General features: G+C 40.0%; 1 protein-coding gene across 1 annotated transcript; it reads right to left on the bottom strand.

Annotated features, from left to right (window-relative positions):
- Window positions 1–29,571: 29,571 nt before the first annotated feature.
- On the bottom strand, window positions 29,572–53,820 carry LOC145447204 (somatostatin receptor type 2-like). Its single transcript, XM_080325620.1, has 12 exons — window positions 53,462–53,820; window positions 53,069–53,195; window positions 44,294–44,456; window positions 44,137–44,235; window positions 40,977–41,130; window positions 40,858–40,886; window positions 37,904–37,985; window positions 36,981–37,027; window positions 36,079–36,324; window positions 32,770–32,941; window positions 32,140–32,279; window positions 29,572–30,263 (listed from the first exon to the last, which is right to left on the bottom strand). The coding sequence occupies exons 1-12, from the start codon at window positions 53,526–53,528 to the stop codon at window positions 30,117–30,119; spliced, it is 1,473 nt and encodes a 490-aa protein (XP_080181746.1). The 5' UTR covers window positions 53,529–53,820; the 3' UTR covers window positions 29,572–30,116.
- Between the last annotated feature and the right edge of the window lie 539 nt (window positions 53,821–54,359).

Genomic DNA, 54,359 nt, shown 5'->3' with positions numbered 1-54,359 from the left:
AAGGCTTTGAGTGCCAATTTTTTCATGAAATAGAGCCAAACGGATAGAAAAAGTGCCAAATTATCGTTAGTTTCCGAAATGACCCTATATACATTACCAAGTGAAATGAGCTTCAACTGTCCAATTAAGCTTACATTAGGCTGCAGAAAGAATATCGTAAATCTTGGTAGAATTCATTTTGCTGTGCGTAGGGTTGTCAAGTTAAGTCAAATACGTAAAAGTCTACAACAAAAGCAGCACAAAGACGAAATAGGCAAGCTTTCCAATGGATCAGCTCGCTTAACGGCATCACGAATTATATATAATAGGGTTACCATAAGTCCTCCTTTTTCAGGTTTTTGAAAATGTCATCCGAGGACACCTAAATGTCATCCTTTTTGGCAATTCGTCCTCCTTTGCAGCTTTTGAGCTACGAGAATTGACAGATTCGAGTGAAAATGGGCATAAATGACGCTAAGTAGTGTAACAGACAGAGGTGGTCAAAGTAGTCAAGAAAGCTACTCAAGTAGAAGTAGAAGTAGCGACGAAAAATCTACTCAAGTACGAGTAGAAGTACTTCTTCCATAAGCAACCTAAAACTACTTGAAGTAGAAGTAGAATTTACTGACTTCAAAAGTACTCAAGTAAGTAAGTAGTTGTGAAAACGATCCTAATTCGTTCACATGGATTGTAAAAAGGTGCAAATTGAGCTATGCGAAAGGTGACGAGCTTGATTCATATTAATGCATACCAGCAGGTATCCAATTTTCGATAGCATAAGCATTCGTCCACATCATAGGATGAAAATGATAGTATCATTATGGAAATGCGATACTTATCCTCTGTTTTCTCGAACAGCACATTTTAGAAAATAGCATGGTATGGCGCCATCCCCCATAGTATAAGGTCCGTAGTTCAGTCGAAGAGCAATACAGAGAAGTTGTATAGGATACGGTGTAAACACTTTGCGCGATTAGTACACGTTAATAAAAATATGGGGGACCGTAAAAATGCCACATTGTGTAGCTTTATTTCCGGAAATTAAAGGCATTACTACACTTGCGTTTATATTTCAACATGTATTTTATCCAGGCAAAAGAACTGATATTAATTATCTCAAAGTATATGATACTGGGAATTGAAAATAAAACATAAATACTACTTCTAAAAGCGGAACACGTTTTTCATGCCTTCAGTCCAGAAAGTTTCAAAGGCGGTATGCTGAAACAGCACTAAAACTAACAAAACAGTCAGAGTCCACTTTTCCAGGTTGGGACGTGCCATTGACATGCTAGATTACGATATGACAAGTAGATGATAGATTGCGAAACATCAGTTTCAAACGATATGATGAGCCATGTATACTGTGATGAATTATTTCATATGGGCGAAGGCGACAATGTGGTGTGATAGCAGGGATATCTAGTTCTAGATATCCATGTGTGAACGGAATCACGCCAGCCCGCTACCTAAATTATATTCATCGATATTTTCGTGAAATCATACTGGTAACTCCTTATCCACTGCGCGCGAAGCGCGACGAAAATTCTGGGCTTTACTCAACTTTTATGAAAATTAAAAGTTGATGCTCCGTGAAAACAGCCCCGAAATTCCTCAGTCTATCTTCCTGATTGGAAGATTGAACTACTTCTACTTGACAAACTGAAAATAGCGAAAAGTAAGTAAGTAAATCACAAAATATTACGATGTAGAAATAGCGAAAATCAGATATGCTTGAGTAAGTACGAGAAGTAGAGGAAAACTACTTGAGTACTTCGAAAAAGTAGAAGTACTTCGTTACTGACCACCTCTGGTAACAGACGGTGAGTTACCGAGAGAGAGAGAGAGAGAGAGATGATATTCTTTTTCGCCTGCACCATCGAGATGCTTTGACGACTGAGTTGCGATACGGCCCCATGAGGTCATCTAGTCTGCGCCCCCGTTTTTTTTCTCCTCCATGCTATCCGTGATTGCTGAGCGCCTAGCAGGATAGCTGCGGATACCAATTTTCGAGTCTTTGGTATGACCCGGCCGGGGATCGAACCCACGACCTACCGCTCGAGAAGCCGGACGCATAACCATTACACTATCTCACTCGGTACTCAAGGGTACCGTGTCAGGTAACAGACGGGGAGAGAGAGAGAGAGAGAGAGTCTTTATTTTCATCAAACCAAAATACATAACACACGGCAGTGGTGGTGGTACAGAAAATATGCATGCACAGTATTCGGTATTAGATAGGAATGATCGATAAGACCGTGAAGGTCATCTAGTCTGATCACACCGGCATCAAACAGGTACACTTGACTATAAACCAGTGGTTCCCAACTTTTTGTCTTCATTCCCCACTTCAGATTTATTCCGAGCCTTCATTCCCCACCATGACTGTAACAGCACTTTGTTAGCTCCGCCAAAAAACGTTGGTCTTGGGCCCCCAGAACCCTCTCAGCCCCGCTGAGCCTATACGCTTTTTCGCTGCAACTTATCATCTACATTGGGTCTACTGTTTAGTGCGTCGCCTTATTATTACTAAACGTGCGAAGCGCGAAAAATTTATATAATTCGTGTTTGAATCGGCCAATATGATCGGGAATTGCATATATTTTGCTACCAATTTTTTATCCCCTATCTGCTCACGTAATCAGATTTACCGGTAGAGCTGAGTGAGGTGTATTGGAAAAGGTAAGACCCCTAAATAAGAATTGAACATCTTCTGGCGAACTGTTGGTATATTGACTTCGTTACATTGTGCTATTTCGTGACCTCCTATATCTGCTATGTCAAAAGATATGGAAATCGCCAAAACTAAAAGGCACACACGATTTCAAATTCGTATTGCTTCTCTGGCAAATAATTTTTCCCTACGGGATGGCATTTGTCCTGTGGGGCTCAGATCGCCAGGACAGTAACATTCGGCGCCAGCCATTTAGCCAGTAAAACCTATTTGTATATTGTATATATATCGAAGTTTTGGGTCACCACAAGGGCATTCCTTCTCGGCCAAGGTCTTCTCGCTGCTGATCGTTCTGGCACACTTCTCGGAGTTGCATGTTACATGGCCTATAACTTCATATGCCTTGGTGCGTCGTGACGCAGTAATGGCCGACGCCGAAGTGTCCATTTCTATAAATTCTACGTATTTTCGTGGGTGAAGGGTACCCAATATTCAAATATTCGGCAATATTAAATCGCGCACCCAACGCGAAAACATTTTGAAAAGTGGAATGAATATTTAAAAAAATACTTTAATTTATGTTAATTAACGAAATAGTTTTGGGCCCCTTCGAGCTCACCCCCACCCAATTGGGGGGTTTGGGGTGCGGTAGTTACGGTCCTGTTCCCCACTACCCAGCACTTTTGTCATCACGGAGCAGCTATTTGCTGGTTTGACTACACAAGACACACAACCACACCAGTACGCAAGACAATCGCCTATAACTGCAATATAAAACGCATTGTGAACCGATACCAGTAACGCTCAAAATTTCGTGAAAGCGTTATTTCACGTCAAACTAGTCGTGCTCGATGAGTTTGTGACGCCATGACTGGCCATCCAGAGTTATAGAAGAGGTTTTGTGAACAACACGCAATATAACTTTCGATACATAACTTCCAGAGCAGTTGACTGGTAACGGTAATTGCGCATGTGTCTCATTGAATATGCAGACTGTCCTGTATATAATTTTGAACAAATGCGTCTATTCCCCACCAGAAACCATTGAATTCCCCACCAGTGGGAATTCCCCACCGTTTGGGAACCACTGCTCTAAACAGTCTGGCTGTAAAAAATGTAAGAAATGTGTCGTGCTAGAGCAGGGGCGGGCAACATACGGCCCGCGGGCCGGATCCGGCCCGCGAAGGGATTTTGTCCGTCCCGCGGACAGTTTTCTGTCTTACATGATAGTGTGGCCCGCGGTCACAGTCTTCTGAGATTCCCCACTACTTGCTTACATACGTCAAATTTTAGTGACTGTATGTCCTTACACACATGCATGCGCAGCGAGCGAGGGTGAAGCTTACGCGTAAATTCGTCGAAGCGAGAAGACTTATTGCATTATCGGCATTTACGATGTACTCAACCCTAATGTCATTTGTGGTAATCATTGTGTTTGTAGACTACTATGGTAATTTACACCTGGCCGATATTTCTTATTTTTGATTTCGTAACCGTCGACTTGTATCACGGTCACGGCACACTTCTAGGCTTCTGTAAGACACCGCTTATGGCAGGGGTCGCCAACTAAAAACGGGTCGGGGGCCACTTTCAAATTTCGTGGAGGCTGCGGCCGCATGAATTCATTATCGAGATAAAATAGGCCACATAGTTGAACCACCACGCTATCTCGTCACCTACTAAACCCCAGTGTTGGGATGACTCGAGTCATGACTTGACTCGAGTCAGACTCGAGTCACCTTTTTCGTGTGACTTGACTTGACTCGAGTCACTTTGCTAAAATGACTTGACTTGACTTGACTCGGCGCATCAGAAATGTGGATTGACTCGTGACTCGGAGCAAAATTCACGAGTCAATTTCAAGTCATCAAGTAATCGGTGTCGATAAAAACCACTGTATCTTCTGTAAGTTCAGATTGTTCGCGAAACGCTGGTGTAACCCGTGAGAGCGACCAATCATTCAATGACCGTGTGTTTCACTGAGCCTCGATTGTTCTCACATAAATAAAATGACCACAAACGCAGTGATCGAAGCGTACAGGTTACGTTGTCGTAAACTAGTAGTAGTGAAGTATTTTAACAGCATAATATTCATTTCTGTTTTCTGTTCTTATACCTTATCCAGACCTTTTGCTTTATTGCAATTGAATTCAAATTTAGTTTATATAATCCTCAACCATTGACGCAGGCTCGAATTGTATCATATCAATATGTAAATGAGTAATGTATTGCATCTTATCAATTCGTTTCTCAATTTTGGCAGGTAACTATAAACCGAAGCTATGCAACTACTTACGTATAGTCTAACAGTGCTATGTATATGTGAGCGGTACTGCGCCTTCTTGCGTGTATAACTCTATATTCGTTTATCGGTTCAGAATCAATGACCACATCAATCTGTATTTCAGACAGCTAGCAAAATGCGATGACGTAATCATGCCTCATACTTCGAAAAGGCAATTTGACTTGAATTGTGACTTGACTCGTGACTTGACTTGACTTGACTCGACTTGACTCGAGTCACCTCCAAAAATCGAGTGACTTGACTTGACTCGAGTCACTTTCGAAAATCGATTGACTTGACTTGACTCGAGTCAAAATGTGCAATGACTCGAAATGACTCGTGACTCGAAGGTAGTGACTTGATCCCAACACTGCTAAACCCTAATGAATGGATATCTTGGTAAATTTGGGGTACCGGGCTTATCGAACGTCTTGAAATCTTAATTAAGAATTGCACCGTGTGTTGATTGATCAGAGAGAAGCAGACGTGGTGGTGCCTGTATGACAATGCTGTTCTCAAATCCACATTGTCCTCGTCAGTATTGGCGAGAAATGACTTTGAAGTTACATTGCTGTCGTTAAAATAGATTCATTAAATACGATTTATTTCTTGTATATGTGGATAAATGGGCGAATAATGTATTGATTCAGTAATCCGGCCCGCCAAGTTCTTAATTTTCCTATATCCGGCCCGCCGACTGGAGAAGTTGCCCGCCCCTGTGCTAGAGCAATAGGTAGCTGAGCTGGCGACTGGCTGTCTTTAGGTTGGTGATTCCTTAACTCACATGTTCACTCGGTCGGATGTATTGCAGAGAAAAGCACGTCAGTCTCTGAGGTGAATCTCAGATCTCAAGGGCCGTTACAGAGAAAACGTGGGTTTATATACCCGAAAATATGTAACAATGCAAGTGACTGTAAAGCTTTAGCCAATGATAACGGGTTGGTAAAGTTCTAGCACAGGAAAAAGGCAGCACTATAGCTAGGACTGTTTGGCGTAGCAATGCTTACGGAGCTTGCGCAATCTAGAAGAGATAGTAGAGTTCTAATAGTTGTCATGATATAGTAAAATCCTAATACGAGCACGGTATATTTCCTTCATAACGGATATACCTGGCGTTAGGTAGGGACATTTAATTAAAAGGACCAGCGGTCCGCTACAGTAGCAAAGACGGACGTTCGAGCGGGAAATTCGTGGTTCGATCGAAAGTGACGACCTTTTTTTAGTCATCTCACAAATTTTAGTTTTCACTCTTGATCAACTAACTTTTCTCATTTGGTAAAGTGTCGTCCTTCCCCGATTCCAAAATATGGTAACCCTATTATATATATGCCTTAGCAATCTAGTTTGGACCGGGGTTCATGTGTCCAAGAAAGGCAGAGCATGTCTAGCAGCTTAACTGGTGAATGATAATATTTGGCATTATACAAACCGGGTTTTGCCATGCCCATGTAGCCTACAGCAGATAAAATGACCTGCGATCTAATATTTCCATGTCCGGTAACGCAAGATAACGATTCATAGGACGCAAGACACCTATATGCCTTCTGTTATTCCATATTTCTCTGACTCTAAAATCAAATACTTCCTTGGGTGCACGAGTAAAAAGCACTTGATACTGATCTAATGTGCATCTAACAAATTTTCATTGCGATAGTTAAAGAAAGTCGAAAGAGCCAAAATAGTGTCAACGTGCCGAACTCAACATGCTGGTGCCAACCAACATCAAAATGAGTCAAAATGCTAAGATTTGGTTCCCAAATTCGCCAATTGGCAACACTGTGTACCAGTTGTTCTCATCCATTTTGACCTCGCGGCACAGACTGAAAGACGTAAATAGTTCGCGACACGTTTGCACTACGAGTACCCTGAGTGTAAAAATTGGAAGCTAGTGACTTTAAAATAGGTCATCAACCTTCGTCCTATATCTGGTTAACCCCATAATCTGATCTGATCGTAGTGACTAAAAATAGGTTAACACTTTTGTCCAAGTTTCAATAACACGGGCTCGTAATGCAGATGTGGTCAAAGTAGTCAAGAAAGCTACTCAAGTAGAAGTAGAAGTAGCGATGAAACAAATCTACTCAAGTACGAGTAGAAGTACTTCCTCCATAAGCAACCTAAAACTACTTGAAGTAGAAGTAGGATTGACTGACTTTAAATCTACTCATGTAAGTAAGTAGTTGTGAAAACGATCGTAATTAGTTCACAGGGATTGTCAAAAGGTGAAAATTGAGCTATGCGTAAGGTGCAGAGCTTGATTCATATTGATGCATACAAGGAGGTATTCAATTTTCGAGAGCATAAGCATTCGTCCGCATCATGGGATGAAAATGATAGTATTGATAAGGAAATGCGATACAAATCCTCTGTTTAATCGAACAGCACGTTTTAGAAAATATCACGGTATGGCGCACTTCCCCATATTATGAGGCCCGTAGTTTAGTCGAAGAGCAATACGGAGAAGTTGTATAGGATACGGTGTAAACTAAAAACACTTTGCGCGATTAGTAAGCGTGAAGAAAAAATATGGTGGATCGTAAAAATGCCATATTTTTTAGCTTTAGATCCGGAAATTAAAAGCATTACTACACTTGCTTTTATACTTCAACATGTACGCATTGCTCTATCAAGTATGCCGGACCCCAATTGTGGAACGGCATCTCGCCGGCTATCCGACAGTCGTCGAGCATGTCGGCATTCAAGTCGAAATACAAGCAATTTCTTCTAAATCAATACTAGCCAGTCTTCAGGATTACCGGACCACGACCTAACATCGACCTCGCCCTCCGCCACATGCCCCCTCATTTTGTCGCTTGCGTCTTATATTCTCTGCATTACTTTTCATTCAGTGTGCATACCTCTTATTTACTTCGCCTAGGCTAAGGTGGGTGTCTGATCTTAAAGGCTACTCCAAGTTGTTTCGACACCTTCCTGTCTTTTCATTGTATCGCAGTCTTGTGATGTTTTGAAACGATGAAAATATTAATAAACCTGATTGATTGATTGATTGATCCAGACAAAAGAACTAATATTAATTAGAACTCAAAGTATATGATACTGGGAATTGAAAGTGAATTATAAATACTACTTCTAAAAGCGGAAAATGTATTTCGTGTCTTTAGTCCAGAAATTTTCAAAGGTGGTATGCTAAAACAGCTCTAAAACTAAAAAAAAGTCAGAGTCCACTTTTCCAAATTAGGACACGCCATGGACTGCTGGATTACGATATGATAAGTAAGATTGCGAAACATCAGTTTCAAACGTTATGATGAGTCATATATAATGTGATGAAATATTTCATATGGGCGAAGGGCGAAAATGCGGTGTGAACGGAAGCACGCCAACCCGCTACCTAAATTATATTCACCGATACTTTTGTGGAATCGTACTGGTTACTCCCTATCCACTGAGCGCGAAGCGCGACGAAAATTCTAGGCTTTACACAACTTTCATGAAAATTAAATGTTGAGTGAGACTCCTCGAAAACAGCCCCGAAAGTCCACAGGCTATCTTCCTGATTAGAGGATTAAACTACTTCTACTTGACAAACTGAAAATAGCGAAAAGTAAGTAAGTAGTTCACAAAATACTACGAAGTAGAAGTAGAAGTAGCGAAAATAAGATCTATTTGAGTAAGTACCAGAAGTAGTGGAAAGCTACTTGAGTACTTCGAAAAAGTAGAAGTACTTCGTTACTGACCACCTCTGTCGTAATGACCCTTTGCGTCACCGTAGTGGTGTATAGTTGACGCAGTGATAAATTCACCGTCGCCGATGCTAGTGTCCCGGCCGGGTCGATTTTTGGAGGTAGCACGGTACGGAGTCTAGAAGTGTCGGAGGTTTCTCTGTTCTAACAACGACTTTAAAAAAAAAAAAAAAACCAGTCAATTACGAATACAATGATTGCGAATGAATTCTCTCTTTCAATGTGATCTCATTTGCTTGTTTACGCCATAATATTACATTTTGCATTGCATTGCAATATTCCATTGCCCAACTTTATTGGCGGCGGATTCTTGCAAACTTCATGTTACTCAAACCCTGGAAATGCTTCTGTAAAATCACATGCAAATGCAGTTTTCAAATCCCATTGCTTTCATGATCATCGGCGAGAAATGAACTCCCTTGGAAGTGACATACCAAATTACAAATTGAAACCACAAAATATAGCCATCCGCATTCTCGCCTGTTAGTTAGTTAGCTTGCCTGCACGCTGCACAGACTGGAAAATAAGCTTGTATAGGTTTGCCATATTTCGGGCAGGGTTGTAACCAAGTCACAAGGCTCAAGTCACAAGCGTCAGAAGTCAATATCACTTTTATAGCTTTGACTCGAGTCAAGTCGAGTAATTTTTAATTCACCACCGAGTTAAGTCCGAGTCCAAGTCAGCGAGCAGAGGGTCGAGTCCGATTCATGGTATTATGACTCGAGTCCAAGTCCAAGTCACTGTGTTGCCTGCTGAGTTTCCAGTTAAAGTCTTGTTAGACCCGCATTTATTATATACTCATTTTCCTCACTTTTAGCAGTTTCTGTTCGCATTTTCAAGTACCAGTACCGATGGACGAAATCCCAATAGTGTGGTTACTTTACTAATCTTCGAAATTACAATGAAATGTCGGTCTTGGCCATCTGAGTCTCGAGTCATATGACTTGGTTCGAGTCATGCGCAATGACTCGAGTCCAAGACGAGTCAATCCACAGATTGACTCGAGTCGAGTCATTTCCGTATTTTGAGAAAATGACACAAATCAAGTCCAGTCATCAGAGAATCGTGAATCGAGTCATGACTCGAGTCATTACAACCCTGATTTCGGGATCCAAAGTTATAGCCGAATGATATGTTGACAATATTCTTCGTCACTGGAATTATTATCCTGGCTCGGAGGAACTTATTGAACGGTGAGTGACTGGCAGACTTGATTAGACTGGGACAACTAGAAAATTTTCTTTTTTTCCAAATCAGATTATAATTAGAATTAGAGTAACACAATTGTTTTACAAATTGGATTAGAATTAAAGTTAGAGTTACATAAGTCTTTCCAAATTAGATTAGAATCAGAATTACTGAATTCGCAAAAACTTGAAAATTGAATGAAATTTCGAGTGAGAAAGAGATAAAGCAAAATTCAAGTTCAGTTCATACTTGATCAGAGTGCATCCTCATAAGCACGAGAATGATTAACGTCTGCACATTAAGCTTGGCTCGTTTCGCATTATACACTTCTACTGTATAGCTGCTTTCCGATGGAGATGATGTTGCAGTCATGCCCAAACGTTCTTGAGCAGCAGCCTTGAGATGATCTTCTCTTTTCCAGGAACTCAAAACATCACAGTTTATTCTCTCACGGTGGGGTGCAAAATATCTTTCCACTTCACCCGCTAATATATATTACTTGGTTAAATCTGAAGAAATCTTCATTTTTTAATGTAGTTTATGGCATGAACATGAACAAGCCTATGTTAACTATATCTTTTTCTTTTCTGCAGTTCTTTTCGTGATCGAAACTAGAAGATTGTTCGCAGACGTTACGAGCTAGTATGCCAGTATGGGTATTATTCGTCACAATGGTTACAACTTACAATGACTGTATCCGGTAGGGGTTGGGAACTTATGGCTCGCGAGCAATGTATGGCTCTTTTCGGTATAAGTTATGTCTCTTTGACAAATTTTTGATTTTGTACCTAATTTATCAATATTACAGCAACTTGTTAATACAATTTCGTAACGGCCAGATTGTATCTTCTCGTGGTAGCATAAATATGTTTTAGGTCAAGACAGTGGCGTATCCACGGTTAGGAGCTCAGACCCCCGTTACGAAATCATCAAATTCAAGTTGCGGTCGCGCCTTCGACCAATATCTCTCACGAATTCGATGCACCCGCGACACCACGTACATCCATATCTTGGATTGCAGCATACTTTGGTTGATCAAGGAGAATGACATACATGGTGACGCCTGTATGACAGTGCAGTTTTCAAATACACATAGTCTTCCTGGTCTGCGGAGAGAAATGAACTGCCTTGCGTATGTCATTCACCACACAAATCCAAATTACAAACCCCACCATAGCTATCCACGTTCTTGATTGGTAAGTAGTTTTCTAGTACTGCCGATAGAATGCAGGCATGTATAGCGCAACGTTATGTTACCGCCGAATACTTTGAGAATTGAGAAGTTCATAAATATTTAGATTTTCGGAACTGCGACAATTACCTTAAATTAATATCAGTTATTATAAATTCTGACCTATTTACGATGAATTGCGCTATGACAGATGAGGCTTGGCCCACCTGTACCTCACTAGTGCCTTTCGCGCTTTATATTCGATCAATATGAAAATGGCGTGATTTTGAGAGTACAAATGTTCAAAATCTAGTCATTCCTGAACATGATAGAAAATACCAAAGGTTTCACAATTTTTCTACACTCCTGAAGGAGGTGACAAGTGAGGCACTGCCTCGTTTACCATCCCTGATCCCACGTCACTGTCGTATATCACCTTGCGGAGGACATATTTACGGCTATGGTCAGTGGTCACCATGTTTTACTCCACCTGCGAATGTGGGCAGTCCTTCTCGCATTTAAAAAGCATCAAGACGAGCCTAAGATTTGACGAATGTTTCACGGCTTGTATGAAGTTTAACCTCACCATTTAGACCACAAAGTCATCAGTAGTTAGTATGATCGGTCGTGGTGTGCCATTGTGGCTTATGGGTGCGGTCGCACATCGTATGGAAAACTCGTGGTGGCACATCGTACTTTTTGACCCCCCCTCTCGGTCGCACATCGTAATGCGTTCTTATGGGTGCGCTCGCACATCGTACTTTCAGGTATACGCATCTGTCGCATATCGTATTGAAAACTCGTGTTGGCACATCGTACTTTTAGGTATAGGCATCTGTCGCACGTCGTACTTTCGCATGTCGTATTTCGCGTATAGGCAGTGGTGGTGATTCACAATGTGTTCTTATGGGTGCGTCGGCATATCGTACTTTCGGGTATAGTCAACTCTCGCGCTGTGTTGAATAGATATCAGGAATAGTAAATAGTCACGTGATTGGTTCTTAGTTATTGTGTATATCACAAATTATTATATATGACCGGTCCGAGTTGATCCCAACGTTTACGGTGAGTGCGACAATGATATATCGTTATTCTTATGGCGGGGGTCGCAAGCGGCTCTTGTGTCTTATGGCGGGGGTGGCAAGCGGCTATTGTGGTCGCACGGTAACCCTTTTCAGCATAGGGATCGGTCGCACGCGGCTTCGTTGTTGGCATGTCGTACTTTCTGGTATAGGCTGCGGGCGGAATGTCGTACTTTCAACAAAAAAGGCGTGAAAATGGTTTGCTAAATCTAGGAATCAGTCGCATAGTAATGTTTGGGCAATTAGATTACCACAGTGCCGGCGTAGACGGCGATACTAATATCAACAATAGCCGCGTTCACAAACTAACACTTCAAATAGGTGTGAAATAGTTTGCAAAACCCCGCGATCGCTGACAAGATAATGTCTCGGACATAACCATCTTTCGCGACTTGGTGTTACAGGCATACCGATCGCTCACACGGTGAAATTTTAGTAATCAGTTTGTCACAGAACTTGATTTCGCTGGTAAGATTTAATAAGTAACGACTAACAGAACCGCCAATGTCGTTAACTTGAATAGCGACAAATTGTCACTTATTTCCGCTCTAACCCTAATCCTTTGTGAAGTGAACGCTTATTCAAATAGGTGTGAAATAATTTTAAAATCCTACGACACTCACAGGGTAATGCTTCAGACAAAGCGATCCCTCATGCCCGCTCACAAGGTAATATTTCCGTAATTAGTTTGTCACAGAGTCGTCGCAGACGGTGATTCGTAAACCAACAATTTGACACTTTCTGATGGTCGCTATATGTTTTGACACTTCGGACCGTGGTTGACTTTAGTTGTATGATAAGAATCATGTGAATATACAAGTAATGTGTCAATTTGTTAACTTGAAATGAAACTTACTACACAGCTCAAGTTGATTCGTATCTGAATGTGTTAATTCGATACAATTCTAATTATTTTGAGAAATATTTTTAACGTGATCTTTTGATTCGACCGTAACCTGAATATTACTGACGCCGACTTTCAGCCATATTGAATTATTCGCACATTCCGCGCCGCTGTTTTCCCACCTATAGAATCAATGCCAACTATAACTCTACAAGAATCAAGAATCACAAGTATGTGCATTATACAGTTATTATCTTTATCAACATGAATTTAAAAACTCTTAACCAAAACACGCAACTAATCATTTGCCAACTCTAGCATTACCAAAAAATTCAGGTATTGTTGATTGAAAATCCTTGAACCCGTATTATTAAGAGTGTTATAGCACGACGTCGGAATCCACTCGCGAGATGTACTAAAGGTAAATCCAGATAATCCAAAATGAAATAATTGGACTTTGACATAGTCTGAATTGAAATAGATTGACAAACATGACTAACAGCTTTCAACCCAGTCATATTTAGAGATTATACGCACATTGATTCGAAACAAGTAATGAAACATTACAACTCTATTCGCGACCTGTCTTTACGTTTGTCAAAGAGAGTTTCAGAAATATTATCACTATGACATCTCAACATTTTAACATCTTACCATACGCAGAAGAGTGAAATACAAAAACCTTGTCAAGTCAATCCGTTTCTAATTCACCGAACCAAAGCCAAAAGTGTCCATACGAAAAGTAGACAAGACTACGCAAGTAATCACTACAACCCACAAACATATCAAGTTCGGTTTTAGGCATATACCACAAACTCGTCTTTTTTGTTCAACTGTAAAAGTCGTTACTATGCCGCAAGACCAAGAAATTACTATGCGGTATATTTCGTAAGACAAAAGTAATTACTTCTCGGTGTCGGCGACTTGAGATTACCATAATATATTTGAGTATACGACATTTTAAAGTATGACCATCGTAGTTTCTTACAATCGAACGCAGGTGTTATATCGAAAATTATCGTGATGTAAACATAAGGATTGTCACATCGATTTAACATATGAGATTTTGTAATGGTCTATCATGACTTGATTATTAAATTATTCGCGTTAATTAGACCCGGCGTTGTGGTAAAGGTTATTATGACAGCAACAAACTTTTCAGTACCGTTGTTATTAACATATTGAGTTGTAAAACTATGCGTGTCTGAAATGTTCTTGAATGGAAAATTATTCCACCTTGGTACATATCACCCGGCGTATCGCGGATATCAGAAAATAGTTTACAAATGTAATTGTCTCCACTAACCAAGACTAAAGATGAAACAACAATTTCCTTTGTTAAACAATAACCGGCACAATACTTTATCATCGTAATCAGCAGTGAGAATTGAAACACTTTCACACATTATCCGGTGTCAAGATATCACACTAGGTGAATTGACATACCGCCGCTTGATTAATACCTAATCCATTCGCACCATTTCACATACTTTGATCATTACAAAAGTAAATTGGAATATGTTTGCTAGATGAATTCAATTCAGTTAGAAATGTCTGGTACACAACAATCGTAATATCAAGGAAGTATTGCTACGCTGTAATTCACTTAACGTGTTTTGTATTGTTGTTCATTTGTAGTATTGATTGTTTTTGAACCCCCCAAATAATAATTCCCGACATGAAACCTAACCGCCGAAAGTCGTTACCATCACAACGAAAGATATTTACATCACACAAAGTAATCAACTTTACTCGATATTCTCACATTACGAAACTAAAGAATGGTTGGTTTGACTCTACAAACTGTCTCGTTACGTCAAGAACTTTATTGTCTGAATGGTTGTTCATGTGTCTTAAGAACCTAATAGTTCAACTCAGCACTAGTACCAACAGAAACACCAGAGTTGTTAACACAAAAGTTTGCATGTGCGCAGTATGCGAATACCGCGTGTAAGTCCAGCACAATTGCAGTATCCAACCGAGATTAGTTAACACCAATTTATTACAACGGAGCCACGTAAACTTTCGTGAATGTAAGGCATACTCACTTCTCGAGATTCTGTCAATGTCATAGCAATAAACCAGCTACTCCAACAACAGAGTACATACGTTTTCTAGTGACGACTCTCGAATCTTACACACAGATCAATCTACTTTGCTAACGAAAAGTGGTGAGTCATCATATGGTTATCCTCACTAGTAAAACATACTATCATACAAAATGGTCGTTATAGTTTGCACACCAACGGTACATCGTACAAGTAACAAGTCTCGAGCATCCAGTTATTCAAAAAACGTGAAAATATTTCTACACCAAGTCGTTATGTTGACGAAAGCGTATATTGTAATACCATGATCGATTTGCATTCGTTGGTCACAAACTGTCACTACTCTAAATAATTATTTTTCACTCAAACACAAAAGCATACTTGTCGCCAATCGTTTTCATCAAGTACGAGTTCAAGAAACTTACTACGACATGAATTTTTATGTTGTGTAAATAGGTAATAATTAATTCAAGTAACACTATATCAACATCATCGAGTTGTGCTGATAGATTTACATGCGGTCTTGTGGTTTTCATCGGGACATACAGCACGAACTAACTGTAGACTCCTCTCTGTTGTACAGCTACTCGGTAATCGAAATGCATTAACACAGAGGTGGGCAAACTACGGCCCGCGGGCCGCATGCGGCCCGTAAAACGGTTCTGTGCGGCCCGCGAGAGTCTAAAGAAACTTTTTAAAAATATTGATAAAATGCGTACTAAAAATCGAAATAATGCAGGGATTTGATTACACTTTTTCTTAGTATAATTCACCATGATAATTCACTGGTTCTCAAACTGGGGGCACCCCCTTGGGGGCGTGAAAGCATCTGAATGGGGGCATGAAGCTAAGCTCAACTGAAAAAATTTTCGCGCTCCGCGCGATTTACATACCATTCAGAATTATTGCTCTGTATTTTGTATGAATTTCACATTTTAAAATCTCTCATCCACAGTCGTAACCTTCCATGTCATCAAAATATCCATTAGGTTTGCTAGGATCCTGGCTGCGTTTTGTGATATGACGATGAGGGGTGCGCGAAATCTTTCACCATCATAAGGGGGGGGGGGGCGTGTCTTAAAAAGTTTGAGAACCACTGTTCCAAGGTTAATACTTCCTGTATTATTTTTATGTTTAATTTTGCTGCGCGACAGCCCGATCTCAAGGCCAACACAGTTTAAAAGGTTTCAACTGCTAAACATCACAGAAATCCTAAACGAGATTGACATAATTCGGATCGCGAGTGTGATTTCAGATTGGCTACTCCTGTTTTAATTATGTCAGGGATGTGCTTGTAAAAAACGATTCGCTCGAGTCTTAGAGGTAGATTCGTTCTGTGTATGCGTATAATTGGAGTATTGTTATTTTATCTACACCTGTGTGTTGGAAGCAAACATGGTTATGATGCTGTCAGCATTGTGTGTTCTGGAATTTAGGCAAAAGTGGAATCAGTAAATCTATGAACAGATCGTTGCTTACAGATTTAAACTTCAATCCTGTTCTAAGAATCGGGATAACCGACTTTCATCTCTATAGTTTTGACAAATTGGTTATTGAGGTCGGCCAGCCTATGAAATCTCGCGACTATGTTTCTGACGCGTGTAAGATATCACCAAAGCAATGTTTGGTTTGGTTTAAATGAGCACATATACTATCTCCATGTCCTCACTATATAATCAAATACCAATATTGCGTTTTGGTTTATAATCCCAATTTTATATAGTGCGGCCCGCGAATGGATTCGCATGTTGAATGCGGCCCACGAGCTCAAAAGTTTGCCCACCCCTGCATTAACATGTAAACAACGATCTTGTTTCGTCACACCAAAAATATGTTCACTGTCGCGATACTCCACACAAGACGTGCATAGCCTTTGCACACTCGTAATAGTATACCAACGTCAAGCGATAACGTTTAACAAGACCAACGACACTGAACCCACGACGTTTACCTATGTAAAATTACCACTTTCACTTGCCAGTCCATCGTTTACCTGACTAAACATATTATTTTCCTTTGGAGATCTGACGTTTACCCAGAGTAAGAAACCATTTTCACTTGTAAATATATTTTTTCCTTGGCTAACAAACCTTTTTTCACTTGGAAATATATTTTTCCCTGAGCAACAAACCGTTTTCACTGAGCAACAAACCATTTTCACTTGGTGGGTCGTCGTTTACCTGAGTAAAAATATCATTTTCCTTTGGAGATCTGGCATTTACCCAGTGTAACAATACATTTTCTCTTGGTCATCTAGCTTTTCCTAGAGTAACAAAACCATTTTCTCCTGGGTAACAATCCCTTTCCGTCTGGAAACTATCATTTAACTGAGTACCAATACCGTTTTCACTTGGAAATACATTTTTTCCCTGGGTAACAATACCATTTTCGTTTTGAAAACTGACAACCACACCGGCCAATTTGATATTTTTGTATATTGTTACAACGAACAGTGACGGAAATATACACAGACTACCGGTTTCAGAGTATACCCCATCGGTCGTATCACATCAATATCATCGGTTAACCACATACAATATACTCTTGTACACCGAAATGCGTGTTTTGGAAACTTGGACAATAGGCCTCGATAGTTCTGTGATGTCTGGGTTCGTGCTTTGGATTTTCCAGAGTCAAAATGTCTGAATAAAACACCTCCTCGACGACGGTTGGTATGTGGATAACGGTGTTCGGAAAACGGTTGGATTTATGTCACCCATCGCGATAACAATTCCTGGTCGAGTTTTCCTCTAGCATGTTTGCTATATTGTGTCTTTATTGGTCAATGTGTGTCTCGACATTCAGTTTGAAATCGGAAACCCCGAGAAAGTATTAACCGGATCCGGATATCAACTCTGAATCGATAAACCAATGAACAATATTCAAAGTAAACATGTCACACCCTGTGTTTCCACGAAAAAATACCATCCAGACATACATCGCGCTTGTTTGCCCACACCAGTATACGCGCAAATGGAGGTGTGTGACATTGCATGCAATGTGTTGGTATACAAACATCGATCCACAGACATTATCATAGCTGGTAGTTTTGATGTAGATCGAATGTCACCCGATAACAATACCAATAAGCCACATTGCAATGACTCTGAATCAATCTGAAGCATGACATACAGACACACAAACATGGAACCGTAACATGGGTTATTCGCACGACGGTGAAAGTGAACTGTACAACATATACCAATTGGGCGTTCACAGTCGAATATGCGAACCATGCACAATCATATACCCAGACTTTTGTTGGATATGTACGAAACCGATAAATAGATACATTTCTTTTCCTTCAACGTCAATAATACAAAGGTCATTCCAATTCATCGCTCGAATGTGAGGTTCGTCTGGTGTAAAATCCATGTCAAATAACACCAATGTGTGCCTTCCGTGTTTTATTATTTCCACCGTCGCATCTTGTCTGTGTCGTAACACTATGGTGCAGGGACTTGAAAAACGGTACTTTGTAAAACGGATTGACATGACCAACTGAATCGACGTCAATAGCCTTGTGACGATACCGTTTCAAAATGCTCCGATATGACGAGACCAACCCCGATCTCTTGTGGTGACGACCGTTTCGAAATGTCACCGGACGAGCTAGACCCTTACGAAAGTGTGTTTTATGATTGCGTGTGAAATCACGAGGTAGTGTTCTATTGTGGTGTACGATTGCAGTCTTCATTCCACAGAAACATACCTTATTGGATCACAATATCAGTCCGACATTTGCACGATATTTATCTGGAGTCGTTATGTGGGAGTAGCGACATCCATTGATCGTGACTGAAAGACTGATCGCAATCATTTCGAGCACCGTACTTCGATAGTTCACCTAGATCAAACGCTGTAGTCTCAGCAGAAAACTTCGGTGTCGACAACACGATGGATATTGACCGATGTATCCAATTGGTCTGAGTGGTCCGTCTGCAGATAGGGCCATGACTATCTTGTAATGTTACAACACGATAACACCATCGAGTAAATCAGTGAACGGTGTCGAAATATCGATGTAATAGCGCGGACTCAGAGTCATTGCAATGTGGCTTATTGGTATTGTTATCGGGTGACATTCGATCTACATCAAAACTACCAGCTATGATAATGTCTGTGGATCGATGTTTGTATACCAACACATTGCATGCAATGTCACACACCTCCATTTGCGCGTATACTGGTGTGGGCAAACAAGCGCGATGTATGTCTGGATGGTATTTTTTCGTGGAAACACAGGGTGTGACATGTTTACTTTGAATATTGTTCATTGGTTTATCGATTCAGAGTTGATATCCGGATCCGGTTAATACTTTCTCGGGGTTTCCGATTTCAAACTGAATGTCGAGACATACATTGACCAATAAAGACACAATATAGCAAACATGCCAGAGGAAAACTCGACCAGGAATTGTTATCGCGATGGGTGACATAAATCCAACCGTTTTCCGAACACCGTTATCCACATACCAACCGTAGTCGAGGAGGTGTTTTATTCAGACATTTTGACTCTGGAAAATCCAAAGCACGAACCCGAACATCACAGAACTATCGAGGCCTATTGTCCAAGTTTCCAAAACACGCATTTCGGTGTACAAGAGTATATTGTATGTGGTTAACCGATGATATTGATGTGATACGACCGATGGGGTATACTCTGAAACCGGTAGTCTGTGTATATTTCCGTCACTGTTCGTTGTAACAATATACAAAAATATCAAATTGGCCGGTGTGGTTGTCAGTTTTCAAAACGAAAATGGTATTGTTACCCAGGGAAAAAATGTATTTCCAAGTGAAAACGGTATTGGTACTCAGTTAAATGATAGTTTCCAGACGGAAAGGGATTGTTACCCAGGAGAAAATGGTTTTGTTACTCTAGGGAAAGCTAGATGACCAAGAGAAAATGTATTGTTACACTGGGTAAATGCCAGATCTCCAAAGGCAAATGATATTTTTACTCAGGTAAACGACGACCCACCAAGTGAAAATGGTTTGTTGCTCAGTGAAAACGGTTTGTTGCTCAGGGAAAAATATATTTCCAAGTGAAAAAAGGTTTGTTAGCCAAGGAAAAAATATATTTACAAGTGAAAATGGTTTCTTACTCTGGGTAAACGTCAGATCTCCAAAGGAAAATAATATGTTTAGTCAGGTAAACGATGGACTGGCAAGTGAAAGTGGTAATTTTACATAGGTAAACGTCGTGGGTTCAGTGTCGTTGGTCTTGTTAAACGTTATCGCTTGACGTTGGTATACTATTACGAGTGTGCAAAGGCTATGCACGTCTTGTGCGGAGTATCGCGACAGTGAACATATTTTTGGTGTGACGAAACAAGATCGTTGTTTACATGTTAATGCATTTCGATTACCGAGTAGCTGTACAACAGAGAGGAGTCTACAGTTAGTTCGTGCTGTATGTCCCGATGAAAACCACAAGACCGCATGTAAATCTATTAGCACAACTCGATGATGTTGATATAGTGTTACTTGAATTAATTATTACCTATTTACACAACATAAAAATTCATGTCGTAGTAAGTTTCTTGAACTCGTACTTGATGAAAACGATTGGCGACAAGTATGCTTTTGTGTTTGAGTGAAAAATAATTATTTAGAGTAGTGACAGTTTGTGACCAACGAATGCAAATCGATCATGGTATTACAATATACGCTTTCGTCAACATAACGTCTTGGTGTAGAAATACTTTCACGTTTTTTGAATAACTGGATGCTCGAGACTTGTTACTTGTACGATGTACCGTTGGTGTGCAAACTATAACGACCATTTTGTATGATAGTATGTTTTACTAGTGAGGATAACCATATGATGACTCACCACTTTTCGTTAGCAAAGTAGATTGATCTGTGTGTAAGATTCGAGAGTCGTCACTAGAAAACGTATGTACTCTGTTGTTGGAGTAGCTGGTTTATTGCTATGACATTGACAGAATCTCGAGAAGTGAGTATGCCTGACATTCACGAAAGTTTACGTGGCTCCGTTGTAATAAATTGGTGTTAACTAATCTCGGTTGGATACTGCAATTGTGCTGGACTTACACGCGGTATTCGCATACTGCGCACATGCAAACTTTTGTGTTAACAACTCTGGTGTTTCTGTTGGTACTAGTGCTGAGTTGAACTATTTGGTTCTTAAGACACATGAACAACCATTCAGACAATAAAGTTCTTGACGTAACGAGACAGTTTGTAGAGTCAAACCAACCATTCTTTAGTTTCGTAATGTGAGAATATCGAGTAAAGTTGATTACTTTGTGTGATGTAAATATCTTTCGTACTTTTGTAAGAGTTGTGGGGGTCTCATGAAAAAGTAACTAGTTGACAAAAACAAAATGTTGAATGAAGGTTCGTCTGTTGTTTTCATAAGTCAAGAGAGTGAAAATTGTTGTTGTTGTTTTTGTTACACTAAATCGAAATAGTGTGAAAGCGTCACCAATCATTGCGTATGTTCGTAGCATGGAATATCGAATATTTTCGTGTGCCGTGAATATCTTTCATATACACTTAGTATGAAATGAGATGTGTGGAATAATAATTAGTGTCCAACAAAAGTAAAACTTGTTGTGTTTGCTTGTGTACTTTTTATCATTGTTTGTTGTTGAAAGACGGGTGAGTTTACATTTAAATATAGTAAGCGGGACAACTCAAGTAATAAATTTTGTTCGGTTGAAAATCGACTCGTTTGAAAATACCGGTCAATGTAGTAACAGTATCAATATGAGTGGTATATTATTTTTCGCGAGATGCACCAATCTTCTAAGCATAACTTTTCAAAAATTCGTCATGTCATAGAGAAGTAGTCGGTTGTTATGAACTCGAAACAAATGTACTTCGATTATCACGATGATGGAAATTACGATCAACACCGTATTTCGTAAGTGAGTGTGTATCGTTTGGTATGTTCAGCAGTCACTAAATGACAAAAATAGCAAACTGATGCAACCCGGTAGTTAAACGATACAGTTACAAGTTGGATGTAGTCTTGATTTACAGATGACAGCTTGATGAGTATAGTGATGACATTTACTTTAGCGAATGATAACGGAAAAATTTTCGGTTGCATTGTCGGTGTATGTGTTAGACCAGAGGTCTCAAACACGCGGCCCGCGGGCCGCATGCGGCCCGCCAGAGCATTTTGTGCGGCCCGCGACGACATTTTAGATTTTTAATAATTTTACAAAATATAAGTGTCACATATATCTTTTCAGGTTATAAAGTGAAAATTCCCTCTTAAATTGCTCCGAAAGCCTTAAACTATTCATCAAAACTTCACTATCACGTCCTTTGCAAACGCTACCATGCAGTGGAACATTCACTATTTCGCTAATTTCCAATTCATGATGACAAACCGGACCCTTAGACGATTCTAGACTGAAATTTGTTAGTTGGACTTGGACGCGACCTTTCTTAGAATGACTCAGACTCGGGCTAACTCGATGGCAAAATGAAAATGACTCGAGTGGACTTGAAGTGACTCGGAATGCCGTAAATTTGTTAGAACCATGGACGCAACAAACTGATCGCGTATCAGGGGAATAGTAATAGATCAGAAGGTCGCAGCTTGGTATTTCGCTAACTAGGCAACCATTGGCAATCTGTTAATTACATCTTTGGTTGCTAAACCATGTTATTAAGGCCACTTAAAGGTACCGAGTACCGTAGTGGTACGCTCCAACGATGTAACAGAAATGGGCCGTTCGGCGTTCCGACATTTCAATCACTTGGACACATTCAATAATATATTTATATTATATTTATATTTTTTCTGCTCCTATATTTGAAGATATTTGGCCATGAGATTAATAGCCTACTTATCAGAAGTATACACGACTCCTGGATTGGAATTGCAATGCTCAACTTAAAAATGTTTTGATATCAGATCAGTCTCTATTATCAGTCTGTTGGATTTAAAATATTCATAGTAGCTGAAAATTATAACCTGATAGCTTTTATGATGGCATCATACATTTGTTCCCCCATGGTGTCTATATCTTATAGTTAATATATATATCAAGTACAATAACAATTCTATACAAATAGTTATAAATGTGATGATTCTTTTCGTGCCAGGCCTAAATTGATACAGACGTAAATCATATTTTGACGATGTGTGTTTACTGTCAGTCTGCTGGATCGGCTCACTTTCAATAGGAAAATTCATTCCCGCCAAATAAGGCCTACTTGGAAAGACATAGTATACCCCAATATATGCTGCGGCCCGCGGCGTCGTCAAAACTGGAAAAATGGCCCGCAAGCACATTTGAGTTTGAGACCTCTGTGTTAGACAAATAATTCTAGTATACCTAACTATAGGATACATTTGGCAAACATCGTACAAATTGTTTCGTTGTGATGGTAACGACTTTCGGCGGTTAGGTTTCATGTCGGGAATTATTATTTGGGGGGTTCAAAAACAATCAATACTACAAATGAACAACAATACAAAACACGTTAAGTGAATTACAGCGTAGCAATACTTCCTTGATATTACGATTGTTGTGTACCAGACATTTCTAACTGAATTGAATTCATCTAGCAAACATATTCCAATTTACTTTTGTAATGATCAAAGTATGTGAAATGGTGCGAATGGATTAGGTATTAATCAAGCGGCGGTATGTCAATTCACCTAGTGTGATATCTTGACACCGGATAATGTGTGAAAGTGTTTCAATTCTCACTGCTGATTACGATGATAAAGTATTGTGCCGGTTATTGTTTAACAAAGGAAATTGTTGTTTCATCTTTAGTCTTGGTTAGTGGAGACAATTACATTTGTAAACTATTTTCTGATATCCGCGATACGCCGGGTGATATGTACCAAGGTGGAATAATTTTCCATTCAAGAACATTTCAGACACGCATAGTTTTACAACTCAATATGTTAATAACAACGGTACTGAAAAGTTTGTTGCTGTCATAATAACCTTTACCACAACGCCGGGTCTAATTAACGCGAATAATTTAATAATCAAGTCATGATAGACCATTACAAAATCTCATATGTTAAATCGATGTGACAATCCTTATGTTTACATCACGATAATTTTCGATATAACACCTGCGTTCGATTGTAAGAAACTACGATGGTCATACTTTAAAATGTCGTATACTCAAATATATTATGGTAATCTCAAGTCGCCGACACCGAGAAGTAATTACTTTTGTCTTACGAAATATACCGCATAGTAATTTCTTGGTCTTGCGGCATAGTAACGACTTTTACAGTTGAACAAAAAAGACGAGTTTGTGGTATATGCCTAAAACCGAACTTGATATGTTTGTGGGTTGTAGTGATTACTTGCGTAGTCTTGTCTACTTTTCGTATGGACACTTTTGGCTTTGGTTCGGTGAGTTAGAAACGGATTGACTTGACATGGTTTTTGTATTTCACTCTTCTGCGTATGGTAAGATGTTAAAATGTTGAGATGTCATAGTGATAATATTTCTGAAACTCTCTTTGACAAACGTAAAGACAGGTCGCGAATAGAGTTGTAATGTTTCATTACTTGTTTCGAATCAATGTGCGTATAATCTCTAAATATGACTGGGTTGAAAGCTGTTAGTCATGTTTGTCAATCTATTTCAATTCAGACTATGTCAAAGTCCAATTATTTCATTTTGGATTATCTGGATTTACCTTTAGTACATCTCGCGAGTGGATTCCGACGTCGTGCTATAACACTCTTAATAATACGGGTTCAAGGATTTTCAATCAACAATACCTGAATTTTTTGGTAATGCTAGAGTTGGCAAATGATTAGTTGCGTGTTTTGGTTAAGAGTTTTTAAATTCATGTTGATAAAGATAATAACTGTATAATGCACATACTTGTGATTCTTGATTCTTGTAGAGTTATAGTTGGCATTGATTCTATAGGTGGGAAAACAGCGGCGCGGAATGTGCGAATAATTCAATATGGCTGAAAGTCGGCGTCAGTAATATTCAGGTTACGGTCGAATCAAAAGATCACGTTAAAAATATTTCTCAAAATAATTAGAATTGTATCGAATTAACACATTCAGATACGAATCAACTTGAGCTGTGTAGTAAGTTTCATTTCAAGTTAACAAATTGACACATTACTTGTATATTCACATGATTCTTATCATACAACTAAAGTCAACCACGGTCCGAAGTGTCAAAACATATAGCGACCATCAGAAAGTGTCAAATTGTTGGTTTACGAATCACCGTCTGCGACGACTCTGTGACAAACTAATTACGGAAATATTACCTTGTGAGCGGGCATGAGGGATCGCTTTGTCTGAAGCATTACCCTGTGAGTGTCGTAGGATTTTAAAATTATTTCACACCTATTTGAATAAGCGTTCACTTCACAAAGGATTAGGGTTAGAGCGGAAATAAGTGACAATTTGTCGCTATTCAAGTTAACGACATTGGCGGTTCTGTTAGTCGTTACTTATTAAATCTTACCAGCGAAATCAAGTTCTGTGACAAACTGATTACTAAAATTTCACCGTGTGAGCGATCGGTATGCCTGTAACACCAAGTCGCGAAAGATGGTTATGTCCGAGACATTATCTTGTCAGCGATCGCGGGGTTTTGCAAACTATTTCACACCTATTTGAAGTGTTAGTTTGTGAACGCGGCTATTGTTGATATTAGTATCGCCGTCTACGCCGGCACTGTGGTAATCTAATTGCCCAAACATTACTATGCGACTGATTCCTAGATTTAGCAAACCATTTTCACGCCTTTTTTGTTGAAAGTACGACATTCCGCCCGCAGCCTATACCCGAAAGTACGACATGCCAACAACGAAGCCGCGTGCGACCGATCCCTATGCTGAAAAGGGTTACCGTGCGACCACAATAGCCGCTTGCCACCCCCGCCATAAGACACAAGAGCCGCTTGCGACCCCCGCCATAAGAATAACGATATATCATTGTCGCACTCACCGTAAACGTTGGGATCAACTCGGACCGGTCATATATAATAATTTGTGATATACACAATAACTAAGAACCAATCACGTGACTATTTACTATTCCTGATATCTATTCAACACAGCGCGAGAGTTGACTATACCCGAAAGTACGATATGCCGACGCACCCATAAGAACACATTGTGAATCACCACCACTGCCTATACGCGAAATACGACATGCGAAAGTACGACGTGCGACAGATGCCTATACCTAAAAGTACGATGTGCCAACACGAGTTTTCAATACGATATGCGACAGATGCGTATACCTGAAAGTACGATGTGCGAGCGCACCCATAAGAACGCATTACGATGTGCGACCGAGAGGGGGGGTCAAAAAGTACGATGTGCCACCACGAGTTTTCCATACGATGTGCGACCGCACCCATAAGCCACAATGGCACACCACGACCGATCATACTAACTACTGTCATCAATATATCATGCAGCACTAAAAGACGCATTAACTGTAAAAATCGTGAAGATAGTGGATTCACACTTTTACTGTTGTCTACAATTGTTGGAAATCTATATGTCAATTGCCTTGAGCTCCGAAAGATATCATATGGCTATTACAGAAATACAAAGAGGCCTTTTCAGGAAAACAATCAATTGGATTAGAATTAAAATTAGAGTATAGAAGTATTCCACAAATTAGACTAGAATTAGAGTTACAGTTATAGAGTATATAGAAACATTTCACAAATTAGATTAGAATTAGATTACTCTCATTTTTCTCCAATTAAGTGAAATTAGACAACTAGAATTATTCAGTGGTCGAAGTCTGGTTATAACATCACATGAAAAATGCCATCATATAGTCAATAGTGAACTTCGATTCATGCCGCCATGACATCACGAATCTTTATTGTGACATAACCGTTGATTGACATCGTTGTATAACTCCTCGGGAAATGCAATTGGAAATATAGAGCCAACGGCTCTTTTGACGAAAACGGTTTCCGACCGCTGTTCTATAGTAAGGTTTTCTAGCTCTTCACACCAGAACACTTGCATAAACGCTGGTATATATTTATAACATTTAGTAGGCTACGTAACTTGCAGCAATCGCGTAAATCGCGGCAATCGCGTAAATCGCGGTTACGGTAGTCGCTCATTTTTAGCGGATGTATTTACAGCTGAAAATGCAGATAGATGCAGTGGATGAGTTGCTGATAGGAAGAATACGTTTTTAAGGTTAAAGCATCGGATGCCTACTGGAAACTACGACTTTTGCAAAGCCAGCCAAATCTGAACATCCTTCTCCTGCCGACGTCACCGCTAATGTCTACCCATTTAAAGTTGTTAACAGCAATAAGCCCATTTACATGGTCAAGTCGTCTTGAAGCCAAGTCGTCTTGGAGTGACGTCATGAGACGGCTTGCCAAAGTGATCGAGTTTACATGGTCATGTTTATCGCAGCTCGAGTGATACACAGCACTTTGGGATTCAGCTGGGGAATATGCTACGGCAGTTGAGATATCCAGAAATACTTCGACACAATTCTAGAATGACCAAATACACCGTGTATATATTCTTTCTGATAGTGAGTTGGGCAAGTTATATTGTTGGCTGTACTCGCTTCATAAGTTGTGACGCTGAACAAATAAGACCCCGTGCATATCAGAAAAGCAGTATCATGTACTGATAGAGCTTTCATATTCACCCAGTTGAAATACGTGCCGGTTTCGTGAAATATGAACATGAAATGTTGGTATGTTGCTGTAGCCTGGATTCGTTTTCAAGTACCGGTAATGTTCAAGCCGTCTCCAAGCGACTCTGCGGAACGGATTGAGCTCAAGACGGATTGAAGCAGTCTGCCTTTTTCTCTTTTTCAAAAACGAGAGAGTCGGATTGACGAGTCAGGTTCGAAGCTGACCCAAACGGCCATGTAAATGGGCTTAATGTTGCATTCAGACTTGTACAAACTAAACATTTAGTTAGTTGACGGTCAACTAACTAACAGTTTTTTGAGTATTTCTAGTTCTAGTTCTAGTTGCGGATTTTGAAAATTGCGTAGTTCTAGTTCTAGTTGCGGATTTTGAAAATTGCGTAGTTCTAGTTCTAGTTGTAGTTGCAGATTTTGAAAATTCAGTAGTTCTAGTTCTAGTTTTAGTTGCACATTTCAAAAAATATTAGTTGCCGAACAACTAGAAAACACTCGTGTGTCCTGCGTGATGAGAACTCTCCTCGCGTGACAAGTGAGGTTACAACATTGATTATGCCGAGTTCACTGATAACTCGGCAAATTTACAACAATCGACAGTCCGCAGCGACAGCGATCTCCCGCTGAGGAATTGGAATGTGAACTAGTGATCTCCTGCTGTGCGCTGGCGAGTATTATCTCGGAACTAAGCTGTCGCATCTGTTAAACTTACGTGATTTGATTCGTGATGATGATGCCGACCACGCCTGCCCAGGCACAAAGAGAAGACAATCTGGATTCACCCAAGGTATCTTTACAAAGGAAATTGCATAAATTGCCTGGCTCGTCTCTACTGGCTCTCCAACGCACAAGAAACCGAGACTCTCACTCTTCAACTTTCTACCTCAAAGTCAGTGTCGTCCGCTTGAAGTTAAATCAGGCCCGTCTAAGGTGAAAAAGTACGCCAGGGAACAGCGGCTACCCCTGGGTCAGAATGTGCTAAACTGTTGGCGGAATATGACTGACTTGCCAGAATTACGAAACTTGGCGAAAGATTTTCTTGGGATGACTGCGACATCTGCGCCCAGTGAAAGGGCTTTCTCGCATGCTGGGATTTTGTATTCCTCAAAGAGGGCAAAACTCAACGAAAAAACTTTTTCGCGACTCATGTTGATTCGCTGCAATCAGCAACAGCTGCAGAAAATGGCTTAGTTTATCCTGTACTGATTACAGAATTGTTCTGTCTCTCTGATTTTTCAGTAATTTCGCTGTACCGACGCTGATGTGGAAGGCTGGAACACCGAATTCGAATAAAATAAAAATGAATGAGTTGATTGAGAATTAAATTTAGTTAATTGTGTTTTAGTTAGTTAGTTGCCGATATTTAAATTTCGTTAGTTCTAGTTCTAGTTCTAGTTGCGAGTTTTGAAAATTGAGTAGTTCTAGTTCTAGTTCTAGTTGCAGGATTTGAAAATTGGGTAGTTCTAGTTCTAGTTCTAGTTGCGAGTCTTAAAAATTGAGTAGTTTTAGTTCTAGTTATAGTTGCGCTTTTTGAAAATTCGGTAGTTTGTACAAGTCTGGTTGCATTGCAAGGTGAACTCCTGACAAAGTGCTCTCGAATTGCGATATGATTTTTTGTTTTGTTTGTGAGTTGATTCGTTAATAGCGGAAAACGTAGCAAAGACTTTCTGGGTTTTTATGTTGCTGTAATAATATTTTTAGATGAACTTTCAAGACCATGTTGTTCAGTTTATGAACCTAGACAGATATACACAGAAGTTTGATCTATCCAGCTTCTCCGCAAGTCTTATTTTAACCATCTCTATGCAGTTCATATTTGTAATTCCAAAAAGATTCGCGGCACAGCTGAGAAACAACCGTTCAAGAATCACTAAATTAAATGATTTCTGACGACGGAGTGCGGAGACACGGTAATGAATTACTCGAAATAAAGCTACAATTGTAACCGATCAATTCTCATTGGAGTCTGAATCACGTTTATTTTCAGCGCGTCCATATCACCGTTAAGAAGTCGCGTATATGAAGTCTTTTAAGGAATATAGCGCGAGCAGCGACCTTCTCCCATGTAGAATAAAGTATATTTTATAAATACATCTGACGGTAACAAAGAAAAATAATTCTGTCGATGATATGTGCAACATTGACATGAAAAATATTTGAAGCCATGCAGTTAAGCGCCAACCACGAATGAAATATAGTCGTGAATTAGTAAAAACACCAACGAAAGGACGGCAATGTCCCTTGCATCATATCTCGTCGGATTATGAGCCACCAATTGAAGGCCCTGCACTGCATTTAGTTGCAGAAATCGCGTAGTTAGGCTTAATAAACGGGCTAAAATCAATGATGATAATTTGTTCTGGTTTAGCAAGGCTGAATTATTTCCTTACGTTTTAGTTGGAATCATTAACAGGCATTTGAGAAGTGTGCCCGCAGTAATTGTGCGAGAATGCACTGTCAAGTGGTGAATGGTCTCGGAATTTCTAATTTGCATTGTCGTTGCATCATTTTTCTGCCTCTGTGTCGTTTCGCGTCGGCTGATTGCCAGTCTCATTTACGACACGCAGCAAATTATCGCTCTCGCCATTTTCAGGGGGTTGCTTCTGGTTGAATGTTGACAGTTGATACTGCGTTGGTCCCACAGTAGAAAGCTGGCATGAAACAGAATTAATGGTCAATTCTTGGCGAGCTCAATGATCTTGATATTATTACGGTTGCTGCCAGCCATTTCATGTGAAATAAATTCGTTATGTCAAATTTAAACCGTGCATCTGTAAAATCAATTAGCTTCTCTATAAAATCGACATAAGAAACAATTTTAGTATATTGGTCTGTTAGGTATTGGAAGGTAAACGTATAACATGCATGTATCAAGGAGCGAGATCGTGAATCGTGACACTGGAGTATCAAAATGAAAAAAGGTTTTCAGAGCAGTATACATGGTGGAATAAACTCATGATCTCCCCGATGTGTGTACCAATTTGGGCTGTGCAAAGGGGAATGACAAAGTCAAGTCTATGAGTGTGACGGGCTAATGGCTCAATTGGGTGACGCATTATCTAGTGACAGACCGAGGTCGTCTCTAGAATATTAATCCAAGTGTTAGCGGTTCTATAGGTTCTTCCTCGCTGTCCGATCCGTCCAAAGGGTATCTTACAAAAAGACCAGACCTAAATTGGGCCTTGCTAAATCATACACCACAATAAAGAATATCGACGTGGTGTAAATTGATCGACGTGGTGAATTCATTATGATTTCAAAAACAACAGTAACAACAACCAGAGTGACGTCAATTCAGTAAATTTCAGTGAGACATATTGGTGGTTATTAGGGATGGTGTGAACGTGAGGTTCACGTTCGCGTTCTGTGTGTGAACCTCGGAAATTTAGAGGTTCGCGTTCACAACAGAACCTTGGTAGGTTCTGCACTGTGAACCTTTTGGTAAATTGTAATTTTCACTCCATTATAAGATCTTTGGCTCAAATTTATTGCATTTCAACTGCGGGCCACTCCATGCATGGTGCTGGCAGCATAAAAAATCAACACTAAACGAGCATGCACCATGCACCTCAACAACCTTAAAAGTTTTACTTGCTTTGTTGCAATAATTTTCTCGAAATATCCAGCTTTCCGTTTGTGAATATTTAGTGACTCTCTGCTGTGAGCCTGACCCGCAATCGATATACGTAGTCAGCGAATGATGCTTAGTCAACCAATCAATGACATTGATATCGTCTTCTGATGTAAAAAATCGAACGGTCGCACTGGGTCAATCTTGACTTCATATCTTTACTGTATCATTAAAACCAAATCCGTGCGATTAAGGTGCGTGCTACTGCTGCATAACTTGTTGTTTGTGGTATCGGTAGCGAGTATAGAAACCCGTGGTACACTCTGCTCAATATCAATGTAGCAATATTCAGACTCCAAACACATTGTCCGGTCTGGCTAAGACCGTTAAGGCGTAAGCTTATATTCCTTGGTAAGTCCTCGTCGAAATTGGTGGCAAAGCGACGGAATGTATTGATTTTATGCAATTATTATATCCTTTGATTGCCGCGGTTGATACATTTAGCGACGTTTAAAACGCCGATATTGTGGCATTATGTGGGCCGAATCTTCGCTAGGTATCGTGTACATTAATATAGGGCATATTCACTTCATTGAAAGAAAGGGTTGAAATTAGCAATATGACGTCACGTGACGTCACGAGGTTCACGTTCGTGTTCACACAGAACCTTTCAAAAAGGTTCGCGTTCACACGAACCTGAACCTTTCAGAGGTTCACACCATCCCTAGTGGTTATATTTGAAACCATTTGTGTGAAACATCACTTGATGACATAAATACATTTTGTTTCACTGAAGAAGGTGCAGCAAAATCTCTGCTATACGGTTTGTCTAATTATAAGGACTCTGACAGCAATTAGCCCACCAACGTTTTTCGTAAATGCCACGGATAGCGAGAACTCGATGTGGCGTAGGCCTACAAATTGTACAGCACTGTACAATGACACTGTCGCATTACCTTGGTGATTTTTGATGAATTTCCAGTGACGGTTTGTCCGAATGAAGTTTCCCCTTTGCTGAACCAATCAAATTTGCGGGCAACTGACCTACCAAGTATGCGTGCCAGCGCAGCTTTCAGCCTCTTTCCGAAGTTAATACCTTAACGTTGATAAATTGCAATTAGTGTGCGCCTATACGAGTAGGTAATTGCCGTTGCACGAAGTGTACTATGGGAAAATGTCAGTTGGACATAGCCAAGGTCAGATATCTAAGAACCATATCCTACCATACTACCATGTCCAAATGTTCATGATTTTTTATAAATCATTTGTAACTAGTAAGGTTTTTTTTTCGTTTGAAGAGTGACTGTAATGCATAATTGTTGCAATTTCAGACGGTGATATGAGAAAGAATTTACCTTCGAGTCCCTACAATGTGATATTTTCATTCTGTCCTATACGTTGTAATAAAGTTTCATGAATATCACGACCGTACAGTCGTCTTTTAAAGTAATGATATTACGATGTCATCGTATTTGTCATCTATAACTCGATATTTGCTTTTGGTTCTCACGACTCTAATCAGTGATCACACCTGTATGTGAAAACGGAAATCTGCATCGAAGAACATGTGGCCGAAGAACACTCACCAAGAAAGGTATACAAAATCGGATTTAGAAAGCTGTTGGAGTATGCCATCAGGACTGCTGCGTTGCGCAGTTTGTGACAGGCGTCATCGCTCAAATTAGGCCCCTTGATTCGCGATAAGATTACTCCCTGGACCGGTGACCAGCAGATTACAAATGTTACCACCAGCGACACCTGAATAACAACGAAATGGCGGGGAAGGTTGATAAATATATGACAGACGACGAAAGCATTGAAACTAGGGTTACCATATTTTTGTGGTTCAAATTCCGGACACTCTTTAGTGCCCACTAGCGGGTTTAACAATGAGGTATGAACACTGTCAGTCATTATACCGTCACACTAGCAAATCTTCGCCTACGATTGTATAGAAAAGTGGAGTGGAACATAGGTTCTGAATTTAGCCATCTCTAATGTGAGCACTGGTGATTGCTTGGGTCTGCAACAGATTTCTTTGAGGGTCGGATAAAATCGTCTGGTGGACCTTGTTCGGTCCGCCGGTCGTGTGTTTGACAGCCTTACTATACTGTTAGGTCGGTGCCGTTTTCTGGTTTTGCGTTGTAAGCAGGTACGAAAAAACATTTTCAGCACCCTTTCCTAAAAAAAGCACTGATCTTGGACCCACCACATGGTAATCGATGCAACTTCTTGGCGGCTAACTATATGCATTTGGTTATTAAACCTTGTGAATGAATTATGTCAATAATATTGGCCCTTCCATATATTACTATAAAATACACTAGCAGGTTGCACATCCGGTGGCTTCAAACCTTTTATGGTCGCGACCTCATTTCTAATTTGAAATGTTCCGTTGTTCAGCTCACAAATTGATAGGCTGATTACTAAAAAAGCTCAGCTTGCTCAAACTTACTCATGGCCTATTTTGGTAACTGATAACGTCCGACATCTTCGCGATTCCCAGAATAAAGGCAAACGACCTCCGGGTTTATAACAACTGTATTTAACTAAAACATCCAAACGGCCTCTAGGGATTTACCGTGATAATTGCGAATACAATAATACTTATTTGAGTGAATGATGGTCATTTTTATTTATATCTAATTGCATTTTCTGTGAGAACGGTGTGTGTAATACAATCATCAGTAGCACTAAATCGCGCAAAGCACGAAGAAAAATATCAAATAGCATAAATCTGCTTAAAAATAATATTGTCTATTTTGATCGGCGAAAAATTTTTGGGCCTACTTCAAGCCTAAAAATTCCGGACATCTACGCATATTTTAGAATTTCTTCCCGGGCGCAACTTTTACCGTGATATTCCGGACAGAGATTTCATGAATAGATGTGATAGAGGAAATAATATAATAAAATAATATCTTATATCGTTTTTCTGCTTTCATTTTTGTACTGTTGTAGCTTTCGCTAAGTCGTAACGCTAAAATTGATGAAATTACGACTATTCGTTCGTAATAACGCGATTACGATATGGGATCACAGCAGAAGTGGTGTAGCTATTAAATGTTCATCTGCTACAACACCAACGAGTTCGGGTTTGAGACCGACTGTGGTCGATTTTATAGACCTTACCGCTTACCCGTGTTCCCCATCGCCACCGTATAAAGCATAGAGCGAATGTGGGCCGTACTGATAGCCGTGTTACGCGTCGGCAACTCGATCTACAATAATGATAAACATTAATGATGACCGTCTGTGATGATGGAGCACCGAATTTACTAAACAACAATAATAATAACAACAACAACAACAAGAAGCTAGGTAACGAATAGACATTGAGCTCAAATAACCCACCCACATTTGAATGACATTTTGCAGATTTATACTATACCAACTTCAACCTTACGAAATAATCCAAGCAACATCAACGACCCCATATAATCTGTTGACACTTCGTACTATCATAATTTCGAAATCATAAATTTCTTTTTGGTAACCTTTCGTAAGTAATCAACCCTCACTAAATCATGGAAAGTATACCATAGCGGTGGACGTGAATTCGACATGATTGAGAATTCCCCATATCGTCAGCGAATATCGGGAACTCCTATTCCTTTCAAATTTCTATCTGCATATCGGGCACTAGGTCGAGGTGGATGCCAGTTTAAGAGATCCCAACTGGTTCGCTCGGCTTCCCTCTATCTGTTCATTACATCGAATTGTGTGTCTTGTATATCGCACTGTACATTTTGTGTGTGTCTTGAGCAGATAAAAATAAAATCTGTCGATTGATTGAGCTGAATGACAACCGACCCAAAAAGACTGCCGACTGCTACTTTACGTAGCAACAAGGTTTTGTTAGTTTGTTTTGCGGTATTCATGGTGTTTGTCGACTACTATGATCATTTACACCAGGCCGATATTCTTCATTTTTATTCCGTAACTGCCGACTTACAGCACGGCCCACTTCTAGGCTTTTCGTAAGACACCGCTTACTGATGATGAGGCGAGGAGGAGCCTAGATAAACCTTCAACACTTGGGTAGAGGAATTCTGAAGTAGACCTCGGTCGGACTCGAACCCGCAGCCCATTGGTGTTGCAGCCGCGGAATCTACCATTGCGCTATCTCGTCACATAGCAACGAAGTGAAAGCTCTAGTAATTATACCGGATATAAATATTATTATGTTGTAGGTACTTTATGGCTAAATATATCGCCCTTTTATCTGTGCAATCGTCCAGTTTAACTAAGGCTTGAAGTACAAGTATCGAAATCGTATATCTTCGATTCCGTATGACGGTTTATAGCGGTGGTTCCCCACCTTTTTCGACTCATCGCCCACTTATGAAGCTCGACATAAATATTCGCCCAAATATTTACAGCTCAGAAAAAGAGGACATATATGCGAGAAATTTATTCATCTAACTCTGATCGCTGATGAATTGACTAAAAAAGGTCACTTTTCCGAGTAGATGCTCGGAAAACCGGTTTCCGCACCTACTTTCCGTTGAGTTGACCTTTTCTATACTCAACTTTCGCGTCATATGCAGAATAAGCCGTCTTCCCGTGCATTTTTGGCCGTGTTAATTAAATATATCTCGCAGGAAGTTCTAACATTTTCGCCCCCATCGCCCCCAGTCGTCCCCTTTGGTATTTTCGCCCCCTTGTTTCTCGAAATCGCCCACTGGGAGGGGGAGGGGGGCGATATCGCCCACGTTGGCAACCACTGGTTTATGGCATGTTCCGAGTTCGTAGGAGGTTTCAAAGTTATAGCGAAGGACGGGCAAAATGTAAGCATCGCCCAATCCACCATTAGGAACTATTTGAGTACTCACACATCAATACCAGCATATTAATATTTGAATAGGGAGGATGATAGGCTGAATTTCCCTTACCACTAATATAGTTATCCGAACTTTCTTATCCACGACTTTGTGTGTCTTGCCGTCCTTGCCGCTGCATCGCCGCGACTTTGATCCAGTTCTGATTTTGGGATTCTGAAGCCGGTAAAGTATCCCTCCGTAGCAGCACGCCATTACTGTCAATGGCACCACGAAAGATAAAACAAAGTTCCCGATAATCCAAGTGTAGTAGTCCAGAGTGATTTGGGAAAAACATGTGTCGAGATGTTCATTCCGTGCCTGAGTAAGCAAGTATACTTTAATTATGAAATACTTTCGGATGGGGAAATAATAGCTAATCGCTCATCTCGGCCAATCGACGACTCCACGTCGTATTCTGATAATGTAACGAGCTCATGGGTAATACTAATATGTTGTCACATATAATCACAGTTAGAAATTGAGTTGTTATTGGTAAAATAGTCTTTGAAAGCTGCCACCGGGCGATTGACTAAAAAAAATGCGACGTCCCGCCCCCATGTCAGTTTACATGGACTTGATTAATTTTAAGACTCTTTTCTGCTATAGGCCTACTTAGACTTCAAGTCGTTTTAGTGTGTCTTGAAAATCCCTTTTTTTCACATTTGACTGGAGCATTTGGCGAATATTCATACGATATTACTTCGTTAGCACTAACATCTACTTCCAGCCACACACCTGCTTTTTCAGTTCGATTAATTTGCGCAGTTTCTCATGTAGTGTGAAAGGTTATCTTTTTATTATTATCTGTTGGTCAATGGGGACTGATTGACAGACTTTAGCCAGTCGTTCCGATAACCTCACCCTCACTGCATTGTATCGCAATCTTGTGATGTTTTGAATTTTGTGACGTTTTGAGTTGAAGAAAATATCGATAAAAGTGCACCGAACAGCATAATTCCTTTCCTAATACTCACTGCGATAATCGCTGGATGTGAATAGTTCTTCGGAATCTTGGTGTGACCTGCGTGTAAAACGACACATTGTATATAATTGGACCCTATTACGGCAGTCGTTGCTGTGAATACATCATGCAATGCATATTAAAGGAGTGGTGTTACGGCGCTATCGCTATGCTGCAAGTCTAATTATTGACAGTATTACGTCACAGTTCCTCTTATTCACGAATAATTTCTTGCCTACCATTACCGGAGCAATCGTCGACTGTCGATCTGTCGGATTCAGAGCTCTAATGAAAAGCATATTCCGCAGGGTTACCATATTTTTGAATCGGGAAAGGAGGACTCTTTTACAAAATTTTCAGACTTGGAATTGCGGAATAAAATTCGGAAAAAATGGTATATATTTCCCAACTTTGTGGTTGGTTGACTAAAAAAATAAAGGTCAACTTTCCGGCTCGAGTCCCGAAATACAGTTTTTCTTTCACATTCTCTGATGATTGACCAAACAAAAGGTCGTCATTTATAAGTTCGAAAGACGAATTTCCTGTTTAGCGTCATTTATGCCCATTTTCACCCGAATCCATCCGTCAACTTAGCTCAAAAAGCTGTAAAGGAGGACGAATTGCCAAAAAGGAAGACATTTAGGCGTCCTCGGAAGACATTTTCATAAACCCGAAAAAGGAGGATAAATATTCCTAAAAGAGGACGTATGGTAACCCTAGTATTCCGCCACCGGAGAATATATAGCGTCAAATACTTCATTTATTTTTTATTCAATTCCTTATTCATTATAGTTACTTGCTATGCCATGCTTCACAGTTCATTGTAAATTATTAAAATCCCAATGGACGTAATCCGGTTTGTTAACGACCAAATGCAAACTCGGTGTAGCGCCTATTGTTAGCGTATGGAACGTGTGGAATTTAAACCGCACTCACTATCAATCTCATCGCTGTCGTACATGTATTCCAAGCCATCGGTAAAGGCCTCGTAGAATATATCTTCGAGATTGTCTCCAGTCTAGAAATTTACATTACAAAACTTACGAGAGTGGGAGTGGAAGTACCACCATACCACGGATTGCAGACATATTGGTGGTATGGTGTAGTCTATCGCAGTGCTTCTCAACCGGTGGGTCGCGAAGCTATTTTAGGTGGGCCGCGAAGACGTTCTAGCTGTTATACTTTCGTATTTAATTTTCCAACAATTCTAGACACTTTATAAACTCAAGATTAGAAGACTTAATGCACATTCTCCACGCTGCGATGCGCTGCGATTTCACGTTGCCGTGCTCACAATATAGTTCGTCACAGTCATATTGGTTGCAGCGTGAAATCTGACAGCGCGTTATTGTGTATGCTTGAGATTGAAATTCATTCTTTCCTCCAAAGGCTTTGTGAACGTTGATCGGGAAATGCAGCGATCCAGTCCCATTTGTCGTTATAGTCAGCAAACAATTGCCGTAACGCAAGTTACTCATAACCCCTTTGTGTTCGACGTAAAGACGAATGGCTGATTGGATACGAGCTTGCTCGTCTGTTGCTGTTTGTGGTATTCATGGTGTTCTTCTACTACAATGATCATTTATACCAGGCCGATATTGTTTATTATGATTCCGCATCTGACGACTTGGAGCACGGTCCACTTCCAGACTTTTTTAAACACCGCTTAAGCAGATCGGATGGCGAGCAACCTAGATAAGCGTTTCACGTCTGTAATTATCTGTTACATGCAGGACTTTAACTGCCCCCCCCTAATCCCCCAATTGGTGCATCGAGCTTGAAGAGGGGCCAAAATTATCTCATGAATCAACATAAATTAGGAGTATTTGTTTGGAGAGTTATTGAACTTCTTTCAAATTTTCAGCGCGCGCGGCGCGAATTGGCATCGTTAGATGTCTTGGTTTTAATAGCGGTATCCCCATCTCCCTAATAGGCCTTTCGGTGTCGGCCATTACCGCGCTATGACACACCAAGACATTTGAAGTTTCGGCCAACATGCAACTCCGCGAATTGTGCAGCCAAAAGGGTCGACAATGAGGAAACCTCTGCCGAAAAGGATCGAAACCTTCGGTGTATGCAGAATTGTCCATACTATATACGGTAGGCGCCTAAATGGCTGTCTCCAAATATCGCTATCGCCAAAAATTCATAGTGGTATATGTAATTGGCAATATCATTGACCGAATACCATCATGAACTCCAAAAAATATTCACGCTAGGCGCGACCAGATAACTGTAACACACTGACAACATATACACTAGCTCTCACGAGCAGTGGTTTAAACGTTAATCGCGAAAGGGCGTCTAGTGGGTCGCGCAATGAAATTTGGATGAAAAGTGGGCCGCGATGTGAAAAAGGTTAAGAAGCAGATGGTCTATCGGACAAAAGGATTAGGAGTTTATCATCTATTGACTTTTTCACCCTAGTGAATCGAAATAGTACAAATGGTAATTGCAAGAAAGCATCAATTCGTCGATGTACAGGAAATTTTAGGAGCTGAGCTAGTCATCAATAAATATAAATATATACTTTTAATTTGATACATGTAGTGATGAAGAATCGGCGATGGTAATCATATTTTTGACAACTCTAAAGAAAGATATTGCTGACATCAGTAAAACGACAGTAAATATACAAAATGGATAATTTAGCCCACGGCCCCGTTCAAGAGTCATCCAGACGGTTTAGGTTGGAAAATTTCACACGATTTACAGTATCGTAATAGATGAATGAAATTGTTACGGTATCCGAGTAAACTTTTCATGTTACTTGCAGCTCAATATTTCGATTGAGTTTCACGTCGCACTGTGGCGATTATATCATCGCAGAGCTGGCATGCGGAAACGATCTGTTACGGTCCAGCGATTCCCAAACTGTGTGCCGCCTGAAATTCTCAGGTTTGCCGTGAAGCTTCTTGGAATTTTGGATAAGAACTGTATTATTATTCGAAATAAGACACGTAGACCAGCACATGCTTCTTATAAGCGCCCCAACTGCTCCAATGGCTCATAAATGCTGACGTGTGACCATCACCATGAAACCAATCATGGCATTGTCGATGAGTGGTAATTGACAAGTTAGTTGGGCTGCTATGTCTTTCCAGGATTTGCTTTTAACGAATTTAGATGGGCAGTTAATCCATTTGGAGGCAATGAATCAAGCAGTCTTGTGCAGAATATGAACAGCTCATTGATTTACGAGATGCCCAATTTTCAAGCCCTTTCTACGAAGGATGAGGAATGAGGATCCTTTCAAATCCTATTCCATGACAGCAGCAAAGGCAGTTGAGATTTTATTTCTATTCGCACCTTAATGGCTATGCGAACATAGTCCCTCTGCTTCGACAGAAATTAAAAGCTGTAACAAGAGAGACTATAGGAATTGAAGACGACATGCGGGTATGTTTGTGGACAATGCAACGCCGTTTTAGTCCTACATATGTTCGTATAAAGCAGCAAAGTGTGACTATAGTCAATCTATAGTGAAACTGAGTCGAATGACGTATTAAGCAGGATTCGATGAAGACATTTTTTACATTAGTAAAAATTGCATTACCGATTTTAAAAGAAATGCATTTACTGCGTACCACCTGAGATCTACTATTCTACAGGGACGACACCGTTGGCATCACTGCGAATGTAGAGTATAAAGAAGCCAAAATTGCATGGAGGTGAGTAGTCGGCGGTACGGATGAAATATGGACGTGTGGCGATTACAGAGTTAAAGAAGGAACGTACATAACATTAATGGGAGACTTCGCCACCGCTGTACTTGCAAATAACACAAAACAAAGCTTGGGTGACAGACGGTGACGCAGAATACTTGCCGAAATTCATGTGCCAAGCAGAATTATAGTCAAACTCATTGACTTTAACGTATATAAACTCACCTCGGGAATGGTGTCGATTTTCACCGTTCCTAAATATAAAGAAAACATCTGACTTGAGTTTGGCCATCCCGCACCATGCCTCAACATCAACCCGTCAACCGATAGCAATAGCAGTTTACCTATATTTTTGAATACTTCGCAACGCACTGCCGAATGGATACCGATTGCTACACAATCCGGATGTACGTATTCGAAGGAGAAGTCGCAAACTCCTTCGCTTATGGAAGAGTTTATCATGAGCGGGATCGTTGCCGCTATCGCTAAGCACCAAACCTGAATCAAAACATGAAACATTAAAGTGATATGAACCATACCGACTCTATACAATTGTACACGGAACACAAATTTCGTTTTGGAATCGGTTACCATCCTTATTCTAAGTGGAGTTGATTACTGGTCGGAAATGAACTGTAGTTTCTAGTTTGGAAGCGATAGTTAGTGGATTCCGGATTAGAAAATTTCCGCACAAGCACAAATTACGCTCCCCCAACTACTTCTGTGTGGAATTTATCAAAAGGGCAAAATTTACAACTACAAACTGTAATGACGCCTTTTATTGTCATGAGTCAGTATGTAGCAGTATTTTCGTCATGCTATGATTTTGGACGACTGAAAGTGGAAATTAGTTCATTGGGGCACTCAAGTTCCTACTATTAGATGACTGTAAAGTGGTGCTTGCAACCTTTGTGGTCTTTTGCACCCATGTGCACGATAGGTTATACTATACTTCTTTTAGGGTTATCTATGGTATCTGTAATTGTAAGCGTATAGCGGCACTCCGAACACAGCAGGAACTCAGTAAATCGCTACACATAACATTTATTGAATAGTATATTCATATTGAAATGAGCCCGAGTATTTTCGGATGACATACGTCAGGGGAAATCGTCAGCAACTAGCAGAGATAATTGGAAAGAACATTGTATATCAACAATCGTATCGCAAAATATGAGGTCACCAGCATGAAATTTCGAATAAGAGAGCGTTCAATGTACTATTCTTAGATGGTTCACGAACTCCTTTTATTGACATAGCCTTGGCTGGTGTAATTTAATAAACGTCGACAACAATGACCACAAATGAAAGTTTGAACGGCCCCTCCCGACGACGCAAAAACCTGTTATTATTAAAAATGTCATGCTGGTGACGTCATATTTTGTGATACACGATTGTTGATATAAAATGTTCTTTCCAATTCCCTACTAGTTGCTGACGATTACCCCTGACGAGTGTCAGCCGAAAATATTCGCTGTACCTTCAAGAAGCTCTTCAAAAACATTCATTGGAAAGCATGAGCGGATTGGAGCTAGATATTAGATTCTTCGTCATCGATTAGCTTCACTAATAATAATTTATCGTAACCTTTGATTCCAATCCCTATTGGTCCGTGTAGTGACTGTAGGTGATCAAAGATTGCTCACTTATTTGACAAAGTTGATAAATAACATGAGATTAATTTTGACCAGATGTTCACATTGTTCAGGTACGAATTAGTAGGTGCGAAAATAACACACCGTCGTCAATCGTGCGATCATTAGTTAAGAGATGTGATTTTGTTCCCGTTAATTTAACTCAAGTCTTTAAATCGGTTGGTCACCACTTTTTATGCACGACTACATTTTATACCCTTATAAATATTGTTTTTTTGTAGAATCTCGCAACTCCGTTTGTAGCACCAATTCAATGCGTGTATTACGTCGGGAAGTGCGATCCCAGCAGAGTGTCGACTGTTTTCCAGTAAAACAATCGGACGGTTCGGACGACTATTCATTCTCCGGACAATCGTCATCGTTTTAAAACAATATGGGCGCTTTTCGTACGTTCATATGTTCATCCAGAAATCCTCCGACAACCAATGTATCAGAGACTTAAATTCCGAATGCTGTTACGCGTTCAGCGCTTTGGATGAATTCCTGCTTCAAATCGATATCTAATTTAGCACAGTGTCGGAATTGAAATCCGGACGCGCTTCCAACGTAACATCGGCGCAGAGGTCGCGTGATAATACACGACCCCATATCCAAACCAAGTATATTTCAGGTTCGATTTTGTCAAATCCCTTTTAAAGCTACATGTTATGTTCATATCTTCAATGTTGGTCTCAAGTCCACACCACATATACCTATACGAAATTAAGGTAAGATCTAATTTTTCATTTCAGTATAATCCAGTATAATTACGATTTGAAGTATCTATATACGATAATTCTTGTCGATACTTTCGCAAAGACGACGAAGTGTTATTAAGACTTTTAGCGACCTGTCACATAATTTAATGATGTAAGGGAGTTATAATTGTGCACAAATAGTGTTGCTGGAACTATAAAGACAATTTATTTGAATTTCAATCCATTACTTCACCCTCCCAGGAAAACAAAGCTCGCTCATGTACTCATATACACAACTTATATAACTTGTTAAGGTGAAGAGGGTATAAACTATAATAAAGAACAGTCTATACATATTTATAAAAGTAGTTACTTATTTGAGAACTAGTCAGCGGCTCTTAAATGGTTATCGGCAATTTGTTACTTTCATCGTTTTGTTGTATTAGTAACCGACATCTGCAGCCATTCGCACCGATATTCAATATATCAGTAGTTCTCAACCTTTTCGAGACCGGCACCCAGATTGCGAACCACTATTTTACATGGTCCTACGATGCCTTCTCACAGCAAGGCCGACATTATAGTTCTAGGCTTTTACTAAGACATCGATGACGCTGGTTCAATGACAATGGAAAGCCGATTTATATGAGCCCATCACCATTTGATGCAACCGTGGAGCGTACCGCTACTCGCCACGTCTACTTTCACCTTAAAAGAGCCTTTATAATATATATAGCATGCAATAACCATACATTATTATCCACAACGGTGACAGCAGCCGGATTTTCGTTACTTTTCCAAATCGAAGGGAAGATGTCATGCTTATTAGGGAAACATTTCACAAACTAATTGCGCTAATACACAAACAAAATACAAGCCATAATTGCTATTTGACGACAGTGATTCGTTCAAATGAGACGAAATCTCATCGGATTTGCATATAGAGAGGTGATTCGACGCATCAACGTATTTAATTCTATACATTTGCGACGTAATACTTTGATGTCACGGCGAATAGTAATTTCCACGCGTATGTGGGGAGTCTAAGGGCACCGGTTTCTTTGAAGACAAATGCTACGTATGCCCGAAGGCGTAATTGAAATAATATCGTTTGATATCACCGTCAAAGTATACATCGGGTCCGGAATGGTAATTGCATTGCTTAAGCTCACCGCAAACGCCAATAACCAGCTGCCTCCTCTGGAGCGAATCCTTCTCCACGATTTCGAGATTGGGTGCGCGATGGCAACGTACCGATCAAAGCTCATCACCTGTGTAACGTTTTTACATTTATTTCCATGATGGTCATTTCGTGGGTATGTACCTCACCGCCAGAAACAAAACGCCGGCATAATAGTTCACGTAAAATCCGCCTTGAAATGCGACGCATGCCGATTTTCCCAGTGTCCATTGCCCAGTCATGTTCTGCTGCAGATTCAGAGGCAGCAGCATGAGGAACAGGCTGTCCGCGATCGCTAGATTCAAAACGTACCTGAGAACGACGAGAACTTTATTTATATTTTTTCATGTAATTGTAATTGTAATTGTAATTGAAGCAATTCTATTTTGTGTAATTGTAATTGTAATTTGATGAAAATTTTGCTAAATTACAATTTCAATTACACTGTCATGGAAACCTTACAATCACAACATAAAATAATCAATCAATCATTTATTCGTCACACCAGTGAAAATCCGGTACGGTCCATGATGACGACGAGGGGCGTTAAGGCCTTAAGGCCTTAGTAGGGGGGACCGGGGACAATTGCAACACTTTTGGATTTTCTAACATTACGTGTTTTTCTCATGAAAATTTCGTTTCCAAAGTTTTATATAAAGAAACTCGGTAGTAAGTATAAAAACTAAATTTTAAATCAATCAACAATCAATCATGGAAATTTTGGGTCGCGAAAATCGCTGCTCAAATGTTACAATCGCCCCGTACCCAGGGGCAATTGTACCACCCATGCGGAGCAATTATAACAGTGTTATTTATAATTAAAAACAAACGAAATGAACAACGAAAACGGGAGCACTATAATTGTATTATTGCATTAAACTAGAGAAAGATAAGTTTGAACGCTTCCAGGCTACGCCCCATCGCATTTTTGGCATCTGAATACAGTAGCACAATTCCTGCCTTCTTCATGAGCTAAAAGTGTACGAGAAGCACATTCGCTCCATCATCTCCCTACACATATTCGGCCTCTTCTACCAAGGCGCTGTTGTTCAGCGTGCATTATGGGTTGGGCATTCGGTCACCTACAAAGGTGCGAAACCGACCTTGCTAAAATATCTTGGTTGAATGGGCCGATGATAGTGTAAAAAAACGAGGTCACAACATTGTGTGGCGTCAAAGCTAATGGCACTCTTCGGTTCTGTACAAAATTAAAATAAATTGTTCACACCAAATGACAAAATGTAAGTGGGCGATGCTCAAAGTCAGGGGATGAGGATTCAGTCATGGAAAAGTTCTTAAGTGACCATTGAAGGTCGACACACCCAAAGTCGTTGAACATGAGAAAGGGTGGTAGAATCACGGAAATAACGGAACCCTAAGATTCACAACACTACTTTTGTATGGCCTTTCCGACCGATGATCGTGATCATGTTAGAATTGGTATGGCAAGGTAGTATCTGTTCTGGTATAGAACTTATGGCTGTTGCAAGATTGGTCTTCAGTAGATGAATGGTTATACCAAAACATGAAAAAAGATATTCAGCATTAAAAAGATATTTTAACGGGGCAAAAGCAACAGAGTGTTACGATTGCCCCAGACACGCTCGACCATAATTAGCGTCGTAGTATGGTACATTCCCGGCGATGCAGGTCCTAGTTATCCTATCTTCACGGTAGACTATGGAAACATTGTTCCAGCTACATATATTACATTGTAACCACTTGAGGTACTATCCGTCTGAACAAATTATTCCAGACCAGAAAATATTTACTCAAGGGTCAAAAATTTCGGTTTTTTTTCAAATTATTCCGGGGTTTCGCGTCGTAGCTCAACGTAACTCCTTGTATGTTAGGAGAGATAACTAAAGCATGCGCACTCAAAATATCAAGGCGATATCTCTGAAATTATTTCCGCGCTTGGCGCGATTCACCTCTATTTCATAGTTAGTGTATAGTCCGAATTTCATATTGCAGAATTCTCTCATCAACCGTCATAACATTACATACCATCAAACTATCTGTAAGGGTTGCTAACATTCTGGTTTCATTGTGTGATATGACGAAAAGGGGGCACGAAATATTTCACTGTCATAAAGAGGGGCGTGTCTAAAAAAGTTAGAGAACCAGTGAGCTAAACTAAATCTTAATATTTCAAAAATAGATGAACAGCAAATAAACTCTTCTGAAACCTGTGCTGAACCATTTCCTACACCAAGGTCAGAGTTATATTTTTAAATCTCTGACCAGTACCGAGGCTTGCTGCAACAATTGCAAAAATAAATTCAAGTTTCCAACCAAGGCTTCATCAAACTTGATCACGCATTTGTCGAGATGTTATCCCAATATTATCTCCAATCTTGGCCAAATTTACTGGGGCCAGAAATTTTCGCACCCTAATATTCATCTAATGCAATCTAACAGTTTCCGAGCAAGTGGAAGTGTAAATGCGAACAAAAATGTTGTAATTCGTAGTTATCAGGAGGTTCTTTCTTTTTGCATTTATTTTAATTTTACACATCTTATCGGTATCATCCTTATCGCTGACGCCTTACCAATTACATTTCATTATCCTCACTCAGCTCTGAGTAGCCTAATCGTTTGATTACATTTCATTGACTGCCCTGTAGCCTATTCGCTGTTGTAGTCGCTCAAACTTTTGGTTGTTAACAGTAGCTTGAAACATTTTTCTGTGTTTGTAGTGTTCAGTACTCATGATTAGGAATAGTTCGAATACGTTCGATATTTTTTTAATTGAAGGGTATTCTACGTATCATAAATGAAACATGAATAGCTTGAGATTGTTGCTATAATCACGTCGCTGCGGTTGTGAAAGAACACCTCTCTGCCGAATCAATTACATGTTTAACAGTAATTATAATTGTATTTGTAATTGTAATTAATTACATGTTTAACAGTAATTGTAATTGTAATTTGATATTTTTAGCATTGACTAATTGTAATTGTAATGCAATTAAAACTTGCAAAGGAGTAATTGTAATTGTAATTGAACTGAATTATTGTAATTGATCCAACTCTGCTGGGTATGTCTATTCTCGCGCATGCTGCACCGATTTCTTGGAAAGTCATGTTACTGAAGAATATGCAGATAATTCCCACTCGTTGTGTATGATTGTTGGTTTTGCTTTAAAAATGCACATCTTAAGTTCCACAAAGTATCACATGGCTGTAACGAAAAGAAAATTAAAAATCTGTAGCTTGCAAAAGGCTCCCGAACCCCGTAGCGAGGGTAAAGTGTCACATGGCAAATGTCGTTTCTCGTTATTTCGAATACACAAATGTAACGCAACCGTCTTGATTAGTGCGGGCGTAATAACTAGGGATGGTGTGAAAGTGAACCTCTGAAAGGTTTAGGTTCGTGTAAACGCGAACCTTCTATGTGAACGCAAACGTGAACCTCATGACGTCACGTGACGTCATATTGCTAATTCCAACCCTACCTTTGAGTGAAGTGATGGCCTATATCAATTATCAATGTACACGATACCTAGCGACGGCTCGGGCCACATAATGCCACAATCCTGAAATACGTTTTGACGTTTTAAACGTCGCCAATTGTATCAACTGGGACAATCAAATGATATTTTAATCCCATAAAATCAATATCCTCCGTCGCTTAGCCAACAATTTCGACGCGGACTTGCAAGGGAATACGAGCTTACGCCTTAGCGGTCTAGGCCAGACCGGACAATCTATTCGGCGTCTAAGTATTGCTATACGTTGATATTGAGCAGAGTGTAGAACGTGTTTCTATACTTGCTACTTTCCCCATTAAAAGTTATACAGCAGTAGCCAATACCCCAATCGCACGGATTTGGTTTTTATGATACAATAAACATATCAAGTCAATATTGACCTCGTACGCATGCTAGATTTTTTACATCAGACAACGATATCAATTTCATTGATTGATTGAGTAAGCAGGCTATGGGATGTAAAAGCAGGCTATGGGATTTGATTCATTATATTTGTCAGCAGTCGGTTTGTAACTTACACACAACAGTTTCGCTTTGGCGCTTTGTTTTTTGGTCCATTGCTCTGAAAACTATGAACTGAGTGTGTACATTACTGCAGTGCTCTTCAACCTTTTTCGTCGTGGTTCTTCCTTTTAACATTTACTCGAAACTCGTACACACCTGACCACGTAACTCACTGATTCCGTATAGTACGCCTAATCCAGGGGTGTTTAATCTCCTTGCGATTTAAGGCCGTGCTTCGATCAGCATACGGCCGTATTCCGGCGGAGAGTCGTCATGGCCCATCTGGACATCATATACTCATGGTAAATTGGCTACTGGGAACTTCGCGCCGCGTAGAGCCCGTGTGGTGTTCTGTGCCATTACTGATGTCTTGAGATATACGCCTTGCTTATAAATGTTTTAAATAGTAGCAACAGAACAGTGCACACCCAGCAGTCTTGCTATCTCGTCACCAAAATCGCGAGGATAAATGTTAGGAAAAAGTATCTTGATTACCTTTGTGGTCGCGGTGAGCGAGAAATATTTCTCGATCTGGAAAATTAATTTCGTCGAAAATATTGGTTGTTTCATGTATTACTGTCAAATATTTAGCCATTTCTAGCCCACGTGATTAGGTTAACCGATGGAGCTGTTGAGGGGTGCCTTAAAAAATTTTGGGCACAAAATTAATGATGACGCATTGTCCAGTTCTTAATAATAATTTTGTTGCATCTTGTTATTTTATGGCCTCCCATCAGTATTGTAGGCATAGTCGAAATATATATTGGAAGTAGCGCGCCAAACGTACGAGAAAAATCTTCATTCGTAAGACGCATACGATTCCGACTTCGTATTTCTTTAAGGGCCGCATCATTTTCCTCTGCGGTTCGCATTTCCGGTGGGACTTTGATATTTTATATTAAAAACGAAAAAATCCGAGCATCCTGAATCGCGCCAAGCGTGAGTAAAATTTTCAAGTTTATAACACCTCAAAGATTTGGAAACCAATTCGTTAATTCAACTTGCATATTGACGGCCGCCAACACACGCAATTTATTATGTGTTGAGGCCTGCATAATTATTGTTTAACGGCTATATGACAGATATCGCAAAATGAACAATGAACATATATCAATTCCATCCTGTATTACTCCAAAAGGAACCAATAATTCCATTACTAACGTTTAAATGATGATGAAAAGCATTTGTGAATGACATCACGAAAGGAATGCTACTTACAAGCTATACGTAAATCTGATGTGAATATTGTACGATATTGCACACCCAGTCAATATGTTCTGAAGTATAAACTTGCATGTTTATCATGATAGCTAGCCATTTGTGTATTTTATTGCGGATCTGATACACCCCATCGGAGTGGTACACCCTTTTTCAATTTTGGTACACCCGAGGGTGTACGATGCACCCGAAGAGCTTGCTTTATTGCCCTCGCGAAATTGGGTGTCAATGTCACCGACTTGCCGTCGGATGGTTATAATATGCCTAGTGAACACCATCGACATTTGCTATCTTGAATTTTTATGTACGTGAAATCATTTCATAATATAATCTCAACTTTGTTAGAAATGTGCTAGATAATACAAGCACTCAACCTTTATTCGAAATTGCTTCGCGGGTCGGATGAATTCGCATGGCGGGCCGGATTCGGCCTGCAGCCGTATGTTTGACACCTTCGCTGACGCCATCGTATTCTCGAACGTCACAGAGGTGGTGATTACAGACAATTACTTATTCTTCAAAATTTGTATATGTATGCAGCTTGGTTTCAAGAAGCGACGTAACGCCGCGTGACATCATGTGTTCGTGTTCACTGAGAACCTTTCAAGCAGGTATGGTGTGAACGTGAGGTTCACGTCGAAATTCGGTGTATGAACCTCAGATATTTGGAGGTTCGCGTCGGCAACGAGTCTTGGTGGGTGAGCTTTATATATATATATCACAATTATTCACGTCATTATAACAGCTTTGGTTGAAATTATTTCTAGGTGAACTTCCGACCAGTCTCTACACGGCTCTGGCAGCATGAAAAAAAATTCAGCACTAAATTAGGGTTGCCATATTTTGAGACCTGAGAAAAGAGGACACTTGGTAATTGTTACGAGTTACATTTTAGCGGACGAGAAGACGAGTAATTTGGAATCTTTACGGCTAATGTTATTGGGTTGACTAAAAATCAAAAAGGTCATATTTCGTCTCGATTACCAAAAGACCTGTTCCCGCGTATACCATGTGGTTGTTGTAGCTGACCTTTTTTTCAGTCAACCCATACCGGCGATGACTGTTTGCTGTGTAAATTTCCTGCTAAATTTTCTTCTATTCCGTCAAACTCCAATTTAACCGTGTATTATGACATTTTTTAGTGGTCTTTGTACAGTCGCCTAACTATCAAAGCTATAAAGACAAGACGAATTGTGTAAAAAGAGGATATGTGGCCGTCCTCGGTGGAAATTTTACATTTCTTGAAAAAAGAGGGCAAGTCCCCTTAAAAGAGGACGTATGGCATCCCTAACTAAACGATCATCTCACTCTTTTCAAAAAGAATTATTTGCTTTGTTAGAAAAGCTTGCTCGAAATATTAAGCTTTCTCCTTTTGAATATTTAGTGACTCTTTGTTGTGAGCTTGGCCCGCGATAAGCAAGTATATGATTGACACCAACAAAATTGATATTGAGAATGCATCGTTGTTTAATGTAAAAATATGAACCACTGATTTAGAGGAGCCTTTGGAGTTTGCGGAATTACGTAATCGCAGTGCCCATAATATATTGCCCTATTATAAACCGCTCGATTCTGAAAGAGGCAAATCCACAAAGAGAAGATGAAATGACAAACGAGAGAATGATATGACGCTACCACCGCACACCCAATTATGACGAAAATAAACACAATTTAGAAAATTGCGCCGCAAGTAGTAAGGTTTGTACATGTCAATTATAACGAGGCCAATTTCGTCTGGTAATAAGCCCATATGTTATTACACATTCATTCCCCAATTAATTTCTCATCATAAACTTTGAAACTATTGGCGATTCACTGGAGCTTCACTGCACACCGCGATATGAAAATGGTATTGGGATTTGCGCATCCAACTGGCTTTCGGCTTCGTTCCTTAGACATTGTATACGAATATCAACACAAGGCATCATATAGTTCACATGCGCAATATAAATAGAGTACCTATCCGGTATCACGATCGCACGATCGCAGATACCCGAAATGATGAGATATCTATTCATACTGCAAAACATCCATGTTTATGTTATACATGCAACATCTAACTCGACCCAGGGAGATATGATAGTAATTATGGAAATCCCATAAGGGCCAAGAGAAATCGTTGTTTTCGTTTAGTTGTCATGATGTTTCCACATCAGTAGTTGGTTTTAACAAGTCCGATATCCTTATTCATAATTGCTGAGTTATCAACATATAGCGTTGTCCATTGGCGTTATAGTTTTTGTAGTGCAATCGTTGAGTTATATTTTTCATCTGAACAACTCACACACAATGTACAATGCGATGTAGTGAACAGATAGGAGGATGTCGAACGACACGCAGTTGCGATCCTTTTAATCTAGCATCCACCTCGGCCTAGAGTGCCCGATGTCACAGTCCGTTTCGATGTTGATCTTTTTGAAGCCTTTCTACTAGTTCTTTACATTCCTTGTGAGTGCTTTCTTTTGTCGGGTCTTTTTCTCGGCTTTTTTGTCGCCGTAAGAATGGCGACGGCGCGGGAAGAGGAGCCCAGATAAACCTCCGACGGGAATCGAACCGTCTCCGCCAGATTAGTAGGCGCTTATCGTCGCCACTACGCTATGTCCCCCGTTCACGCGCATAGGATTGCGTTCAGGGTTGCGTACCTTTTTCACCAAAGGAGCCATGATTACCCTATATTTTGCATTGAAATGCCCAAAAAATCTTCAATTTTGAGAAATTTTCGCGCTTGGTGCGGCTATGACATTGATATACACTAACCATTTTGATGTTTTGTAGTATAAGTCTTGTTATCACCGTTACCTAAGCCGGTTCGTTATTATTGGACGACTAATAAAAGGCCATAAATATTCAAGTGGCCCGCTCAATGGTTCGCAAATCTCATGGAGCCCTTTAGCCGAAAAGGCTGGCAACGCCTGCGGTATAACATCGGCAGTGGGATCAGTATATGCCGCGACTTAACTACTACAAATCCGCTTTCCAGTAAATATCCAACAGCTCAGTTCGAAATTAGAGACTTGTGCTCTCGTAACGGTTATTCCGTAAGTAATTCGTGTTTTGACTACTCAGTTAAATCGGAATAGGGAATGTACTGATCGTCACTAAATAAATTAGTTGAATGTGTCTCTGAGAAGCTAATGTTGGCTCCATCCCATGTACGAATTATATCATCGATATTCATAAGGAGGAATGGAAATCACTAGGACATAGCTCAGCTATACTGGAACATTAGTTTGCCGCGATAGCAGATCTCAGTTCTAATAAAACAATAGATATATTTGATTTCATGAAATCCTCGTAAACTTCTCAATTTACGGGTACTTATATCAGTCAAAAGGTATGAGCCCACTCTCCCAAACGCATTACATACATTCTGATCAACTCTGTACTACCGTAAGCCAGGAAAAACGAGCGGTTATCAATTGTTCAGTAATCAAACGATAACCACAACATCATGGATGTCTGTTTCACTTGGAAAATCATAAAGGAGCTTATAATGGATTTTGATTCGTGATAACGTGCCACTTGGTAATTGGTAACTTCTATTTCTCTGAGAGCCATAATTTAAAATCAAAAGAGCCATATTTGGCTCGCGAGCCATTGGAAAAATTAGACCGCCAACACTTACGAAATTGTGAAGTCGAACTCGGCCAATATATGTTGTGCTGTCAGATTCCTAGCAGCAGTTTATCGATATCGGTTCATATTTACCAATTCGTTGTCTTCTTGTAATCTTTCAGTACGATGATAACCATCATTACCAGAACGTTGAACAGCAACCCAATGGCGGAGATGAAGCCGATGTAGATAGCACCGAACTTCGATTGTGAGTATTCGTCTGCAAATGCAGAATAATATAGCGTGCTCCGATGCCAGCAACACTAGAAAGTTAAATGACACTGGCAAGAATGTCGAGGCAGGGACCTCCAGCAGCATTTACAGCAGGTAATATAGTGGGTAATATGGGGAGTAATATAGTGGGTGCCAAACTGTATTTAACTTCACCACGTAGTTTCGCCCTAATCCTCCTATTCTAATATATCGCAATCTCGTCCTGCACTTCGGAATAATAAAACAATCATGAAGCAAATTAACATTTCCTACCGTCAGAAAACCCATTTGTACCAGGTAGACTAGACTGCTTCACAAGCGGTATCGGGGTCGTATCCATCACGCAATCTTTTCGGATTCAAAGCGTCAATTACGCGCTGCGTAATACACTACTGCGTTTCTTGAACCGATATCCAGCAATAGCAAAGTGTGAGTTTCACTGTATGCGCGCCATACATTTATTTTGATGGTCGCTATTTAACGCAGTGGCCTTACTGGTTAGCTTTCTTCAATTTCAGTTATTGTTACCATTGTAGCCGAGCATTGAAATGGCGACACTGGCAGTAATATCCTCCAATTTTCCGAAAATTACGATGGCGCTTCTTACGATCAGGAAACGTTCCGAAAAAGATACATGGTCTCCCACCGAGCCGTGGCCTCAGGCGTGTATTATTTCAAAGCGAGGCGTTGACTACGGGTATTGAAAAAGTTCACTTCACAATAAACAACACGTCGAATGTATAATCGACGCCTCGGACTTGATTCAATCGAAATATCGCATTGCCTGTTTTTAATTGAAGCTTTCATGCCATTCCTATTTTTGCATGAGCTAAACTCAGGCATGAGATTTGACAATAGCCAGGAACGGATGGCATTTTAGTAATCTCCAAAACTGATGGAATGAAATATAGTTGAAAATATTCTACACAGAGGAGGGAGGCGTATAAATATATCATATTTTTATTTGGAAAGCTCAACAACAATACTCATATGTGTCTCATGTCTTTTGACTATAGAATGGACAACTTTCTGTAAGTCAACATAGTGGGTATACCTAGTATCCCTATCAAACTAGAACAGTGGTTCCCAACCTTTTTTAAGACACGCCCCCTTTATGATAGTGAAATATTTCGCGCCCCCCTTATCGTCATATCACAAAATCCCACCGGGA

Source organism: Botryllus schlosseri, chromosome 9, assembly GCF_051294905.1.
Source record: "Botryllus schlosseri isolate E-star chromosome 9, Bs_hap1, whole genome shotgun sequence".
NCBI lineage: Eukaryota > Metazoa > Chordata > Ascidiacea > Stolidobranchia > Styelidae > Botryllus > Botryllus schlosseri.
Note: the sequence above shows the minus strand (reverse complement) of the source record. Positions and strands in the feature narration are given on the sequence as shown.

Bases quoted from the DNA above. Each gene is read 5' to 3' on its own strand.
- LOC145447204 (XM_080325620.1), bottom strand. From the start codon at position 53,528: ATGGATACGACCCCGATACCGCTTGTGAAGCAGTCTAGTCTACCTGGT. The intron at 41,131-44,136 runs GTGAGCTTAAGC...GTTTTGATTCAG, and splicing joins GCTGGTTATTGGCGTTTGCG to GTTTGGTGCTTAGCGATAGC. The intron at 36,325-36,980 runs GTGAGTATTAGG...TTGCTTACTCAG, and splicing joins CACATCCAGCGATTATCGCA to GCACGGAATGAACATCTCGA.